This window comes from Vanellus vanellus (assembly GCF_965231255.1).
Source record: "Vanellus vanellus genome assembly, chromosome: 15".
In the NCBI taxonomy this organism is placed as follows: Eukaryota; Metazoa; Chordata; class Aves; order Charadriiformes; family Charadriidae; genus Vanellus; species Vanellus vanellus.
Genome location: NC_138920.1, coordinates 12,468,938 through 12,529,885, shown reverse-complemented (window position 1 = coordinate 12,529,885; position 60,948 = coordinate 12,468,938). Strand labels below are relative to the sequence as shown.

General features: G+C 41.2%; 2 protein-coding genes across 2 annotated transcripts; both read right to left on the bottom strand.

Annotated features, from left to right (window-relative positions):
- Positions 1–234: 234 nt before the first annotated feature.
- LOC309677962 (protein-glutamine gamma-glutamyltransferase 6-like) lies at positions 235–13,872 on the bottom strand (the record flags this gene model as incomplete). The annotated part of the gene is made up of 12 exons (XM_082490870.1): positions 235–385; positions 1,450–1,574; positions 2,304–2,467; positions 3,452–3,769; positions 5,203–5,445; positions 5,548–5,651; positions 7,248–7,383; positions 7,628–7,808; positions 7,971–8,099; positions 8,838–8,956; positions 13,242–13,481; positions 13,692–13,872. Coding segments are annotated over 12 exons (2,091 nt in total), but the record flags the coding sequence as incomplete, so codon positions are not given.
- Positions 13,873–19,119: 5,247 nt separating this feature from the next.
- Positions 19,120–33,026, bottom strand: LOC309678186 (protein-glutamine gamma-glutamyltransferase E-like). Its single transcript, XM_082491153.1, has 13 exons — positions 32,953–33,026; positions 30,945–31,112; positions 30,396–30,638; positions 29,708–29,826; positions 29,073–29,201; positions 27,429–27,606; positions 27,129–27,264; positions 26,190–26,293; positions 25,468–25,713; positions 23,700–24,005; positions 21,789–21,946; positions 21,444–21,577; positions 19,120–19,516 (listed from the first exon to the last, which is right to left on the bottom strand). The coding sequence occupies exons 1-13, from the start codon at positions 32,960–32,962 to the stop codon at positions 19,369–19,371; spliced, it is 2,079 nt and encodes a 692-aa protein (XP_082347279.1). The 5' UTR covers positions 32,963–33,026; the 3' UTR covers positions 19,120–19,368.
- Between the last annotated feature and the right edge of the window lie 27,922 nt (positions 33,027–60,948).

Sequence of the window (60,948 nt, the reverse complement as noted above, 5' to 3'; positions counted from 1 at the left end):
GTGAAACTACTTCTACCAGGAAGGGGCTTCATTTTTCTAGACAAGAGGAAAAAAAAAAAAGAAATACAATTAGAGACTAAGCAATTAAGCACTGTGAAAGCAGGAGACTTGATTCTATTGCAATGTAAGAGGTCACCAGTTTTTGTGGAAAGTTTCTTGTCGTCATCACGGTCCCTATACAGAGGAGAATGTCTTGCCGTGTTAGTGCTGGAATAGGAGATTGATTCCATCACATTATGCACGTGCGACCGCAATGGTTACAAATCCCTTCACATGTGAAAACTTGTCACAAGAGAAGTCTACTTGCAGCTGTAAGGGCCCGGCCCTGCGAGGTGTGAATTCAAAATAAATTTTCGATCTCTCCCTTGGTGCCAGTTGTGCCAGACTGGGGGGGAAAAAAAAAATAATCAATTAATTCAGGCTTGCATTGTCTTTCCTCGAGATAGCTATCGCGCAGTTCTGCTTCTTGGCAAAGGCACCAACAGCTACTGAGGCCCAGCCTTGGTCTCTGAGACTTACCCGGGATCTGAGGCTTTGTGTAGACTAAGAAATGAGAAAAGATAGTACCGTCTTAATTTACTCTTGAATAGACGGATGGAAATGAGAAGTGCTACATCCTGCCTCTGTGTTAGGGCCGGGTACAAGTTTGGATGGTCAACACAAACTCAGAATAGGAAAACTCTGTTGTCAAAGGTCAGCGCTCTGTCTGATGCCCGCTTGGTTCATGTCCCCTTTGGCAATAATATGATTTTTCTAATGGCCAGGGTGTTTTGTTTTGTGTCTCCTTTTGGCCTAAATTGGCTTAGTCTTTCACTGGAATAATGTTTTCTGAATTTTTATGGATTATTATGTCCAAATATTTCCAAAGCCACAGCAAGTCAGGCTGTTTTATAATAAAACAAGCTTTGGGAAATATGAACTGCTCAACACTGAGTTAATCCATAAAACAGCAGAGTCCATAGGAAAAGAAAAAAGTAATAGAACATTTTGCTCTTATACTTTGAAAAGGCATGATTTTCTCCTACTTTAAAGGAGAGCAGAGCAACTTCTTGCCTGGGCTGAAATGAGGGGAGCTATGGCTGTGTCTTATTTGCTTTAGCTCAGACTTAAGACACTGTAGTATTAGGGTACTCGATATAAAAATAGAAACACAAAGCCAAACTGTTGAATAAATACCAGAGAGACAAAAGAATTCGATATGCCCATTTGCTTTCCCAGGAAAGAAGGATGTTAGCAGTTTTTAGTTGTTAAAGAAGTTCCTATGTGTGGGAAAAAATAATACATTATTGAGAAATCATAGTACCTCAATATATATTTAGTGGAATTTTTATTTTCATAAATAGAAAATATGAAAAAGAATTCAAGCATGTTTGTTTTTTTTTTCTTACTGAGAAATTAGACGTTAGGTCATGTTAGAAGCACCGAGTAAATGTCACAGCTTTCACTTACTGTATTTTGACCTGTTGATTCATCAAAGTCACGAGCAGTACGCAGCGGCTCACGGGCTCAGGGAGGGGATTGGCGTATGAGATCTCCAGATTAACAGCTTTGTTCACTACAACCCGCCGGGGAATCTAAATGACAAAGGCGCATTTCTGGTCATTCACTGTTTTACACTTTCCTGGAGACAGACTTCAGTCGGACTGTAAAGCAGAGCACCTCCCGCCTTTGAGGATGAACGAGCTATTTTAGGAGCAGTGAGATTTAACTGACAGTTGGGATGCCTTCCCTGGTACTGGATGTGGATTAGCGAAACAGTGCTGTCAAGCTGTATGCAGTATTTTGTGCACAATTTTAGTGAAATAGAGCCCTGACTATACAGACACATCTCATTAAACCTGTCTGATCTTTGGGTTGCTGAGTGTCCTTTTTTTTTTTTTTTTCGGCACATCGTTGATTAGGATGAAAATGTTAAAACAATATAAACTGGCCCTAACATAGATTAGAAATGAAGGATTAAGTCTGTATTTTGAAGTGGGTGAAGTTGTTTAAAGCATTTGCCAATAACTAGAATACAGAAGACATGAAAACAAGTTCTGTGAACGTAAAGCTGTGGCGTGTGACTGGGAAAGAAAGAAAGAAGGTAACAGAGCTGTTCTGAAGACCAAGGGGCAGATTCGGGCAGAGATTCAAAAGTGGCCTCTCCCGTGCTTACTTTTTCAATTTAAGCAGGCGGAATTTTAGAGCAACATCTGAAATTGCAGCCTAAATTAATGCATCTATCCCCAAATTCTCATCTTAAGACCTGAGCTCCAGAGAAACTCTCTAGTCCTTTCTGTCTGTTTAGGGAGAGAACTGTTTACCTTAATGATAATGTTTGTGTCCTCTAAAATGATTGTCTTCTCCACCAGCAGCTTTAGCCCGTGCCTGTGCAAGACTTCACACAACGCAGTAACTTGGATCCTTTTGTCAGTAGTCAGGTATTTTCCGTAATAAGAATAAGGAATCTTTAACCGGATATGTTTCCCTGGAATTCAGACATATATTTAGGAACTGTTACATTCTTGGAGACTGCTAAAGAAAAAAGAGTTACTATGAGGGTTTTTGAAATTATTGAAGAGAACAAAAGACGAGACAACTGGAGTCCGTTTATATTTCTTCCTGGTGAGACTGGTTGTGTGTTTCTCTCTTCTGGTGATCCTTTTCTACTTCAACTCATTTGACCTCTTAAATGGGGGATTTTGGCCCGAAACTGAGGGAATCTGTGCATCTGCATCTCACTGGATTCCTGTCCCTCTGTATTTCTTATAATTAGAGGTATAACCATTTTTATCTATTCTCTCCTTGTATCCTATTCATTTTACCTCAGTCAAGAAGAAAGTTTTGGTCAAGCTTCACAGAGATCCTTTTTCAAGTGACCCGGTCAGCTGCTTACTGTTGCAGTCCTACAACTTTTCTGCTGTGTATGGAAAAAATGTTTATCTTTACTTTCACCTGGGGGTGAAAAACATCTCTAGAATAGTTTCAATAGCCTGGACTCTTCGAAAGAGACAGAGAAGTTACAGTGCAACTTTTAACCTTTGTCTTAGTTAATTTCTATTAAAGTGTTGCCTGTTGAGTGCCAGCAAGCATACATCAGCCTTTTTTTTATTTAAAAGTGTAAGATGTGTTCCTATACATGTAATAATCACCACAGATAGACACACACACACGTGTGTGTATATACACGACACACATATATATATATATAGTGTTGCTTCTGGAGCTATAATATAAATGTAGCCTTCTGTAAAGCATTTCATGAGACCTTCATGGAACTAGTGAAAGTTTTCGGAGGAGAGGAAAAAAAAAATCTTGTAAAATGTAGTCATAAACAATGCTATAAAGAGATGGAGCAAGTAGATGGGCTACAAGGCTGATCTAGATATGATACTGATGTTTCTTCCTTCCAGTTGCCTTCATGTGGCTAAGAAAAGGGCTATATTGGCTCCTTAGGGACGTTGAAAGTTACCTTGTTTAGAACCCAGTTCCACGGAAGTGTTTGCCTTCAGGATCTCTGTCACTGTTCTCCGTGTGTACAGGACAGTTGACGCACTCATGTCCACCTTCACAGTCTTGTGGTCAGAAGTTAGGTTATTGAGAATTAAGAGCAGGGTAATGTCTTTGCCAAACACTGGAGGTTCAGCCAGCTTGAATTTCCCGGAGATTCCAGGGTTCCTCATAGTCTCTGAAGGTCTTTCCCTTGGAGATTCTGTGCGTCCTGCTGTGACGCTTGATCCAAATATCTTTGCCAAGGCCTTTTTATAAACTTGTCTTTCCTCAGAAGAACCTGCTCGAAGGAGAGAACCAAGTAAAATTCACATTTTTGTTGCCATTGTGCCTTCACTGTGTAAAGCCTTTCAGAATGATGTGGGGTGTCAGCTCTGCAGCACCCAGCCATATGCAATACCTAAAAGTTCCCCGTATTTTCATTAGGCCTCTGGTCAGGTGTTTCACAGGAAAGTAATAAACGTGTAATATGTGAATAAGTCACTAAAATGAAATATTATGCATTTGTAATTGTTTAGGATGCCAGTTTTCTTTTTCCTTGGCCAGAACATGCAGTGGCATGATAAGTGTTACTTTGCTAATCTGATGATAACCAGGCTCTGTATTAAATACGATTGCACTAAAACCCGGATGAGTGAAGTATTGAAATATGGCCACTGATTCTGAATAGCAAAATTAGAGGAGGGGGGTGGGTGGGAGTGAAATACATCTTCCTTTTTTTTTTTTTTTTTTTTTAAGACTTTGAGCCACAAACATTAAACAAACTTTTATATGAAATCTGTAACTCTAAATAAAAAAAAAAAAGATGGAAAGACATAGGTACCAAGTTTTTGAGGGAAGATAAAAATATTCCTGCAATCATATAGCTATGCAGTTCTCAACCTTTGCTGCTTTGTTTGCAAAGTACAGACAAATGGCACTTAGTCCCTTTACTGTTTCCTAGTAGTTTTGTTTCCAGAATCCAGTAATGGGGCGACTGAGTCCACCGGGAGGGCAAGCACGTAACAACTGAACGGCTGGGGAGCTGACGGCTGGATGTCAGAGCAGAAGCACAAGGGAGCGTAACTCGGCGAATTTATGCAGTCGGAGAGGGAGGCTGAGTGAGCGGGGTGTAATGGGGCCTTCAAAAGGACCGACGAGGAGTTGGAATGGACACAGCAAGAAAGAATTTACTTGCTGAGAGAGACTGAGTGTAAGGTCATGTGGGAGATGGATGTCTAGTGTTAGAGGACTGGAGTTTAAGGTTTGGATTAGTGGTTTGATTGGTGCCTGCTCCCTCTGCCAGATATGCCGGAAAAATGTTACTTACTAACCTGTGAGTTCCCGTACTACAGACCCGCGCGCAGCTCATGATACGTGATGGACTCAGTCTTAAGACTTTTTGGTATGACAGCTTGAGAGTTTGTCTGCCTTAGGTAATAAAACGTATTTTGTAGCTGTTTTGTGTGTATATTACACTTTTTACCCCTGTGTAAAGGACTAAAGTGTATTTTGTATTGTGTCTCAATAAGGAAACTACTAAATACACAAAAGCAGAAATATATGACCCATTATATTAAGAAAATAGTTGGAGAATACTGGCAGAAATATTTTCTGAAGGAAGTGGAGGGATGCTCAGTAAAAACAGGTTACTTATGCTAGCTTCCTAGCACCAAGAATTCAGTACGAGATAATTGTGATAATGAGGAGAATAATCTGTGATAATTCCTTTACCTTCTGGATATTTGTAATTGGATGTGACATCCACACGGGAATTGCTGCCCACAGCTTTGGTGCTGATAAACCTGCCAATTATTTCAGTATCACAATACACTCTTTTCTTAGTTCCATCGCTGTATACAATCCACCTGTTGCAATCGGCATTCACCTCTGTATACACAAATAAGGTGTCGTAATCCAAATCTACATCACCTTCTTTGATGGCCCTGACAGAGGCAGGGCCACACTGAAATAATCCTAAAACATGGGAGAAAAAAAAAAAAAAAAAGTGAAACTTTTATCAGTCGTGCTCAGTTTGGAGAAGGAATGCGAAGACACGCTAAGAACTTGTATCGTTACCTCTGCTTTGTTCTTGTGGAGTCGCATCTAAAACCTGCCATCCGTTGTATGATCCTCCCAAGTCCGGGCGAATGAACCAGCTTTCGTTCCAGACGTGATAATCCCTGGAGACCAAGAACAATGTCTAGAAAGCATAGTGATACAGAGCCATACAAAGTTCCAGTTCTAAAGGGGCAGGGAATTTTGTTTTTTAAGGAGTCTCTAAGATGTGACACAAGCTGTCCGGTTACAGTCACTCACTACCTCTTTCAAAGGAGAGACTTTTCTGCCTGCTTTGGAGGGGCAGACCTCAGGGCGGGGAGGAAGAGATTAGAGATGTCAGCAGCTTGCTTTGGGAGCAATGTGAACGCGAAGGGAAAGATTTAAGCTGTGGATATAGGCAACGTTTGGCTATTGGGTTCGGTAACCCTCAAATGTGGGAAATGCTTCATTTAAATAGGAACTTTAAAGAGCTATACTGGGTCAGATAAGATAGTCACGAAGTTGGGTAGTCCATCTATAGTAGTGTGCAGCTGCGGATGTTTAGAAAAGAGATAAGAACAGCACATGAATAGAATGACCCTTCCCCTGATATGCTCTATGATTTCTGTCAGTCAGAGAATTAAGGACTTGCCAAATTAGACGTTCCATTCAGACCACTGGGTTTAATGGTTTTTAGTCATCTTATTCTCTGTGAATCTCTTCTGTCCTGTTTAAAAACTCTTTATAGCTTTGTTTTTAACAACATGCAGGGGTAATGAGTTCCACAGGCTCTGAAAGCAAAGGATAGCATGAAAGACTGGGAAAATGTAGGTCACAGGAGGACCCAGAAAAGAAGACCTATTGGCTGAAGTTTGTTCATAGGCTAACGCTTCTCAGGAAGCGAAGAGGTGAAAGACTTCCCATATCCTTCAACCACATACGCTCAAGTGAAAGGCAGCAGACTAAGTAAAGAGGATACTTTGGTGAAGTCCGGCGTGCCCAGACTTTGAGCTAGATGATGTACCCTGGGGCCTAGTTAGTTCAATTCCTGAGAAGTGAAGTGGCTGCAGAGTAAAGACTTTAACACTGGCGGGCAACTAGAGTACAAAATGACATTATTTAAAGAATATCATGTCTCCTTGGCTACTCGAATTCTGAGGCTTGCTTGATGATCGTGGATCACTTGCAGTTTACAGCACTGGACTACCACGTCCAATAACCGAGTCGGGAGAGTGTTGGGATTGTTCTCTCTTTTTCAGCTCCCGCAGAGGGAAGGTCTAGCTAAGGGAGTGCTGGAAAACTTCTTGTGGAGGCTCCCATCTACCCGGGGAGGATGACAGGCTGAGAAACGCAGGCATTGGCTGTGTGATGATAGAAAGTTATGGCAGCAGTAAGCCAGCTAAGAGCATGGAAGGTACAAAGCTGCATTACCAGGACCAACTGGTTAGGTGTCAAGAATTAAAACAGCCTTGGAAACTGCTACATGCTCAGTGGAACCATATTTTTTAAAGAAAGTTGCAACTTGTTTGAGGCCGGGGACTGCAAAAAATTGGGTTGGTTGGCTGAAATAACTGTTCTCTCAAAACCATTTTCTTTCCAAATGGATGTCTAGCGTATTAATTTAGATATTTGTATTAAATTTCGTCCACTCAGTGGCTTTTGTACTACAAGTCTTCATGGCTTTAAGTCTCATAAATCCTCTCTGTAGTTATTGGTGAGATGCAAAGAATTATATTTACCATGTGGAATCCTTGCCGATATTAAGACTCTTTCCAGAGCTGTCATAGTACTTATCAATGCTCAGGTTTCTATCCACATCGTGGGCAGAGTTGAAGTTTGAAACCAAACGAGTTGGAATCCCCAAGCACCTCAGAACTGAAATATATTAAAAAAATAAACCAAAACCCAACAAACATACACAAACAAAAACCGCACACAGCTTTAGTTCAGTGATTACAACTACCTGAGAAACAAAGTGTCTAAATATTTTGTAGTTCTTCAGCATTTGCAGTCTTCAGAGCACTATTCCTCTTGTAGAATTAATTGCTGTGTAGTTTTGATAAAACCAGAGGTCACAAATGCCTCCATTTCACCACAGTCCTCTATTCTTAAAGCTTACCTGTACACATCACGCCTGCAAAAACCCAGCACTGCCCATACTGAACAGGTTTGTAGTTGTCCTGACGCCATTTCTGGAGGATTACCACACTGCCATCCCATCTGGACGGGTTCTCATGTGAATGGAAACTTCCTTGCCACTTTCCCAGGAGAACTCCATTATCATTATCATTTCCATTGATCTAAAAATAGGCCAATGGAGAGAATGCACAAAATCAATTGTGCGTAATGCACCATATCTAGTTAATTATATTGCTTATGGTGCAGGTGGCTGAGTCTCAGTGGTATAACGAACGCTTTCTGCTTAAGCATGTGGAGTTCAAATGAAGTTGTCCATTTCTTACCATAGAGCTGATGACTCGGCCCACATATTTAGGATCTCCTCTTCGGGATACATCGATGGCTGCGTCCTGACGATAGTACAGGCTCAGATCGAGCATGGTGAGACAGATGTTTAGAAGTTGATCTTGAAACTGTGGTCAGATAAGATAATATTTTAAGAACATAGATAGTTTCACAAACAGAATTAGAAGAGATTCTACAGCAGTTCCTCCTTTCTAAGATGTTGCAGCCCAAAGATGATAGGGACAGTGAGGCACAAAGACAGTAGTGTGCAGTTCACACTGCAATATTGGCTAGAGACAGGGCTAACTAAATAAAGCAAAAATCTAGGAGGGTGCCTTTTGCCATCAGAAGAGATGACTGCAGTAAACCTAAAACTATTAGATTCTCTTGACCTATATCCCTGGAAATGCATAAGGTCCGGTTGGACGGGGCTCTGAGCAAGCTGATGTAGTTGAAGATGTCCCTGCTCATGGCGGGGGGTTGGACCAGATGGCCTTTAAAGGTCCCTTCCCACCCAAACCATTCTATGTCAATGTCAGTTCTGGCTTATTGTAACTGCAGTACAAAAAATAGTGGGTGCATTGGAGCCACACAAGTATATTGTCACTTGTACATGCTTTGGTCACAGATGAGGTCCACACTTGTACCACGAGCTTCAAGCATGTAGAAGTCACTCCTAGCTGCAGTGCTGTGCTCAACCATCTCACACCAAAGTCCTATGAGGCACCCAGTGAGCAAACCACAAGTAAGGCTAGACAGGTTTGATCGGTTTTAAATAAATAGGATTACCTATCAGAGAGGCAAATAATAAGAGAAAAGGCTATTGGAGACAAAATAAGAGCCCAAATGAATTCCATACGCCTTACCTGTCCGTAGTACCATCCCCTTGCTTCAATGTACTTTGCATTGCCCACAAAGATTATTCCATTTTCATTTAGAACATATTCTTGTCTCTCGCTTTCATTAGCCATGTAGACAGCATCACCTGAAAACCAAGTTGGACACACTTTTACACTTAAATCTGAGATACGTATCTTGATTTAACAAGGAGAAAACTACTACTTGGAAAACACATTGTTATAGCTCCCTGAAGATGTACAGCTCAGTGAAAAAGCCTTTTATTGTATATGGCCGGGGAGGGGGGGAATCCATGTTACACCACTATAACTTTTTTCCTTAATTTTAGTATAGCCTTTGTGTATTATCTAAACGTCGCCTACCTGTATGCTGTATTTTTGTGAGGAAGACTGAGAAAAGTCCAGGCTCTGCCTTCTCAGGGTAGTTAGAAGTAGAATAGACATTTGAAAAGAATCACACATTTGACATTTTTCTGTTTTCCAGTCATGTTTGTCTTGTTTTAAGATTCCTAAATGAAGATCTCTCCTTGCCTCTTCCAAAGTGCTATCAGAAATGTGACTAGGATACCCTGCTCATCCGTTCACTTTCAGTTACTCGTTGGTTTCCCTGTGAGAGCGCGGGCTCCCCACAGAGGTTTAGGTTGTTGTTTTGATCACTCTTTAGGTAGCAATATCTACTTCGCTCTGTGTTTCACTTCATAATGTTTAAAATTATTTTCTGAAAGCTTCACGATTTCAGGAAATATCTATAAAAATCAGCTTTTCTAATTTATTGAGTCAGCTTCTTTACGTTCCTATAGGAACTCCCCATCCTTCCCTTCCTGCAAATAGAAAGATTGTGCAATTTATTTTAAAAAATCGATCACATGGTATAAGTATTTTGTGTGGTGGCTGTCCACACTGTTTTTTTTTTTTTTTTTTTTTTTACATTGTCATCTTTGTTGATTCTCAAGCTTTTGGGCCAGCACGGGCCTGGAGAACTGTGTGCAGTTCCAGGTGCTGCACTTCAAGTTGGGGCCCAATTGGAAAGAGTGAGAGGAGCACTGAGAACGCTCAGCAAACCCAAAAAATATAACTTATGAATTAACTCGAAATTATTTAAGGTGGAAAAAAATGGGGGTGAGGAACAGGGCAAGCATGGTAATCGATGCCAGAAATTTTTGTGAAGAGGATGGGGCAGGGGGAGGAAATCTGTTTTTGGTGTCTATTGTATGTAGGATGAGAAGTTATATGCTGAAATCAAAGTAAAAAAAAAAAAAAAAAAAGATTTGATTAGTTAATAGGAAAAAATCCTAATGGAAAGGCTAGTGGTTTATTGGAGTGAATTGCTGGGTGAGGTACTGGAGCTTCCCGAATGGCTGCTCAGTAAGAAGGAATTCAAAATCTGTCAGGAATGACCTCAGTGCTAAACTGAACCTGCCTTAGAGCACGGTGTGGGACTAGGTAACTGTCTAAGATCCTTCTAGCATTACAAGTTTATGATTCTGAGGGATCTAAACATCCTTCTATAATCACTTGAAGAATGCCTTTTTTCTAAGGTTTATATGCTCTTAATTATAATGGTCTAGAGGCACTTCTTTGAAGAAGTATATTTAGACTTTTTTATAACAACACTATTCCTACCAATAACTCAGAGCAAAATTAACATTAGTTTAAAAGGAAGAAACAAACCCCTCCCAGAACAAATCTTTCCCTTTCAAGTATGACTAAATAGTAACAACTCCTTCTGTTACTCTCAGCAGACAAGAAGGAAAAAACGCAATCAGCCACAATAGTCCTCTTTTCTGACAATTATAGAAAGGCAGACCACTATAGACCTAATCCTTTATTAAATTAGTTCCTTTTAATGCAAAAATAAAAAAAATCTATTCTGTCCTCTCATTCTAGAGTTAAAGTTTATCCTGGCACAGTGAGAAACATGCAGGATGTAAATTTCTATTGATAGTTTTTAATCAATACGGAAGTATGCTTTCTAACATAGACACACTTCTAGTAATTTCTTCATATAACCTTTGCCACTGAAACAAGTGGCAGGTATCAGACGTCTAGGGGAAAAGATACATTCTAAAAGTTCTCAAACATACATATTCTTTTATCCCCTGAAGTTTTACAATTGACGTTTTCACTTGTGAGCTATAGATAAGCAGTGTATGATCATTCATTTAACTTATGATAGGCACTCTTTATTCTAGTAGTTAATTGTACAGTCCTTCAATAGCACTGGGACATAATGCATCGTTATCAGAGGCTGGCTTGCAAGTATCTTAGATTTCTCTTTAAATACTTTTAAGAGACTTTATTAATGTCAAAACATCACTTTTGTTCCATCGACAAGTTTGAAACAACTACATTAGTGAATTAATAAGCTTACTGGTTTGTTACCATTACGGTAAGATCAGTATTTTCTGTGTCCAAATTCTGCGTCTATTTCAGATATACGACCTCTGAAACTAATTGCTCTCGGCTTGCTGAACTAGAAACTTTCTCTTGTCCAAAAGGCTTTTCATGTGTTCAGTTATCATAGTAACCCTTCACTGAACATGTTCTAATTCATAATACCTGTTCAGGAAAGATTAACTGAAAGAAAATTCCAAATGAGATCTTGTCGCCTCATTCAATGGCATTAATGTTTAAATCCGAGTAACTGTTTCCTCTTATACAGTTTAAGATTGCATTTACCTTTTTCAGGGCCATTTCACGTTGGTCTCATTCTTTAATAAACAAGTACTTTCACATTCTTTATGATTTCCAGCTGGTAAGTCTGCCATTGAAATTATTGTTATTCCTCCCTAAACATACGGTCTTTTATTTTGTATTATTATGTCTCATCCCTTCTCAACTATTCCAGTCTCTAGGGTCAGCCAGTTATTTCTGTGAGGTATCCCAGCCCACCGGTGTACGGACAACGCTGCTTAATGTCAGCAGATCAACGTCAGTAACGAACCATTTGATCAGAGTGATTTTTCAGATGACACATAAGGATCCAGCCCAGTGCTCTTCCTTTCATCTCTTGTCCTGACTCTTTCCTTGTAAGTAGTTCTTTACTTCAGTTTATGAATTAATTCCTGCCTTTTTCAGCTTAATGGATAAGCTCCCATGTGGAACCGTATCTACACACCAGATCTGCCATTTATCCTTTGCTGAGAAAAGAAATTTTCTACTTCCCTTCCGCTATGACACTTAATATAGCAGCAACGTACCCTCAAACTGAATCTGTTCCGGTTTGACAGGATCAAGGAGCTATTCTACTCCGCAGGAGCTTATTCAGCAGCATCCTACTTTAAGGATACTCCCTTTTGTTTGGCAGTGGTCATTGCATCGTCCGGTAAATCTGGAGGGCTCTTCTGCAAAATCATTAGTTTTAAAATGGAATGGCACAGCTTAATTTTATCGGTTGTCATCTGAGAACAATTTGCCTGGTCTAATGAGTACCACTGCTGCTCTGGTGTTCCAGTTCAGGAGCCGTCAAATATTTCAGTCCCTGCCGTGTGGTTTCCGTCAATTAGAAGTTACACCACAAGTGATCTTTCAGGAGGTTCTGGGAAGGTTTTTCCCTCAGGACTGTCTATGCAGAGACAGTCTGAGTTTCCTGAACATACTTCTATAATTATTTCTGTCTTCCAAGACATGCTGAGCTAATTAGTAGCTTTTTTCATCTTGGCTCTTGACATATTTGTTAGTGGCCCTTGACTAACATACGGTCACAGAAGAAAATAGTGGATGATTGTGGTTACTTTTCTCTTCTTTCATAAGCTGTTTAGTCACTCGGCTGGCTAAGAGCTCCCTTAACTCTAGAGCGGTATATTTTATGTCTAATTTGTGTTTCTAGACTGTTGCATATTTGCAAAATCTCAGTTTAGGAAATTGCATTATTGCATTTCTTCTGCAGCATGCTGAGGCTGCAGAAATAAAAAATGGAGGAGCAAGAGGTGTCCCTTTTCGACCTGTGATGACAGACGTTGGGAAACGCCAGTCTTTTTCACTCTAGCCCTCTATCGGTTTTTATAAAGTTAGTTGAGCTATTGTCTTCGCAGTTAACATCTACAAGAGCAGTCTTGCTTTGGCTTAGGTGCAAGTCAAGGATGTTACGCTTGCTTCGAGTTCCAAGAAGTACGTGCACTTATGAAAGTCTGTCAGCCCTCGTCTACAGCAAAAAGTGATCCGCTTAGTTGTGAAGAAAGAGTCTGTGATATCAGCACATATAGCAGATTTCAGCAGGGTAAGGCGGGGGGGGGCAGGGAGGGGACGGGCGGCAGCAGCTTTTTAATGTAGTAAAACCAGATCTCTGAACAGATAGCCGAGATCGCTGCCGCTGGTGACCCAAAGAGAGACAGCTTGAGGGAGCAAGCTCCCTGGGCAGACATGAAAGCAAACAGGTCGGTTACATTCAGGAGCAAAAGCGTTGGTACCTACCTGGGCACCAAGGGTTGAAGAGTAACACAAACTGGCCCAGGAATCTGGAGAAGATCTTGTTCCCTGAGGTTACCTGGAGGATGAGATTGTACCGTCCAATGACAGCATTGGCTGGGCTGGAGATCGTAAAGTTCGTAGAGCCGGACTCGCTGGGTCCTTGGACAGCACTCCAGCCGCTTGCCCCCGCCTCAGAGAGGGTAAATACAGCCTTTGTACGATGAGATTCTGAGGGGGATGGCCCTGCCAGAAAGAAGGGGTGATTGGTTTCCATTCCAGAGTGTGGTCTCAATATTAACCTCACACTTGAAATGAGCTCATTGCGGGGGGGGGGGGGGAAAGCACTAAAAATACATGAAGAAAAAATGCATCTCTAAATAGAATAAGGGGAGAACACCAAGGGATAAAGATTATGGTTCTGTGAGAACGTGGATTAAGCTAAGGGAGCGTTACCTATTTCAGTGACAAATGCTAGGCTCTCCCCGGTCTGCCTTGGTCTGTTGAAGTACAGAGTGATATTGAAGGCTTGTCCTCGCCTCACAGTCAGCTCAGTGTTGGCATATCTGTCAGTATGGTGTGTGCTTGCGTTCACTGATGGCTGCCAGCTGATATGTGTTGGTGTCAGATCTGTAAAATAGAAGAAAAGTCACGAAGAAGCAGCCAGCGTGGAAAAAAGTCATTTGCTGATAAATGGCATGATGAGGTCGCTAAGAGCAGTTATCCTTTACTGGGGGAAGAACAACTGAAAGGCAGATGCTCCATTAAATTGATTAAGTCTAGTGGTCAATAATAGAAATTTTTGCTTGAGTTTTGTTACAGGGCTGTCATACACCGAGGACTTATATACGTCCTATACGGTGCTGGATGCTGTTTTATTACTGGACTTAAGAAAAAAATTAGAGGTGAATCAGTGTCATTTTGTGGTCAGCACCAAACAGTGTCCTGTAGCCCTTCTACATTTTCAATATATATATATATATTTAGGATCCCATAAATGGCTATTAGGACATCTTGCTTTCCTACTTACATCCTGATGTCATTTGGAGTAGAGTAGGGAAAGACACATAGTGAGAGATCATCTGTCTTATATGAATTGTCAAGAGGTATTTCAGGACATAAGCTGGACAAAGAAATCGGTCTGACTGAATTTAGTTCTGCCCAAAGTGACAACTGGAGCACTGGGATTCCTGTTCTCGTAGGTGCTGCCTTCACCTCCTAGAGGAATTCCGATGACTTGGTGTGCTTGGAGTTCTCTGATACCCAGTGCACACACACTGTTATTATGGTTTGTGGTTTAAAACCCATAAAGTGGCTCTGGCCACCTTAAATGCTAAACTAACTTTTTGGCAAGCAAGCACGTATCTGATCTTCCTTGCAAGATTGTTTTCCCTTCTATAGTTCATCTTTTATTGCCAGGCTCCAGCCTGAGCGGTTACGCTGTCAGCGGGCACTCCGAGAGGCACCGTCCCGTGTTTATCCCTGCCCTGGGAGACCCCACAGAGTACACCTGTGGTGCACGTTTTGGCAAACACTCAGAGCAACACACCTCGGTGAAGGTTCTTCCAAATCACTTTTATTAATGCTGGTCTCATAAATACAATGAGGCTGGGGGGCCGGGGGGGACATGACCACCACTATTTTAAAGGGAATTCAAAGGAAAACAATAACAACAACGAGTGGGATGGAAAGGATGGATTAAGACCTATGGCTCCAGGCACTATTGTGGTAGGGATCTTCAAACAAACTTCCAAGTCTATCTCATACCATACAGAATAGCAATGAAATGCCAAGTCAGATCCAAAACAACATAGCTGCACATTAAACTACAATTTACATATAATCTTTGAAGAAATAAAATCTAACTTATGCAAAAAAGTGCCACAATTAAATTCAAGGAAGAATAATTTTTTTACTTGTAGTCTAAGAGCACAGAGAAGTAATGTGAATAAGCACTGATGGCTGAAAAAGAGAATCTTTAGCAGGACTATCTGGGACAAGAGTGAGCTGCAGTAGGCTGCTGCTTTCCCTGCAAAGCAACATTTTAAAAACTGTTTTGAAAATGTTTGTTTCATCATTAAACAAGACAGAACCCTGCTTTGCGATTGCCCAGTTAAAATAATAATCTTCATTTCAAACTTTAAAAAGTAGAGATATTGTCATTACAGTTTTCCTTTGGTAGGGTTTAATGCATCTTTGAATTCCTATTTATAGGCTCCATGTTCACGGCTCCATTAGTATGGATTACACTAATTTTGTTAATGCAAAGCAATAACACATCTCTGAAATAGCATTTAAAAAATAAAGGGTTTAGATGGAGTTCTGCACAGTGCCTTTTGAAGTAATGGGAATTTATTCCCCGCCCTCTCCCCCCCCCCCCCCCCCCAATATCCTCTGGTTATTTCAAAAGTTATTCTCAAATAGGTCTTCATAATAATAACAGCAAAACTTTGAAAATGAAGTGCAAGAACAAATTACAACATAAAATCTCCTTCAGATAAGAAATCTGAGCAGGTACCTACAGCGCATGTATCTTAAGGAAACAGCCCTGAATGAAGCACCTGCTGAAGGGAAGCAAATGACACGCAGAACTCACCTGCCATTCCCTCCGCTTATGAGAATTGCATACACCTTCTGCTTTGTTCTTCAAGGACGTCCAAGTCGCATTAATCATAAAAAGAAAAAAACCAGCAATCTTTTTGTGCTGTCAGCTGAAATTTGAGAGAAGGGAGAGGTACTTAGCAGTTGTTATTAATACCTGTAGACTTGTCGAATGAATTAACTAGTTCCTATAATATAGGTATGTCTAATGCCAATGTTCCTACTCAACGTGGGTGTAATTATGGGAGGAGATACCAAAATTATTTACTCAGAGGAAATGCGTTCTCTTGAATCCCAAGACAAGAAGAACTTCCTACAAAGGATAATAGGTGTGCCGTGAATAAGTTATCTTTAAGGATGAGGAAACAGGGAGTGTGGTGGGACGTAAAAGCCATATGAAGGAAAAAGGAGCATTTCCTGATTACTTAACTTCCAAATTGGTAATGTCACTTCTGGTTTTGTTTAACAGCTGTGAGTTGGGTTTAGAGGGTTTTTTTTTTGGTCTCAAATTATCTCCAACACCCCCTGACTTCTGTGAAAGGATAAACTCCCACCAGAAACAAATATCTGTTTACCTGTTATGTTAACCAGCTCCATACTACTATTTCAGCAAAAATTTTATTTCACCCCCCCCCCCAAACTATTAACCGTGAGTAGTTTTTATCAGTGCAAACTGTAAGCCTGTCTGTCTTCCCAGCTATGAATATCTTTCTTTTTATTTTTGTACCCTTGCTTAGAAGTATACAGGTAAAGTGACATTGTTGTCAGGAGGAACATTTATCTGTTTAAGACTCTGCAGCTCCGCTGATCATGTTTTAACACTCAGTAAAGATTTAAAAAATAAATTAGTCTGAATTTTGAATTATAAAGAAAAAGAAAGAAACAACTGAAAAAGAAGCAGAAATTAAGCTCCAACATCTGTATCTAAGGTTGATTTAACCAAAAAATTGGCTTCTTGTACCTTTGTGAGAAACTTTGTTTTGATACCACAAAGACTAAAAGAGTACTTATATGACATTTATGCGAGCTCTGTCCTGAAAGAAAAACACTAAAGCTTTTCACACTTGGCAGCATCATATCTGGTACGGTGTATCTCCACTTACATTATAATTCAGAGATCCTTCCTCCTCTTGGAAGTTTCCAGGATGTTCAGGCTGTCAAAACTTGTTCCAGGAATCGCCTCAAATGGATTTGATTGCTGTTCAGAGCTACTTTACTTGGCCTTTTTCTCTTTTCCTTAATTCATATTCCTTGGAAACCATAAGAGCCACAAGCCTCTGATGTTACCTGGTCTTCACACACAGCCCCAGTGACAAACCGCATCGACCAGTTCTTAAGTTCAGGCGTTCGGTACTTATAGTGATTGCTTCAGACGTTACACATTGCTCCCTCTGGAGTATGACTATTTCCTTTCTTCTTCCTTGCTACTCCCATAAGTAATTAAATCTCCGGACACTTTTTCTGTCTCTGCTGCAACCACCTCCTTTACCTCTGGATGACACACCCACGGTGGTGTTCACCAAACCACCAGAACCTCGCTCGGACTGGCCTACATCCCAACCTGGCACCCGCCAGTCGCACCTTCACCGCAGCAAAGCATCAGCAGCTGCTTCCGTAATCCCTTTGGAATGCAGCGGTGAAGGTTCCTAAGTGACTAAGGACTTAACATTGTCACAGGTGTTTTTCCTAGCTCAAGTCCACCCACCAGTCATCCAAAAGGACTCAAAATATTTGGTTCCTCCTTTTCTCTTGTTTCAGAGCCTTGGAATTGCAGTGCAGTTTGCTAACTTCCAGAGAAAAACAGTCTCTGTTATTTCATTCGTCTCCTTAGTAGTTTTCTCTGCTGTTCGAGTATTGAGGCACCGAATCCTCGGGGTAACCATATTGCACCTTACACTTGTGTTGTTGCTACTCTTTACTAGAAAGAGGAGATCAGTAAAACTTCCACATAAAACATTGCAGAATGCATCCGTGAGTCTATCCACGCAGGCACACGTTTAATTAGACACATTAACTTCATGTGTGTGTGTGAAGTGTTGCAGGGGAGGGGTGTTTTCTTCCTTTTAATTCCCCTAGAGATCCAATTTACAAGCTTCTCTCGTTTCGGCTAGTGCAATTCACTTGACTCTGGCATACTCTGGTTGTTTTCACGTGAACATGAGGTATAAAAAGAACTCATTAAGTGTTTCCAAATTCCAAGGCTATGCTTGAGCTTGAGCTACTGTTTGGTCTGCACGATGAGAGCTCTTGGCTCTGGTGAGCCTTGAGGAACATCAGGAGAACAAGAGAGGGTACCACTGTGTACATCCTCGCTGTAGCCCGTCTCACTGTATGTCCAGTCTGGTCTCGTACTGACGTCATGTGGACAACTGGGTGGCTGCAAGTGCCCTCCTACAGCAGTTTTGCAGGCTACAAGGAGGAAAGGGGCTCATAGCCAACCTGAGCTTGGGCTGCTCACCTAACAGTGAGGAGTCCCTCTGACAAGTCACAGGTACCCTGTGCTGTGTGGTGGAAGGGGGGGCTCAGAGCTGGCTCCGGGCACTTGTTAAGATTTTATTGGCTTCCTGGCCCAGGCGTCCAAAGGGCAATAGAGCAGTAGCTTGACTTCCCGTTCACTTAATCTGCCCAGATCACCTTCAGTCAGAGATTGACTTACTCACGTACAGTTATTGGCCAAGTCCCTGACTGAACTGCACCTGTTTCACTTGTTCCTGGAACCCAGCTTCTGGCCCGTACCTATCCCCCCATAAAGGGCTGAAGTAGCTTTACTAAACATGAACTCTGAAAGATGACTTCCTGACGCACAATCCGTAGTGAAGAATTCCTAACTCTTCTCAAGTTACAATGCCCTTAGACTTAAGGTCACTCTCCCTTTGATTCCCAAAGAAGGCTTTCAGCAAGTGTAAAACATCAGTACGCAAAAATATCATGTATGTTGAGCTGGGCAATTATCTCAACGTGTTTGTCAAATGGCTCTCAAATTGGACACTACCCGAATTCCTTTTTAATCTCTCCTATGCCTCATATGGTCACCGTAATTTACCAAAAAAAGGAAATATCAGAACAGACTACAGCAAAAAAGACAAAGCTAAATGACACAAATCGTGCAACTCATCCTGGCTGCTTTCTAGTATCACCGTTGCAGTAAGGAGAAACACTGCTTTGAAGGTCCACTGTATAAGGCTTTGAATGTGTAAAAATGAGTTTATGAGTGTTTGGGTAGAGACGTCTGGAGCCAGAAAGAATGATTCCAAAGAAAACCAGACAAAAGTCAAACAGTCAGTCTCTGAATGGAAGGTAAGATGCTCTTTTTAATAACATGGACACTCACAACAGTAAATGAAGAATCAACTATTCCTCGGTTTATTTAAAATCACAATGTAAAATTTTCATGACATGATGTTGGTATCCCCTTTTCACAGGAAGTAAGGATTTTATTTTGCTAATTTTCTCGTTGTTTTCTTGTATAAGTCTTCTTATGATGTTTTCTTCAATTTATACACACGCAGACCATTCATTGTATATCTTCATGTTAGTTGATCACATTTACCATCTTAAAGGTCTTGATATTTGCAAATTTATCGCAGGAGAAATTAACAACTAGATGTTTGGGACCCGTCTCAAAAGGGATGAGTTTAAACATTGTACTGGATTTCTCACCGGCTTTCAGTGGTGGTACGCTAAACATAGGAAAGAAAGGGAAAAATATAAGCTGAAAACAGGCTTATGCCTCACGCTTGAGTTTCTTCCCAAACCATCTCCCATCTTAAGTAAGAATTCTTATCAGTTCGGTGTAGGATGGCCATGAAAAGACCACACTGGACTTGGCTATCTGATAGGTATTTAAATACTCAAAGCCATGCATTAAGATCTGTCACAAATACATTATGCAGTGACCCAGATAAGCACACAAAGGGGGACATACCAGTAGCATATGAGATGAAACTTCATGCAGAACAGAGGATGTAAAGCACAGCACTGAATTATTAACAAAGAATAATCTGAGACTGTGAAGAATGTTAATACAAATGCCTGAATTAGAATAGATTATAGCACCAAGAAAACCTCAATGTTTACACAGCAGGAAATTCTGAACGGAAGTTAAAATGTTTTATACCAGTATATTTTGTAATTCTTGGAAACTCGTGTTTATGGCTTTCCCAAACAGCCTTACCCTGTCATATTGACTTGTCTTGCCTGAGGATAAAGTTATATGGGATAGACAACATGGGGTTGCTAAATTCCCTCAGGAGAGCTTGTAAATTATGGGACAGACCATTACTAGTTACTCAAGCGTGAATGGCAACCTTAAGCTGCTGTGTATGTTTGGCTGTCTGCGTGTGTATTCAGTTAACGAGCACACACCCATATCCCAGGTATTTTTTAGAAATAACTGCGTTTGCTAGCATACATCCACATTTTTGTGATATTTTGTATAGGTACAAAGTAGGGGACAGTCTGAAAATGTAACCTTTCTGTTTCAGTTGTGAAATACTGAAGGAAAAGAGCAAGACAAGATACAAAAGCAGCAAAGCATAAAAATAGGAGCCTGGGATCTATAGTAAAAGGAACCTACTTCATTCCAGTCTTCTCATTCACCATCTCAACACTATCTAATAGTCTATTGACTCTGTTTATTAATCTCCTAAAATAATTATTTTGCAGAGTTCTGAAAGCAGACCTTGAAAATCAGTGTGCCTGTAGGTCTTGTTTTGGAAAACAAACCTTATTTTTTTAAATTGAAAAACTGAACCCGACCCAACCTTTTATTGTAATATTCACCATTTTTCCTATTGTCTTCCCGCCTGCCTCATGGATCTCAGCTGTGTTCACGTTCCAGGCCTCAGTAAAGTAAATTCAGTCAGCTAAGGAGTAGCTGCTGGTCATGGTTTAGTCTGTTTTTTAGAAGTTACCCTCCTTAGTTGTGATTTATTGTATATGGAATAGCTATGCACGGAGCATATTTGGTGTTGTACTTTTCAGAGGTGTCACCGTTTGAGATTGCAACCGGTGTCTAAACGATCTGTGTTCATTTTTGTTCCCAAAGCTGGGACACTGGTGCATCTGCTTTTTACATGTATATCTATCTGTTTGATGTAAATGCAAATTGTTTAGAAAGCCGAACACCCAGATGGGCACCAGCAGTCCATTTAATGAAGTAAAACCAAAATCCTGGTTAGCATATGCTATAATTTGGGTACAGTATGGGCAGAAACAGGCATGTATCCTATTGGTGGCCCTATGATCACAAGAGGGCTCAACCTGCCTGGCCCATAGCAGCATAGACAGCCTCAGCAAAATTTACTGCATGGGTAAGCGTATATTTTTTGTTGGAACTGTGGGGTCTTGCTAGATAGGCAGGAAAACAAGTTCTATCCAATTATGACAGCAATTATTTGCCCTCCCAAACTACGGAGCCAAAGCCTAGGTTAGATGAAGAGCTGGTTCAAAGCTGTGTGCTACATGACGATGTTACATTGACTGGCCTCCCAAGTCACTGCAAGAAGAAAATGCTTTCTCATCCCACTGTTCTGTTCCAAGTCATCCACGCGTAGGTTCTTGCTCAAGTATCTTTAATAGCAGGAAGGAGGCATTTCTTGTACTTACTCTATCTCAAGGATTCCTCTGAGCAGGTCATTGCCTTCTACCTGCAACACGCAGTCCGTCACTTCTGTATCAATCGGATTGGTAAATGTCACTTCCACATCCACTTCTTTATTCACTCTTGCTTCACCAAGTACCTGTGCAAAGAAAATGCTTGAAAGGTCAGGCTCTCAGTATTCTTTTCCATCCAAGCCTTCTCAGTCATCAGAAGATGAGACATGATGAGATGCTATGATGGACCACGGCAGAATGTGAGCAGAACATCTCTTTCAGAGAAGAAAGTCCTTACAGGGGCTCATTTTCCCTTTTCTCTACCACTGCAGTTAGAGCAAAGGGACAGCAATTTACCTGTATGTCGATGGTAGGGTTGTCCAGGGTGATGTCTCTTTGCACTAGCACTTGAATCCCACCTTCTACGTGACATAAAGCTGTTACCTGGATCGTGTTGTCTGTAGTTAACTGCTGTTGATATTCAGTATATGGTATCTTAATGGGAAATTGTTTCTCTGGAAGAAAAAAAAAAAGGAATTGATAAGTGCTTTTATAAGCCCACAGAGTTTCATACCTAATATTGGTATTTTCCTTTGATGCTGTGTCTGGGACTAGGAAGACCTTCAGCCATCACTGCCAAACTCAGTTCATGCAAATCTATCAGTTTGCTGGAGAGAGAGAGTGATTTCTTCAATGTCATCCCTCCTCCGTTCCCTACTACTATACTGCCTGGCTTGTTTTCCTCCCAATTGCTGTGAAAGATAAGACAGCTGGAGTTTAAGGAGTTTACCAGCGCCACTCCATTTGCTATAGGGCATGTTCTGATAGGCCTCCTCAGCCTGTTTGCTCGTGATATACTGAGACGATCTGAATGATGTCTTTACATTTCTTTTATCTTTCCAAGCCCTATCTGCTTCTTATTATCATGTGTTTTCGCAGTCGTTTCCATGCAGTAATTCAAATCAAGGGATACTGGATGTGAAGGGATCTCCTCTATCTCGGAATCCAGGATATTCCACATTTTTGGCCATTTGTACCATAAACATCAAGTTCAGAAGAACTGTAGAGTAGCTACACTGCATGCAAACACTGTAAGCCACAAAGTACTTTCCAGCAGTATTTGGCAGATGAAAAAGACAAGGACAGATGACAAGTCACCAGTGCAGCCTCACAAAAGTAAGCAGGAAAAACGGGGGCAATGTGAATTTCCTAGACTCCTCCTGTAGCAACAGATTTGTTAACTACAAATCCTAGCAAGCAGAGCACACCTCTAGAAGAGGGCCAAAATCTCTTCAAATGGTCCCTGCCATCAGATCTGGGGAAAAGCCTCCCTGCTGGCTGTAAATTGAGCCGCTGGTTTAACACAGCCTGCGTGAGAACAAGACACCACACGGTGGCTGCGTGACTGCCGTGCCATTAGGCATATAAACTCCGTCTTCACCGAGAGCCCAATCCCTAATGCTTCAGAGGAAGCTGATAGACCCCAACTCCAGAAGTCAAATTGCATATTAAAGAACTGAAGCATTATTTCTGCTTCTCATCAGTGAGTTGAAGCCTAAGATTAATACAATATAGTAACAGTTGCGAATCAATGATCTTTCAGTTCACTTTAGAGATGCTGATACATCTATTACCCCAAGCTCCTAGCAGTAACCTAATTTCATCTTTCCAACAATAGTCATATTTAGGTAGAGAATTTCTTCCACAAGGTTATCAAACTCCCCCTGAAAAAAATTTAAAAAGATCTTAGGTCCTTAATTCCTCAACAATTCTTCAATACAAACGTTCTTTTCTGTGGAGCTTAGCAGAAGCTTCAGTTATTTCTATTCCTCACACTTGAATTCTAGTCTAATGTGCTAATAGATCAGGTTTCTTATTTCTGCTGTTAGCCACGTCCTATTACCTTTCAATAAGTCCCCTCAAAATTGACCAGAACATATATAGTTGGAGCTGATTTCTATGCTTTTCTGTTGTCCTTATCATTTTTAATGCAAATTTTGTTAAATGAAACTTGATGTTTACTCACCGTCTTCTTTTCACTCCTGAGATAGTTTTCCAAAATGTGACTAGTACTTAAGGAAATGATGGTGTGAAACATGCCTTTTTAATAGGTTTATAAGTGCAATGTAATTTTTTTCAGCCTTTTCTGCATAGAAATTTAAGATTGCAGTTTGTCAGGGCTTTTCCCCCCAAGTTCACCAGCTTCTAATGCCCATTTACTGGCAAAACAATTATAGAATTACGATTAAAAGTTATTTCAAAAATTACCTTCCTCAGGAGACAGAGTGACAGATATGGAGTCCTTCCAGATCTCATGAACTGGTCTTCTAGTGTACACGGTGCTCCAAGCAGTCATATTTACATGAACAGTCTTAGCATCAGACTGTAAGTTTGTAAGAACCAGAATTAAATTGAGATCTTTGCCGACTTCTAAAGGGCCGGCCACCTTGAACTTCCCTGAGATGTCAGGCTTCTGATCGATTTCCTGCGGTGTCGGTGCTGTAGGATCAAATTTATCCTCAAGTCCCAGCTTCTTACGGGCTTTTTTAAAAATATCTCTTTCTTTTCTAGAGCCTGTCAGAGAGAACCGTCAAAATTATCCTCAACAGTTAACATGCATTTCTTATTTTACATGACTGCTAGAGACAAGCCAGAACAGTGTCTGTACTTAGAGACAAACAGAGCCTCTGTTTTCCACAGCCACTCCTCATTTTCCGCATCAGCAGTCAGTAATGCCACTGCCTCACTAACAGCATTTTGTTGTAACACAAAATCTTAAGTCCAAAGCTTCTCAGTCTTCCCATTTCTATGCCTTTTAATGGTTGTAATACTTAGAAATGTAAATACAGAAAAGGCCCCTAATATAAGGGAAGGCTGGTGGCACGGCGTGGTGGGTTGACTCGGGCCACCAGCCAAACACCCACCCAGCCTCTCGCTCGCTCCCCATTCCTGCAGGATGGGGGACGACAGAATGAATGCGAGAAGACTCGTGGATCGAGATAATGACAGTTTAACAGGAAAAGCAAAAACTGCGCATGAGCAAAGCAAAAAGAGGAGTACGTTCACTCCTCCACATCGGCAGGCAGATGTTCAGCCACCTCCTGGAAAGCAGCACCTCAACACGCACAACGGTTGCTTGAGGACACAAATGGCATAACCACGAATGCCTCCTGCCCCTTTCCTCCACCTTTCGCTGAGCTTTTATTGCTGAACACGAAGTCACATGGTGTGGAATATCCCTTTGGTCAGTTTGGGTCCGCTGTGCTGGTGGGGTCCCCTCCCAGCCTCTTGCCCACCCACAGCCTACTCGCCCTGGCGGGGAGGGAGCGAGAAAACCCTAACTCCACAGGTACTGCTCAGCAATAGCCAAAATGCTGGTGTGCTGTCAAGGCTTTTAGTGGGGCAGCTATGAAGAAGTTAATGCCATCCCAGCCAGAGCCAGTAGACGACGGAAGCTAGTCACCTGCGCTCTACTTTATCATGCTTTTCTGATATATATATTCTTTTTCTGATATGTATTTCCAATAGAAATGTTCGTTCTTTGCACTTGCAAATTCAGTTCATGATTGTATTTCTTTTTCTGCACTATCAGACCCAAAGGTCTGAGAAGATTATGTGCTGTTTGAGCCTTTGAAAGAGTTGCCTTTCTTGGGCCTAAGTGTTGATTTAGCTTAGGTTTCTGTAATAAGCCTTTCACCCGGCTGACAAATAACCGGGCTGTAGACCAACTCGCACAAAGCAGAGGCAGGCAGCGCACATCAGCAATAGGCAGGCGGAACAGGGAATGCTTTACGCAGTGATATTTGGACTTGCCTTAGGTCCCACAAAGCAGCTCCATATCAGAAAGTGCAAGGCAGTATTTTTTATTCTTTACCTTCTCTTCCCTTTTCTGTTAGAACTGAATAAACTGAGTATAGGTTTTGCCCCTACCTTATAGATGCCCAAAATTGCCCACTAAGAGACTCCTATCCTAAAGTTGATATATATTTGGGAAAGAAACAGCTGCGTAACCAGAAGAACCAGTGTTTCTATTTACCTTCTTCGTATTTATAATCATTGGTGACATCTACTCGATCATCTCTACCAACTGCCTTTGTGCTGATGAATTGGCCAATTACAGTAGACTGAGAGAATATTAATGTTTTCTTTCCAGTTGCAGTGTCGTAATTCCAGTACATACAGTCTGCATTCACTTCTGCAAATACAAATGGGCAGTCGTAGTCCAGGTCTACTTCTCCTTCTTTGATGGCGTGCCGTGAGGCAGGACCACACTGATAAATTCCTACGGCATCAAGAAAAAATAATTTAGACCTACTCAGCTCTTTGATGGTAAGCAGATTACTAGACTGAACTTCATCAGTGACTCCCGAGTTACCCAGTGCCGTTGTCCCATTCTAGGCCTTTCATCCACATAGACCCTCATACCAGACCAATCATCAATGTGTCTTGTGTTTATTCTGAAGGTACACTTGATTTATTTTATAGTATCCCTTGATTTTCAATAGACCTGGATACATGCATTGGAAATATAGGAACTGCTGTGAAAGACTGCTCTGAGAACTCTCGATTGTTTCTTGGCACCCACAGCTGATCTGAGGCTTTTCTAATGTGACAGATAAAGTATTCTCTTCTGCCACTCTATTTCTGAGCCGGATGAGAAATCACTTTTACAATGGTTTTACCTTTTTTTCCCCTTCTCTTTGAAAGTGACTGACTTCATAATTTTTCAACGTTATTCCTGAAATAAAATCTGTGTACCTTCACTTTCTTCTTGGGGAGTTGCATCCAGAATTTGCCATCCACTGTATGAGGGCCCCAAATCACTGCGGGAAAACCAGCTTTCATTCCAGACGTGGAAATTCCTACATGCAAGAATGAACAAAGTAAGATACTGTTATGTGTTTCTAAATTCCTGTTCACATCCATTAATCAGCCATCTTAGTTAAATGTATTAAATGCCTTAATTTGCGTAGGTTCTTACCTGAGACTGACCACTTCCACTCTGATCCTGACTCTATTAACTACATATAAATTTGTAAAATTATATGAAATGGCTTGAGCCTGTTTTTCTCCAAAGTTCCTTCCTTAGTTTTAGCTGTTTTCCTTATAGCACAGTGCTTCAGTTATACTCATCACTTATACCTAAAATGGGTCCAGAACAAGCAGGGGAGTAAACAAGGCAAAAAGGGAGGGACTGCACCTGTTCTTTACTGAACGCAAGCTTGTTTGAATTGCATTTGATGCTTATTAGTGGCAATAATTAAATTATTCTCACTGCAAATGATGTCACTGAAAAAAAAAAAAAGGGCAGGGAAGCTGGTTCTGTTGAACTTTCACAGTTTAACATGAACTGTTATTGAAGAATAGTTCCAAACTAAGTCCCACTGTTTGATATTTCCAGTGTAATACCACAAATTTTCAGACATCTGTGGCATCATAACTGTAACTTCCTGGCCTGGCTTCAATTTGCTGTTGTAACTCATGTCATAATTCTCTGTTTAACTGAGCAAGAGTGAAAACACTGAGTTTTGTAGTATTATTCTGTAGGGGTTTTTTTATTGATCCTGTGTATGTGTAGCTGTTTTTAAGGCAATTTTTGAGAAGGTAGCAAAGCATTTGTCATTAGAATCTATTCTCTGCACCTGAAGACTCTGTAGGCATTGATAGGTCCTACTATTAAATATCGTAGAGCCTTACCATATGCTGTCAGCTGCCCTGTCCAAATGATTTCCAGAAGCATCGTAAAACTCGTCCACACGCAGATTTCTATCTGCATCGTGGGCAGAGCTGAAGTTTGTAATCGTGCGAGTGGGAATCCCCAGACATCTAAGCACTAAAGAGCGAATAGAAAACCATAGAAAGAAAGTGGCATTTCTGGAATATGAAGTTTCATATAACATACAAATATCTTGAAAGACTTCCACGTAGGAAGTATCGTTAGTGCTTCTTTTAACAGAATCTGTGCAGTGTCAGTTATGTGCATGACATAAAACATACCTGTAGTCAATACCGCTGCAAAAACCCAACATTGTCCATATCTAACAGGTCTGAATCCTGATTTCTTCCAGTTTTGCAGGATTTCACCACTTCCAGTCCAGCTGCTTGGGCTTTTGCCACCCTCATAATTTCCACTCCAGTTTCCTAGCACCACCCCTTGGTCATCATTGGCGTTGACCTGTAAAAATAATTAAATTTATGATGAGATAAATTAAGAGTTTACAACAGATGTGGTAGCAGTAGGGGAGCTGCCAGGAGAAAAGCCTTGAATGACATTTTAGTGGACAAAAGTCACTGCTTCATGCAGCTGGCCTTCGGGAAGAAGCCTTAGCTTTTCAGGGAAATGAAATATGTGTCCTCTCAAGAAATGGAGAGCATTTAAACACAAGTACAGTAGCACCAGGCAAGAAAGCAAACACCAGTTTTCTGTGAACCTTCCTGACATGAGGTGGCACCTTTACCGCTGTATGACTGAATGGCATCATCAAAGCATGTGGTGCAGCTAAGCCTTCCGAATGGGCCTGGATCACGGTGTAGTAAGCCCTCAGCAAATTCACATTAAATTAGGGGAAGCGGCTGACACAACAAATGGGGCACAGTCACCTTGAAAATCTCGGGTACTGCGTCAACAGAAACCTTATGAAGTTGAGGGACAGAAGGTGTAGATTGCAGAACTTGGGGCAGAACAAGCCCATGGGTCGGTACGGGCTGGGAAGCAGCTGGCTGAGCGGCGGCCCCTCTGAGAGGGGCCTGCGAGTTACAGCAAACGCCAGATGGAATTTGAGCCAACGGCACGCTCCCATCGTAAAGAGAAAGCCCACGCTAGGCTACATTGGGAAAAGCGTGACCAGGAGATTAAGGGGAGCTGTTAATGCCCTTTATCTCTAGTGAGGCTCTGCCAGGAATCCTGTCTCCATTTTCGGGTCCCTCAGTTCGCAGGGACGTTGGGACGCTGACGAGGGCCCAGGAGCGAAGGCTACCAAGATGGCCAGGGGCGCTGGAGCGCACAGTCTGCAAGGAGAAGTTGGGAGCACTGGGCTAGTTCAGTCTGGTTAAGAAGGGGATAAGGGGAATGTAACAGCAGCTTCCAACTACTTGAACGGAACGTACTCAGATGTCAGAGTCCAACTTTTCTCTGTTCTGGCAGGTTGTATAACAAGAGGCAACAGCAGAAAGTTGTAGCTTGGGAAAATCATAGTTGACATAAGGGAAAAGTTCCTCGCTAAGAGGGGAGTGCAGCTCTGGACCGGTCACCAGGAGAGGCCATGAAACCTCCATCCTTGGAGATTTTCAAGGCAGCCTGACACCCCCTTGGCTGAGCTGATCTAGTACCTCTGTAGTTCCAATTCAAATGGGAGGTCGGACTAAAGGCCTCCAAGGGACTGGTCCCTCAGCATACCACCCCGTGTCTTACACTTTTGGTTTAACTACTGGATATCAAAGTGATAAGTATCAGGAATAACACAGATGAGATAAATCTAGCAAGCTGAGATCAGATGGCCACCTAAAGTTTTTATCTGGCCCTCGTTTCTGGTGCATACAAACAGTGGCCTAAAATTTTCTGAGAAGTGTCTTCATACTTACTTTTACTAAATACTTTAAAACAACAGTTAGTAGTTTGGACTTTTTGGACGTGTTGCTTACCATTGCACTGAGAACGCGGCCCAGATATTTGGGGTCATGTCGGTGAGACACATCTGTGACAGGATCCTGACGATAGCTTAAACTTCGGTCCAGCATCGAAAGGCAAATATTGATAATATCTTCTTGAAACTATGTTATAGAAATAAGTTAGTGTTTTGGAAACACAGATTAAATCTACTAAAAATCAGGATAAGTAGAGCCATGTAACGTTTAATTATTTTTTTTAATCACTGAAGAAGTGCTGCAGCTCAGCCAAAAATTACCATATAAAAAAGCAGCCTCAACAAACTGTGTAAATTCAAACTCAAGGAGCTTCTCACAACTTGGAATCTGTGGATTTAAGGTCAGGCCTTTGCCTCTCAGCATTGCTACAGTACTTTACTACCCAGCAGACACTAAGGTTTCTGCTGGCTGCACCTCCGAGTCCTACGTCATATCACTGACTACTCAATTAGAAATCCTCGTATTAATCAGTACAACAGGGCTTGGCATGAGTTCTGATTTCAATACCAGACTCCTGCTCTTCAGAGGTGTATGACTGCAATGAACTTGAAAAAGCAAACGAGCCCTGGTCACCCAGCTCATGTGAAAACCAGAGGACGAAACACTGTCTGGTGCTTCAGCGCTGCATTTACCTGGCCAAAGTTCCATCCAAAGCTGCTGATATGATTTTTATTGCCTGCAAAAATGATGCCAAACTCTTCTAGCACATATTCCTCACACTCGGCCTTGTTAGGCATGAACACGTCATCACCTGAAAAGCCAAAACAGAGGTATGTACAACCACAGCAGACAAAATAAAACAAAACCTCAGGAACCTTGGTCTCCATCAATCAGAATGCTTACAGATATCCACCCTTTGCTGTTCCTGCTGTTATAAACAGATTGTGAAACTCAGGATTTCCTATAATTAGAGAAAGGGGGGGGGGGGGGTGAGTGAAGACATTGAGAGGTATGATACTGCCAAATCTGGAAGATGGCAGCTGGTATGTATGTCTTGTCTCTTGGTTCTAGAGACCGGACACACTCTTCTAAACTGATGCAGAAGTAGGGAAGCTCTGGCAAAAGCAGAACTCAATCTGCTTAAGCAGAACTTTATCGTTTAGGGCAAGGAGCTCTCCAGTAAGTACATGATACAGAGCTGATTTTATGTACCAGAAGGTCCTAAGAAACTGTTAAACCCTTTTATTTTTTCACTGATACATTATGTGGCGCATGTTCAGCCCCTGTACCAAAGAAATATAGATCAAGTGGAGAAGCTGCAAATATTAATGAAGCTACAAGCATTTTAATTCTTTCAGGGGAAAGTCAACGTGTTCATACCTGAAGACCATGGGTTAAACAGCAAAACAAAGGTGCCGAGGCTTGCTGGAGAGGAGCTGCCACTTGAAGTACTTTGAACACTCAGCTTGTAACGTCCAATGACAGCATTGGGTGGGGTGGAAATGGAGATGCTCACAGAGTTGGAACTGGTAGACTGCAGAACTGCACTCCAGCTGTCCTTGCTCACTGTGCTGGAGATACCAAATGTAGCCTGGGTCTTAGTCAGCTTTGAGGGTTTTGGACCTTTTAAGGAAAACAAACAAAGTTTTTTTCCCCAGCTTGCTGAAACAGAGATGTAGTTGTCAACAAACTCAGCAGAGATGTCGCCTTCCCCTCAGATGCATTAGTGCCATACATTGGAAACCGAAGGAAGCTGTTGCTGCTAGCTGAGATGGGAACAATGCAACAAACCCCTCAAACGGTTCCACGGCTCTGTGAACCAGCATGCTGGCTCCGAGGTATTATCTTGCTGCCCTATAGCGCATATCAGGCCAAAAGAATGCCAGGAGGCAGCATTGCTCTTTCTGTGAAAGAAGGTGGGAGCCATACCTGTCTCTGCGATGAATGTTAAGTTTTGCTCAGGCTGTTCTGTTCCATTGAAGGTGACAACGAAGGCCTGTCCTCTCCTCACAATCAGCTCTTTGCTAGAAAATTTACTTGTGTGATGATCTCTTGCATTTTCTTTCAGGTGCCAGTTGGTACTTGGCTGCGCTGCAGCTATGAAAGAGTGAGAAGAGCAAGAAAACTTGAGGGTACATCCAAGGAGGAAGGGGCACAGACACACTCAAGAATCGTGTGTTACTCTCTACAGGTAACTAGTACCCATGTGAGGTTTCCACCAAAAATGGAAATAATTTATTTGTGGGCATTTTTTTTTTTTTGAGAGAGAGAGATTCCACCTTGCATAGACTGTTAGAGATTACTGCATAATTAAATATAGAAGGAGTAGCGTAGCCGGTACTAAAGAAAAATCAGAAACGCATCTAAGAGGAGAGAACCCTGAGAGAAATGAATCCTTGTGAGTTACTTGGATAAAGAGTCTGGCTGAACTCAGTTAATTCTTTCTTGTCATCCGTTCCAAGACATGGTGTTATACTAACAGAGGCACAGCCTTGCTGCCTCTGAATAAGAAATAAAGAAACCTGATTGAGCTGAGAAACACGTCTACGTTTTAAACCATGACATGTGAGCTCTAGCCCCATTTCTATGCCATGTACCTCTGATATAACTGGAAGCACCTAACAGGAACATGTTGATGGACACAGGGCTGTCGTTTGGTAGTGGGAGAGACAGTAGAATTGGAGAGAGCACACTACTAAAATCACATACGTGAAATAATACATTGCACAAAGGTCTTGCCTGTGAACTATAGCTTCAATCAGAGGCCAAAGAATAAGCAGGTGAGATTGGTTTGGCTCTGACACATCAGAGCCTGTGGAGGGTTCTCTAGTAGAAGATAGCTCCATGGTTTAAATTAAGTGCAGAAGTACCGAAAAAAAAGAGATTTTTTTTTTCCTAAGGGCACAGTGTGCTTTTTAAAAATATTTTTAATATTCTCTATTCATTCCCCCAACCCAAGAGAGAGAATAGGAAAGAGTAAGAGCGTGGTACTTAGTAGTGGAACACAGCTACCCTGTGCCGTTATTGAGTAAAAAACCATTATCCCATGGTCAACCAGATTTATTAATGTAAAGATTTTTTTATAGCATGATCTTAAGTTTATCAAGTTTAGGCAAGCCTTGAAATAACTACATGAGTAGCCTTAGCAATGGAGTCATAGTTCAAATTGGGGGAACACGTTTTTTTACAGTATTGAGGCGAGCAGCACGTACTTTGATTTTTCAGGAATGTACCTACTTTAAAAAAAAATCTTCAGAAACTTAGCAACGAAGCATATCTATTGTAGAACGAGCTGAAGAGTGGGGGAGATTTGTCCTTAGAAAGGCAGGAGTTATCTGGCAAGGTTGGAAAAACAACTTGGGACCACTTATAATAATTATGAAACTGGTCAATTTGCATATGTATAAATTTTAGCATGTAAGCCAAAAAAAGAAAAACAACACTGCAAGAAACAAACCACCCCCCAAAAAAAACAACCCTAAATTTTTGTATCCTCTCTGCCTTAACTTCAGGTTTCAACCTTCTCTACTTATTGTAGCCTCCCTCAGCCTTTGCAGTGATACCTTCTTCAAGTTCTGCTTTGCTTCTTTCTCTCAAGTCAGATTTGTCAGTCTTTCATTGCGCTTGTCTGACAACTTCAAATAGCTGCAGACCTTCTCTTCCTTCCTATTTGCAAAGTACAACATTTTTACATCAGATAATATACCTGTTCTCCCAAATATCAGTCTGATAAGCTTGCCTCTCCCATGCACCCAATAAGTGAAAAAATGCAATTGCTGTGAAAATCCTTTTCTCTTCCTTTTTTTTTTTTTTTCTTGGATCAAAACTCCTTAGAGAAGTAGTGATCCTTCAGTGTCCATTACAGAACTGATTATGAGGTACGGATGTAAGAAAATAAGAAAGAGAGCACCACAGAAGGGGCTTCCCCCTTGCTCACCTTGGCCCATATCTCATCAATACGTCCTGTATAAGCAGCTTCTGGAGCTTTCCTCCGAACGGCCTCCTCTACTTCTGTTGACTCAAAGAATGGCTGGTGCCTTTCACTTCTTTAAAAGTCTAGGTGTAAAGTTGCCTGTTTGCAATATTTCCTGGGGGGTGGAGCTTGAGTAGCCGTCTTTGCTCCCCAGCCTTTATCGGGGCTTGAGGATTCATTTTTCATTCATTTTTTGCTCTCTCAGTCCCTGCATCCTCATCTCATTTCCCTGCAACTTAACATTGGAAGCTTGGACAATATTTATCCCTAATAGCCTGGCCACTTGTTAAGAGTTTCTTAATGTATTTAAATTTATAAGAATTTCAGCATTTAGCTGCTTTTAATGGTAAAATTATAGGAACAGCCTAAGTCCTTCTTGCACCACATTGCTTTTAATTTGGAATACTTCATGAGCCGTACTTACAGTGACTTTTTCTTTAAATTAATTCACTGAATCCATTGTTTTCCTGGAGCTGCTTTTTTTTTTTTTTTTTCTGCTGCATTTTAGTAATTACAAAACAATGAGCAAGCTATTGCCTCTGCCCCAGATTTAATCAGGCTAAATTTAAAGAACCAATTTTTCATTTATCACTTAATTACTGTTTAACAATGTTAAATAGACAAGCAGTCCATGTCATATTTGCATGACACACTGCAGAGATGATAGGTGAGTACATTTGTGACTTGTGATAAAATAGCTATCATTGTTTTCAGCTATAACTCTACTATTTTTTTGATAGGATATGTCTGAACACGCAACCAGCAATGCCAATTTGTGCACAAAAATCTTTCACTTTATTTCAGAGAGAGCGATTTTTGCTTATGCTTTGCAGCTGGCTCCACTTTCTCTTAAGAAGGAGAGAGACTAATTGGGATACTTTTATGAAACGACCTATAGAATTTGATGTACTCAATGCACAGACTTCAGGACGCCTCTGAGTGACAGCCACTATGCCGGGCTGGCCGCAGCTATACACCTTCCCAAATGCAGAGCTGTAATTGGCTGGGCTCGGTACTCAGCAACCCAAATTGTTCTGTTTTCAAGTTTGGATCATGTTTGGAAATTCTAGAATTGGAACTTGCTCAACCCATTTCATACACAGACAGATTTTATTCATATTTCCTATGAAAAGGTGTTATTAGAAGAAACAGTTTTTAACTGGGTATAACTCTGCTGCTTTGAATCTCTGTTCATTAATACTATTTAACCTTAAGAGGGACCACAGTTTTATCACATGCAAAGCCCAACTCTGATTTTAAAATGATAACGCTGTCATTCTTAAATTTAAAATTTCTTAGAATTTGATTTTAAAATGTTAAGTCCAAACTTCAGAGGTTTCAGATGTTCAACTATGCTCTCCTACCCATACTTCTAAATTCTCTTAAATGACACACTGACAATTTTCAGAATAAATTTCCTTTAAGATTTCAGCCTATCCTTGGATACATAACAAACCGTTTCTCTCTGATAGAAAGATTAGTTACTGTTGAAGGAATAAAAAAAAAGGTCAGTGATTATTCACCAGGTAGCTGCGTCACGTGCTTCACCTTTTTGTCTGTGAGAGCGACAGTGTGCCGGATGTCAGTGTCCTATAGGCCAACGGCATAATTGGTTTTGGTGTTTGATGATATGATAGTATAGTTATAAACAGCATGTTCCGAAGCGCAGATACAGCCCATTTATTCTGGAAGAGAGTGTGGTGAGGAGAACAAGTTGCATCTGTTGCATCAGCTCCCGGTGTTTGTTCCCAGCTCTGGCTAAGTTGCCTTCAGGCCTCTGGTGTGCTTTGTTTGTAAAATGATACATACCGGACCTTTGGATTAAAATTATGGGGGAAGCTTGAGAATGAGGGTTGAATTAATGAGGAATATTAACACTAGTCAGAATACCAGTCAAGAAGAATGCGTCTGACCCGGGCAGCTTCCTGTAGGCCAAGTAGTATTTGCAGAGCTTGTGTGGTGGCTGTAAATGTAAGGATTGCCCAGGAAGGTGCTTGAAGCTCTGGTGGACATCAAGAGAAGATCCTTTTGGGCCTCAGAAAATGAAAGCTCTAAGCCATCTCGGTATTTTGCTTCATGTACCCAGAATAAGCTATATCAGATTTGTCTTTTGCCAACCGGTTTGGTCATGTAACTCATGACATCCTTCTCCAGTGATACCCAGATGTCTTCCCTTGCTCCAGTAACTGTGTTAAAGAAACGAATATATAGGAAGAAGAGTTCAGCACTGAACTGTGAAGGACATGTTTTGTAATAGACCGATTTCCCTCAGTATTACTTTCTCTCCTTCTTTGCATTGTTCTCCTCCCCACCAACTCTGTATTAATCCGCAGTGACACTTGAATTCTATTAAATGTCACCTATTACTGTGCCTTTGTTTCAGGATGGGGAATCAGTCCCTAGAACAGCCTACCTGCTCCTTTATTCTTTCTGAGCACAGCTCTTCCCTGCGTGCCCCTGAAGCACCATGCTGCAGCCCTATGGCCATGACTCACTGGGGACCACCTCAGTACCCCGAGAAGCTTGGGCTGTTCTGCCTCCCCTCTCATTCCCTCGTTGGATAATTAAGCAAGGAATTTCATCAGCAAAACCCACTCCTGCTGCCCTAGAGACAGGAAATCAAGCGGATTTCTATAGCTGTGCTGTATTTGTGAACCACCCTAGGGAGAGACCTGGGCCCCTAAACAGCGGCATGGACTGACTCACATGAACACTCTTCAGGACTAGAGCCCCCTGAGGTAGATTGGTCAAGTCCATATGGAAAAGCGCTTGGCTGAGATCTCTTCTGGGCCCTATGTCTTGTCCAAGACATGCTGCTTATTTTCTGTCTTCCTCTTCCATTCACAGTGCCCCAAACAGCGGGGGCATTTGGAATGGAGGCCTGCAGCCTGCTGCAGCCTGAAGCCTTCCTGAAGTTCCTCATTGTTCCTGAAGTTCTCCAACATCTGGACTTTGACGGTAGCTGAAGTTGGCACAGTCGTCTCCCATGTTGTTTGTGTAAAGTAAGCTATCCTTTTAGCCAGGCTCAGATCTTCTCTTGGGATCTTGGCTCATTCCGGATGAGATGGCTTGTTCCAGAAAGGACACTGACATAGTAGTGACACATACTAATATGTGAACTTCAAAAACTACCATGGGACGAGTACGCAGGAATAAGCCAAACTGACAGCGCGCAGACTGGGATGAACCTACGCTGGGCTCCCCAGACAGCTCCCACATCATCACACACGACCTGTTGTTTATAGCCTATTATATTTAAATGTATTTCCCTACCCGTCCCACTTATGCACACATCTCTTCCATCGGAATGGAGCAAAGACATTATTTGGAAGTTTTACCTTCCAGCAGCACACTCATCAGCAAAGAATACCTCTTTGCAGGCTCCATCACTAAGTGGCTCCGCTCATTTCTTGTAAGAATCCAACACGCTGTCCCACGCTGCGGGCAAGCACTCTTAATTCAAATAGACAAACAAGATGCTTGCAGGTGTGGCTCACGCCTTACTTGTAATGACACCGAAGCTTAAAAGTGACAGACAGAAGCTGAGATAATTATTTTGAGTGTGAGACCGTGAAACAAATTGCTGACTCCTTAGTATCAGTAGTGTGCTGCAGACTAGCAAAACACTTTAAAAAGTCACGCTATCAAATTTATAGAATCTTTTTAGGTGCTTTTCCCTTTCATTTGCACACCACCTTCTGGATTCTGTTAAAGTCGATCCATAAGAGATTGGCCCGGAGATGCCTAACAACTTTCTGGGGAAAAAAAGTCTGTGTATTTGCAGGATGAGTGTGTCGGAGGGCAGGAGGAAGGGATGAGGGAGAGAGAGAGTGAAAACTGTTATGTGCGCACACACTTGCACACAGACCCTCACAGTTTTTTACATTAAAATTGTGCGTGGCACTGGGAGGAGCATCCCCGGTCACTTTTAACATCTCAAATTGAATTTGGAGTTGGATATTTCTTGGGCCCTGGGTATTTCACAAGCAAGTGCTGGCTGTGATCAGCAAATAACAGTTTGTTCGTTAAATGCTGCTATTGCTGCTTGCATTTCACGCGATCAGAAAGTTGTGGTTAAGAAGGATAGAATGGTGTATGACCCTTAAAAGAGGAAGCTTTTAGGGATCACCTTGCTACAATGTCTTGGCTAAGTTACTGGCAAATCGTTGCTTAAGAGGAAGTGTTACAATGCAGAAACAATTGGTTTGTGGGTTTTTCCCCATTGCTGTAGATGAAGGTTCTTACTGTCCACTATACTGTATAGTTCTTCTGTTAAAAAGAAGAATTTTTCTACTCGGTCCAATCTTCCAGCTTGACCTATCCAATTGTGTTTTGCCATTTATTTAAGCTCTGCTGAGTGGAGGAGATTTATGAGGGAATCAATAGCCTTTTGCCCATCGTATGCGCCCGATTCCCCCCAGCCTGCCTTCAGCTCTAAAACAGGTAAAGGTTTAGATGACATTACACTTAGCAGATGCATTGAGACAGTCATTAACTAAGGACCATCAGGCCAGGCAAGCAGCAGACGCTGTTGAGGGATGTTAGCACAAGTAGATCAGCTCAATAACATGAATTATTTCAAATAATAATAAATGGACGAACACTTGAGTCCTATGAGTTCGTGCAATCGGTTCTCCTAAAACTGTGAGAATGGACTAACAGTGCCTCTTTTAACCTCCAGGAGGGCAAACCAATGCCTGTCATTCCTGCCCCCAAGCCTCTGCTCTGTGGATGGCTGGGTTTTTGTTAATTTCTTGAGCTTTCCAAGCCTACATGGCGCACCGCCAGCACAGCACGAGCTCTACGCCTGGCAGAGGTAAAGCGGCGTCACCCGCGCTCAGGCCCCATTATATGCTTTGACAGAGGTCCCAGCGAGAGCACGGCCACCCTTTCTAAAGGGTATTGGTTCAAGATCTTTCCTCCTAAGACCTCACTGCTGGACATCTGCTTGCTTTGTCTCTATTTTAAAGTGCCTTTGCCTTCCACACTAATTTTAACAAATGGTTAAAATGGCACTGCAGTTTGCTGACTCTGAAACTACGGGAAGGAAACTGGCCCCTAGTCTATTCTTGGCACAAATATTTCCATTAACACAAAATTCATTTATTCATTCTCTGATTTATTAAGGTTCACGCTAAAAGATAGTTTGCAGTTTGCCATAACTTCTTCTGTTCTATTTGAGGCTTTATAATATTTATCTCCAGTATGGTAATGGATGACTTATCTTCTTCTCCTTGTTTGTGTCATTTGGAAAACTGAGAAAAGAAAAATGCTGCAACAACCTATTCATAATCTTAAAATGTAGTGTACTCCAACAATACAGAGCCCTTTACAAAACATATCCCCACAGAGAAAGCCAACACATGGTACATTATTCAGTTGCCCGCTCCTCATGCACAAAGAGACTTTTTTTTTTTTCTTTTAACTTACCAGCCATGCTTCCTTGCTCCTCTGTGCCTTGGACTTTGTATTTCTGTGAGCAACTGTAAGCCTATATGATAAGACTTCAAGTTCTGGTTGCGTGGCAGCATTTATAGAGAAAAGTTTAGGCCTCTCCTTATGTTCAAACCAATTATAATTCACATTAGGTGGGTGAGGCAGGTAAGTCATACTAGTGGGCATGTAAACTTCCCAGTGACCATATATTAGCTCATGGGTTTTAACACATTGCACTTATGCAATTCAGGCTATTTATCCAGAGGGTTGACTGGGATGCTTAGAAAAGTAGAGCATTTAATTGCATACCTGGAATCCAGAATTTCACATACAATGATGCGTCACCCGGGAAGGGATATTTTTTGAGTCAGTATGAATTAATATCTTTTCCAAGTATGATCCAGAGATGAGTATTCATGCAATAAAAGCATGTATTCATAATAAAATTCATCAGGTTCCCTCCCTATGAGTGTACTCATAAGTCTGGAAAAAAAACCCAAAACTTTTCATTTACCTCATCAGTCCTTTTTTTGGGATCACCGCAGTCATGCCTTTGCCACTCCTTAGAGTCTCTGTGAATACACTAATGGTATTAATGCCGTAAATGTAATGTAAGCTACTATTAACTTGACAAACCGCTGAATGCTGAATAGCTCTGAGGAGTGGATCTCAAGTGGTAACTCTCCCTGCACAAAGAGAAACTTCATCCTCGTAAAATAAAACACTCATTTTGTAGCAGGTACAAATTATGACTATAATTTGTGTTTCTTTGGTGGTTACTCATCTAGTCTCTGACTAAAAGGCACAACAATAAATGTTAAAATACTTTGATCTGCACATATAGGACACTTTATAGATACACAGAAAATGAATTTGTCAGGATGGCCTCACAATATTTCTTTTTTTCAGGATAATTCTCCATTTTTCCTATCAGCCCTCTAGCAATTTGACCATGGATCTCTCTCTCTCTCTCTCCTTATACAGGAGCTTCCATTTCATTATACTTACATGGATTTGAATATGGTATTTTATCTCATTTTCTTATTACTTCATCTCACTTATCTACAACGAGGAGAAGAGACTGAAGCAATCTCAGGAATGTTAGTGCTTACCTTGAAGAACTCGAAGGGCAGAAATTTCATAAGCTCAGAAATGGGCAAGCACAATATCTATGTATAAAACAAGGTAAGAGGCATGAGAAAGAGCTGAGAAATTATAGTTGACATCAGCTAGTTTGATGTCAATTCCTGGAAAATACTGAAATGCATAAACTAGTTAGCATCTAGAAGATGATTAGCGGCTAGCATGGAGTTGCCAAGAAGTCAGCCAAGCCCATTTAATTTTTTTTCCTTGACAGATCAATACAACAGAGGAGAAGTAAGATGTGGCAGCAGCATACATACTGACTTTGATTTGCAACAAGATCCCACACGGTACTTTCATAAGCGCACTTTGGAAACACTGATTACACAAGATTTCTATTAGTTAACTGCATAACTTGGTGTAAAAACAAATGCTGCATTATTTCAATAGATCGCTGTCAAACTGGAAGGGCGTAGTGACTGAAGCGCCTTAAAAGCTGCCTTGGAGCTTTGATGTTTGTGAAATATGCTCTTTCTGTTGTTAGCAAGACTTCCACTGAAGTCCTATGTTAGCCCTGGGCTAACCTCAGCTGGGTAATGCCAAGAATACAGAGAACGGAGAGCTTAAAAAAACTAGAAGGATCAAGTTGGATCAGTCTAAACCAGAGGCAACTGCAGAGCTATGATGATAATTTTTGAAAAAGGTGAAAAGTGGTTATAGAAAGAGGAGGGCAGTTGAGGAGTCATGGGCTTAAAAATTTTAGTCTTTGACTAAGGACACTGAAATGAAGCATAAAATAAAAATGTTGGCAGTGAAGAAAAGTACTCAGCTAGATCCCCTAGGTAGGTTGTAAAAGTGTTAATCATTTTTTCCATGGAGATTAAGAATGGACTGAATGCACATTTGTCAAAGACAATATATGTGTGCAGTTGAGCTGTACTTGGGGAATTTATTTTGATGTCAAAACTGTGACAGTGACACTTTTTCCCCCTGTTGCAGACTCCTGGTACGTGACATTTGATGTTGAGAGGGCCTCAGTAGGGAAACTAAGTATTCTTTGTGCAGTGTTGATTCAGTCTCACTTGCCTTGCTATTGCTTTATTGATGTGACTGACTGACCCACAGTGAATAAACTTCGCACTGTGCCCTATGGTGAAGGGTTACCAAGTTCCTAACATGACACACAAGTCTGCAGACTTCTTGCACGTCATGCTCATCTTAATGCGCTCACTTCAGAGAAGTAATGGAATGTTTCACATAGAAACAGAGGAATGTTAGCACTGTATCTGTGCAGTATTGCATCAGTTGAGATTCCTGTTTCTGCCAGTACAGGCCAGTTCGCAAGAGTCACCAGGAAGCCCCACAGCAGTCTTCCTTAATTATCTTGGGAAGGGAAAATCTGTCCTACCTTCGGTCTCTTGGGTGCTTGCTCCCTGAAAGAAGGAATTTACATAAGTGACCTGAAAATAACCACATCTTTTTCTTGTGCAGAGAAAAGCTGTCTCATTTTCAGAATCCATTAAAGTTTATTGTTTTTTTTTTTCTACCTTAGAGCAATGAGTTTCACATGCTAATTATGAGCTGTGTAAATAATGTTCTAAACATTTACTTTCCTCATTTAAGATCCACTTGTTCTTACATTGTCGAGGTTAAAAGGTACCCATGGCTTTGCCTCACTTTATTGTTCTGTGCTTTGTATTTCTCTATAATATCATGTCATACGATATGATACTATAATCCTCCAAATTACACAATTTCAGACTTTTCAGTCTCTTTGCATGCTGATATCTTAGTTTGAATATGTCATGCATTTCTGAGACTTGTTAAATTCCTTCTGTATACTTTTTTATATAAAGGAAAAAGAACTGAACGTGATGCAGCAGGGAGAATACACTATCAATAAAATGGTGACAATGATTTTTAATATTTCCTGATCTATTTTTTATTAATGCAAGTTGTTGTTTGTTTGTTTGTTAAGCATTTGCTCAGCTCAGCCCACAAGACTGTTCATCCTATACAAAGGAACGGTGTCATAGTGAGATACAAAATAACAAGACCCTGGACAAAACACGCATATTGGAAATCTTGCAAAGAGAGGCTGCACAGCAATCTGATGGGTGAAATCCATAATAAGAAAGGATAGGAATGGAGTGCCTGAAGTGAACTTGCAGGGGACTTGCAAATAGCATGCTCGGTGAGCTGATAACCGCAAGGAAAATGCTGCAATAGATGGAATGGCAAGTGGAATGAATTGTTCGAGATGGAAGAGAATATTGCTATTAGAGAGAAGCCAACAAGTGTGAAAGATTAAGGAGCAGAAGTAAAGAGATCAGGAGTTAGGATGGAGCACAGCGGGAAGTGGAGAGGAAGATGAAAAATTGTACATTTGAGACAAGAGAAATAGAGAAATTTAGAGATGGAAATTTAGGCATAAGTACAGCTACGGGGAAGAGGAAAACCACACGTTCTGGTATTTATTTCATGGAAGGAATATTCCTCTAAAAGAGGAAAAATGATCACAGAGATGAAGGAAACTAGGGGTGAGTCAAAGATGGAGAAAACTGAACCAAAATGATGGTTTGGTATTCATTCAAGTCCAAGAAGAGCAGAACTGAGGAAGAGGAGAATGACGTTTGAGGAAATCTCACCAGGTGACAGCAGGAGGAGGTATTGGGGGAATCCCTAGCCTGGGGATGGTTGGCAGGGGTACGAGTGTGAGGGAGAGAAAAGAGCTGGGACAAAGGAAATGGAAGCTTTAAGAGAACCAAAGACCAAATCAAGCAGGAAAAGTGAGAAGATGGTAAGTAAAAAAGTACATCATCGGCATATAAGTAAGTACTGTATTTCAGTTCCTGTACTGAAATCCAACACGCTCTCTAAAACAGAATTAGCAAGACCTAGTGTAAGAAACCTCAGGTGCCTGTACCTTTGCCATGTTTTCCAGTTGCATTTGCTGGCCTAATAAGCGACTCTCTCACCCTGCAAATCTTGTTTGTTGTGTAACCACGGACCACTACGGCCACAGCAGCAGTACCACTAGAATAGCATTGGTAATTTGGCAATGCTGAATTTGTCCTGAGAATTTAAAGCAGTACTTCACCTGGAACTAAGTGCTTGCATCTCTGCCCACAAATCCTTTGACTCATAGCTAGACATTTTCTCCTTTTAGCAGGAAATCGTGTAGCTGGGGCTGTGCATAACTAGGATGTTCTAGGTAACGTTCCGTGATTTGCCAACTCCTTTGGCAGTGGAGCGGTGAGCGCTGCACTTCAGGTCCAGCTCTAACAGTTGGCAAAGCAGGAAACTGCCAGGGCAGGGGCCGCTGGGGAGTCGGCAAGATGCCGCCTTTTTTTTTGCATCAGAGTGCTAGAAAGTCCCAAGAGTTGTTACTGCTGCCAAGCAGGATACTCCCTGCTGTCAGGGGTGGCCGCTGCTGCGGGCGTAGGGGATGCCTCTCCCAGAAGCAGTGGTTACCATCCACACCTCCTGTCACACCAGCAGCTCCTTCTCTCCTGACTGCTCCCCACAGCTCTACCCTGCATCTCTGTCCCTTTCCTTACTCTGTTTTCTTGCAGCCGGGGCAGTCAGACACCTGCTTATGGGTTTAGAAGGGCTGTAACGAGATAGTTAGGAGTTCGTTGTATATTCCATACTGGATAATTGTGTCTGGTGGTGTCTCTGAAAGAGAATCCTTTGGAATCTATGAGTGTCAAGGAACAGGTCATGCCCACAGTATACTGGGCTACAAACACTGTGTCGTGGTTTTTGGAAGGTTTTCTCCCCAGCGTTAACCTCACCTAACCAAACCGGTTCTGCAGAACCTAGCACTGTACGCAAGTGCTGTCTCTGTAGCTCACCTTTGTTCACAGCCACACCGCTTCTCTCAGTTTCAACTCAGACTGAAGACATTTCTGGCCACCAGTGTGACATCTTGCTTAGCTTTGAGGCCATACTCTGCTTGTTTTGAGTTTCTCCAGCAATAAAGCATCCAGTCAGTTTGGAATGCATGCTATGGCTAAAATAGAGTATTTAGTTCTCAAACTGGACTGAATCTATGAGTCTGATTGGAGTAAAGAGAGCAAACAAGATTTGGGGAGAGATCAGGGAGCAAGAAACACAACGATCAAACCAAGGGACCTTCTGAGGATTATTTCCAAGGCAATAGATCAACCTATATTTGCATTTTAGAGTTAACTGTGTCTTATTGCAGATTTAAAGCAGCATTAAAACGGTAATGAAGCTGCATTGTTTATTTCTTTTTATGGATGAGGCGAATTAAACTTCCCTAGCTGCACAAGGAGGCGCTTTCCGTTGTAAGAGAATGGTGGCTGCTGTCGTTTGTAACCATGAGATAGGTTCAACAGCAGAAACTTACTATTTCGGGCAGGATTTACTTTTGAAAGTCTGATGCCACTTTTAACTGAGAAAGAGGGGAAGGGACATGGGTAAGTAACATGCTCTTATCATGGCTTGGATACTATCCATTTTGTGTCCCTGGAAGCATAGTAATTTCACAGCAAGAACATCTGTAACACTATAAGCTGACCTTGAACCCTTTTTTTTTTTTTTAAAGCTAGTATCTGTAGTGAATAGTATCCCTATTTCATAGCTGGGGAAACCTGCAAGATAGGTGCCATAACTTGACGCTGTAAGTAAATCCCTAAATCCCCTAAATCCCATCCCAGTACATTACTGTCAGCCCTTTTGTCCTATTTAATCACGTCTTTTATGATAAAAATATTGGAATGTTTCCCCTTGGAAATTTTCTGAGCAAATAACCTCATAATAAATGATACTGCAGTAATTTATCTTTTGTGTTTAGCAGCATAACCATTGGCATGACTTGGTGGCTACACAGGGAAGGAACAAGTCACTGGTACCAAATATCCCACAATTTTTAATCTACTGCTGTTGGCATTAACAATAACAACACTGACTATTGCAAATGATTCTGGCTTTTTTCTTTCCATTCAATTTAAAATACTCAGTAGCATTTGAGAAGCCATGAAATCTGCAGGTTTTTTTAACCTCCAGTTGGTTTTGTATCTGAAATTTGGTTTCTAAGCCTCGTGTATTCAGGTGAACAGAAATATTCATTTTTTGGCCCTCCCTCTGTTCAGGTTGCTCATATTAGCACAGTTGTGCGTGTGTCACTGTACAAAAATGTTTAGGACATTTCCTGTAATTTCATACTCAGGGCTAGTTTTGAGAAACCAACTTGTTTTAACAGTTATTTCTTCTTTGTGAACCGTGAAATAAGAAGTTATTGGTGTAACAGCAAAAATTGTAAGTGTGCCAAGTCTCTTCCTTTGGGCAAAAGGGGGAAAAAAGTATTGCCTCAAAAAGACAAGCTATTTCAAGCTTGCTGTGTCCTCGCTTCCCTTAATAGCTCTCTCACTTCTCTGACATTCTTCTGTAACCACACGCTATTAGGTTTTATTGAAATTTTTAAATAATCAAAACTGGGAGCAGCTACTGATGTAAAACAAATACAGCAAAGCGAAATGTGAGACTGTATAGAAAGAGGAGGCGATTTTATTTTAAACAAAACCGATTTCAGTCGCTCACGCTCATTCTCCTATAGATTTCATTCATTCAGTCTTTCATACTTGTTTTCTATACCCACATTTAAACAAACACCAAGATGCATATGTCTGGCTAGTCCAACCAGGATTATTTGTGGTGAGACAGAAGACAAAGGACGCCAGATTTGGAGTCATCATCATGTTTCCTGGGTTCTTTTTGCTGGGTGACCATGTGCTCATTTTGGAAGTGCCTTCTGTACCCTGCAGGGACCCAGGTCTGTGAGTCATTAAGCAATGTTGTGGACTCACTGCCTGACCTTTTATCTCCTCTCCTGTGAGTAGTCTACCTTTAGTTTCAGGCTGTCCTTTGTTTTCCTGGTCTGGGTGTTTCAAGACTCTGACCGTGTTCTCAATGACCTGCTCATGCTGTCAAGGCATGCCATTCTTTTGTCCCTTCTTTTCTTGTAATTTCTTCTGGTGCTTTCATACATATGCTTCTGCGTGTAATTAAATAATTTCAACCTTAATGTTCCTATTACAAATCTCTTCATTACAGAAGTACATCAGGTCACACAAATGAGCTAGACAAGGCAAGTATAGTGTCTCAAACAGGCAACAAGCTACAGAGAGGATCCTGGGCTGTACTGTACCTGTCACACTGAAATCACATTTGGAGGGACTTTTGCACTGGTCATTCTGACAGATAGCATTCATTACCAATGAAACTCCACCAGCGTAAACTAGCTCACTCACTTGTTAAGACATGAAAGGGTATTGGGTTTTCTATGAACGCTTTTGGAAGGAGGAGAGTAAGACGAGCCCACTGGAATGACTGTAAATGTATCAGTGCTCTGCTCATTATTTCTCTCTCTCACCTGCACCCTCTCGCTATTGTTAACTGCACCTTGCTTAGTGTTTCTTCAGATGGTTCTGGTTGTTATCTTAGGTGCATATGTTAAAACAGAAAGATACTGTGCCTAGTTTTTAGATTGTCATGGCTAAACTTGAAGGCACCAGACAAATATAAACAAACTAAAATAATAAAATCAAATAGATCCAATTGAAAGCTACCTCCACCTCCAAACAAGAGAAACCAAGTTTCTCCTGGTGATTAGGAGAACAGCTCACTAACATGTCCTGCAAAGTCTGTATATGTAACACAAAGTATGATACATACACATGTATTTGTGTGTAATGAAGCATTATCTTTTAAAAGCTACAAGGCACCAAGTTATTATCCTAGGTAGATGGTTGTCAAGTGACCGAGGCTACGGAAGAGGAAGTGGGAGAACTATCTAAATTATAAAGCTGAGAGATTAATTTCAGTAAGGCTTAATTAGTGCTACCCCAGGAATTGTAAATGGGGAAACGGGAAGACAGATAGATAGAAGAAAGATTAAAGCTTTATGTGGAATAAAATCTTCTTCTTCTCAACTCCAATATAAAGCAGCCTTAGGAGAATTTCATTTTTCACAGCACTGCAAGGTAAATTTGCTGGTATCAGCAGACCATAATGAAAAGTACTGGAAAGGATTGGAATGGAACTGGAACAAGGAATATGCTGCTGCTTTCACTGAATTTAAATAAGCATTAAAATTCCTGAGGAAAGGAAAGCCTTTTACAATAAGGATTTTCATATTCACTGATACTATGGGAGCGGCACTGTTACAAAGCAGAAGTAAGTACCGATAGCATTTGAATTGCTTTACTTTGGGGTTGGATCAAAACTTGACCCACTCTGAGAGAGACTTCAGCAGCAGTCTGGACTGCAGCAGTCTTTTGCCCTTGACAGCCTGTTTGCAATCCAGTCTGCTTAGACCCTCCCAAAGTACCTAATTTCAGGGAAATGAGTAGGCCACTCATAGTGGCATAGTGGTCAGTAACATTAACACGAGGATTACTGTACAGGCGTTATACAAAGTGGATTGTCTTGCTTGTGCATTAATTGAATGATGGACAGAGCACAGTTGAGTCCAAAATGTGGACAGAAAAGTTCCAGAAAAATCAACCTCTAAAGGCTTCTCAGTCTAACGGTCCTCTTCTACGGGAAGCCCGGTATTATCCTACTCTATCCCTAAAAGGAGATGAGTGGGAGGTGTATTTGTGGCTTGTATATTCTCACCTCGCTTGTGCATATTAGATTGGTCTATATGCTTATATACTAACTTTATTTTTTCATGGGTTTCTGCAGAACATTGATTTTTGCTTCCTTTATATTTCTGTAGGGTGACAGATTTGCTACACCTCCATCAAGAAGTGCTGGCTGGCAAACTTATAATGTGGTAACAGAGAGTCCAACTTGAGACTGAGGAATTGATATACATGGAAGAATATTGCTTAGGAGCAGCTGCTAGCCTTGCTTGACTGATGGGTATGGGTGAGTACAGCTGATTTTATCCGACTTGAACAGTAGTAGTTGCAGAAATTTTTAGTCTGGCTTTAACAACCTACAGTAAGAGTATGTACATGTTTATAAATTGTGTTAACCCTAAATCATTATGGAATGACCACACACTGCCACGAAGAACTACAGGCTAATACCTGCAGGCCTTTATGGCCAGCACAAGTCCGAAGCAGTCAGAATGCAAGTGAACACCTGCACAAAGGCCCCGCGGGCTTTGAGCTGCAACTCAAAACTTCCACCAACCCCCAAACTCATCCAGGCCTGCCCCAAAGCTTCCAACTGCCCCCACACCCTAACCAAACCCTCCCCAAAAGCTCCCATCGACCCCCAAACACACCAAAGCCTGACTCGGGGTCCCCAAAGCTCCCAGCCTGGTCCCAAAACTCCCACCGGCCCTCGGTCACCCCAGAGCCTGCTGCGGGGCAAGAACCTGCGGCTGACAGACAGGACAGACGCGGGGGGCTCCCAAAGGCCCTCACCACACCGAAGGCCAGGCCGGGGAGCAGGGACACCAGGCAGCTCCCCTCCGCCTGGCCCCAGCACCCTCTCCCCACCCCGTCCCTCAGTTTCCCGCGCAGGCCACTGGGCAGTGGACCACACATTCCCGGCGTGGGGGGCTCCGGCGCATGCGCAGTGCGGCCCGCCGAGCTACACCGCTGCCCAGCCCAGCACGGGCCCGGCACGCGCCCACGGGCCCGGAGGCCGGTACCGCTCACCGCCGCCCTCTCTGGAGCGGCTGCAGTACTGCAGCTGCGGCGCCACGCATGCGCGCTACCACCCCGCTGCACCCCCCCGAGGGCAGCCCAGGCGTGCGGCCAACCTCCTCGCGCAAGCGCAGTGTGGCGGGGATGCTGCGCGGCCCTTCCTCGGGCGCAGGCGGGGGCACGCATGCGCCATACGTCCTGCCGTGCGCCGCGCCGCCCTCCCTTCAAAGCTGCGGTTCGGTGTCTTCATCAGTGACACGGATGGAGGGGCTGAGTGCGCCCTCAGCGAGGCTGCGGGTGGTACGGCCGAGGGACGGGCTGTCATCCAGAGGGACCCGGACAGGCTCGAGAAGTGGGCAGGTCTGAACCTCATGAGGGTCAACAAGGCCAAGCGCGAGGTCCTGCACCTGGGTTGGGGCAACGCCCGGTATCAGCACAGGCTGAGGCATGAAGGGAAGGAGAGCAGCCCTGATGAGGACTTTGGGGGTACTGGTGGGTGAAAAGCTGGGCATGAGCTGACAATGTGCGCTCACAGCCCAGCAAGCCACCCGCAGCCTGGGCCGCGTCCCCAGCAGCGCGGCCAGCAGGGCGAGGGAGAGGATGCTGCCCCTCTGCTGCACTCAGGGGAGACCCCCCTGCAGTGCTGCCTCCAGCTCGGGGGCCCTCGACACAGGAGAGACATGGACCTCTTGGAGCTGGTCCAGAGAAGCCCACAAAGATCCTCTGAGGGCTGGAGCCCCTCTGCTGTGAGGACAGGCTGAGAGAGATGGGGTTGTTCAGCCTGGAGAAGAGAAGGCTCCGGGGAGACCTTGTTGCAGCCTTTCAGTACTTAACGGGGGCCTACGGGAAAGATGGGGACAAACTTTTTAGCAGGGCCTATTGTGATAGAACAAGGGTTAACGGTTTTAGACTGAAAGAGGGGAGATTTAGATTAGCTATTCGGAAGAAATGTTTTACTTTGAGGGTGGTGAGACACTGGCACAGGTTGCCCAGAGAGGTGATGGATGTCCCATCCCTGGAAACACTCCAGATTGGGACGGGGACCATTGGATGGGGCTCTGAGCAACCTGATCTAGTTGAGGATGTCCTTGTTCATGGTAGGGACCAGGACCAGGCAGGGTTGGACCAGATGTCCTTTAAAGGTCCCTTCCCACCCAAACTATTTTATGATTCTGCCGCCACCAGCCGACTGGCGCGTGTGCAATGTCCTGCTGTGCTCACTGCTGCCCCCCTCGATTAACATTCTAATTGTAACTGAAAATACAATTTTTCCTTGTACAAGCCACAGTTCTTGAAATACAAGCCATCGTGATTTTCTGGGAATTTTATATACTAAATTCTGTAACTACTCTTTTTTTGGACCAGTACTTGCTTCAAGTACCAGTAAAGTTGTCTCTATCTGTACATTCTGTATGTAAATTCATCTTATCTAGGAATAAAATGTTTTTGTACAGATAAAAATTATTAATAAACTAGTGTATTAGAAATACAGCATGTTTACTGTATTTGAGGCAATATAGCTGACCAATACCAACAAAATCTGTATAAAATTTTAAGTTTCGAGAAATGTGAAAAAGCTGTGTTAAAGAAATTTAGACGTGCGAAGAGGCCTTTAGCATCTATCTATATTTTCAAATAATTGAAGCCTATTAAGTTGGAAGTGGAATAGAAGGTGGAAGTGGAATTGTTATTTACACTTATAAAATTTCTTTATTTGTGTATTTTGGTGAACTGCAGAGAACACAGAAGGTTATTTTTTATATTTTCCTCTACAATGTGTGTGTTACTCATGGCTATGCACAGTCTAACTCTTGTTCAATATCGTGGAAATTAAAAATCTACCATTAAAATTAATTGCTTTTAATAACCATTCAGTTGTCCACTTGCGAAATCTGCATTCCTACATGGCAGTGGCAATTAAATGCAGTTACTGTGATGCTGTTTTTCATGAGTGCTGTGCTTTTATTCACCACAAGAAGGCTCATAGAAATGAAAAAAAGATTCAAATGTGATCAGTGCAGCTACACATGTAAGCAGGTGTTTAAAAGTTGATGGTTTGGCAAGGTAGGGTTGGCTTTGGGGTTATATTTACGTTAAGAATTTAAAAACTTCTGTTACTGCAATCTAACTGAAATAGCATAGTTATATTTATTTGCAAGATATGTGGTTCACAAACAGTAAATTTGAAATGCTGGAAAGCCTGAGGGTATCTTGATAAATCCGTTGTATGGGAATGGCTTAGAAGTTTAAAGTAAGAGCAGTTGCTTTCAGTGACATTGTGTTGAGAACAAAATACAATATTTGCACCTTAAATGTGATTTTCAGCAGTGTCACAGAATAAATTCAGTCTGAACTGAAAATTTTATTTGAAAGAATAACTTTAGGATAGCATTGCTTTGGCCTTGATATGTTGGAATGTGCTGTTGCTCCATTCTGATTATTTTCTCTGCGAACCTTACTAAGATTAGGAGGAAAACCTCTGACCTTCTCCAAGTCAGTGGGCGGTATCCCAATGTGTTCTTCAGCATCTGCTTACAGTGGAGGATAATTAAGGGGTCTGCAACATCTTTGCACTTTTCTCTGTGCCTGGGGGGTTTATTTGAACATGTGTCACAGCTGGATAGTTACGTTACAGATACTTTTTTTTTTTTTTTTCAGGAATGATGCTTAATTGTACATAAATGAACCCATACTGGTGAGAAGCCCTTCACTTGCTTGTGCTGCAGCAAAAGCTTTTGATGGAAGCAGCTTCTCACTCTTCACTTTAGGAAGCACCGTGATTCTGATATTAAACCTACAGTATATGAATGCCCTAAATGTGGTAAGGGCAATTCGCTCTGGGTAAGATACTTCCTTTTAAGGAATCTCAGTGGAGTTATCTTTAGCTAAGTATGGCAGATCATATTATCACAAAGGGCTGAGAGTAAAAAGCAGTGTACTGGCTGGAATGTTAACTCCTTAATGTTAAGCCAGCATAACTTGTTTGTTTTCTTTCCCAAACCTTACATTGGGGGATTAATAAAGAACTTTATATTTTTCCCCTTTAGGTAGAAAACATCTGCTACATTGTGTTTTCAGGGTTGGTACTGGTTTGTACAATGCAGTATTAAAGTTACTATTGTTTAATACAGTAGTCTTCTTAAAACAAATAAAAAGGCAGTGTGGAGGTATGAATTTTAAGACAAATTAAAAAATTTGGAAAGATAATTGAAGTGAAAGAGTGCTAGGACCAGTTCAGCAAGGAAATGAAGAAATTATTATTCACTTCCTCAAAACCATATGTAGTGAGAACATGGGTTTGGGTTAACTGCACACTTCTAAAGTAAGTGTAACCTTTTTTCCACATACAGATTTTACATGTAAAACTTTGTTTCTTGCCAAGGAAACAGAAAATGATAAATCTGATTTTATACCCACCAAATGGCAATGTTTTTTTAAAGCAGAATTTTAATATGTGTTCTGGAAAATCTTCAGGAGTTTTATGGAGGTTGTTAACTAAGTCAGCCTTTCACTTAGTGTTCTAAAATTTGTCTGTCAGAACCGTATTTGGGTTTTTGTATCTGTGTTAAATTGCTTACATACATTAATATTTGATTCATATATTTGTGCTTCATTATGCTAATAGAATAATAGGCCTAAGCATGCTGAAAATTGTGGATTGGTGCTACGCCCAGAAAAAGAAGCAAGGGCAAAAATAAAACCCACGAGAACCCAAAGCGTGTTAAGCAAGAAGGTAATCCATGAATAAGTTAGAATTTAACCGTGTAAATTAGAATCAAGAATAAAAGGCTAAGGCAGTGAATCTCCCCTGCTATTTAATTACTGTTTCACAATGAAGCTAATTTAAGTGCTAATAATGGAAGAATACTTCAGAATAGTCTTTATTTTGTATCAGAAATTCTTTGTCATCTGAGTTGGGCCATTGCTCAGGTACCCGTTCTGGGACTTCCATTCCCCTGCTCCTGCAAAGGTCTTCCTAAATCCCCTGCTTAGCAATGCTTACAAATGCATTTTTCTTATCTCTTTTACAAATTCCCTTTGCCTTTATAAACTAGGATGAAACACATAATTACTGACTTGAGCCATAGTGAATTTTCATAAGAGCTCATGATTTATAATATACTGTTTTAATACAGACAAGATTGAAAACTTTTCAATTTCAGAACTCAGACTGCATGTTAATCACAAAAGAACAATTGCTTTATTAAGATGTGCTAGATCATCTTTCTCTCACATTTATACCAGAGAGTGATCAAATAATACTAAAAATGCTACTGATTGAAATAGCTAGAGTCATTCTTCTGTCGTACTGCAGAGGTAATCAGCCCAGTTCATAGAGCTCTGAGTACTGCATGTCTGTGCAATCAGAAACTCACTTGTAATTACTTATTGTTCCTCATTCTGGATAGTGCTTTAGCACTGAGCATTTATTCTGTAAACTTCAATATAAACCATAGTTTATCTCTTTCCTTCTCTTTCTTCTGCTTCCTCACCTTTTCTCATTAGGTTAAGATTCCCAGAAAGTGAGTAAATTCAGGTTTTGGCAGACCAAAATGATAGACTAATTAGTCAGTTGATGTCTTGTCAGTGAGAACTCCACAGCAATAAGTGAAGTGCCTTTCCTGTCTGGGTTATGCTAGTACATTTCTGGTACAGTCATTTATGTTTTATCTTATTTGCAACTCTAAAAACAGGTGAAGTTTTGGTTTTTTTTTTTGTTCTCTCAAATAAAGCTTAGCCTGTCACCGCATATTCTAGCAGTTTCACCTTACAGTCTACATTTGACCCAGAGGAGGTGTCTGCTTATAATTTCATTTTTGTGCTTATAATTTCATTTCTGATGAATTAGACAAAGCACAGTATACAACATTCCATTAGGTTGCGCCATGGGCAGGAGCCCAGTGTCCTCATGTATCCTGCCTTCCCTTTGTCTGCTTGATAAAGTGCTGAATCTCTGCACTGTTGCAGGGTGGGAGATGGTTGTATGTTTCTGAGCTTTGCCTGACAAGAATATCCTGTAATTTTTTCCCCCTCTGCTTCCCAGGTGCTGTTTGAAAGCCATAGTAGTCTCCTTGATAGGATTCTCCAGGTGATTTTTATGGAGTAAGAGACAAGAATGGGGATACATCTAAGGCCTAGGTGTCCTAAAACCTTACATTTTGGTATATCAGATTGTATCTACACTGATTTTTGGCCAAAGACACTGAGATAAAATTTGACATTAATGAGAAGAAGAAACACTGGAGCTTTTCTGAATCTAATGAATATATATCAGCAGCTGAGTTCACGTTAGCGTTGACACTTCTCTTTTCACTGGTAAGGCTGTAATAGTACGGTTAGAGAGAAGTGTTACAGCTGCAGTGTTTATGTTTTTGCAATAATTAGATTTTGCTGCTTATTAATACTTTGCTATGTGCAAACAATTTATTTTTGGTATACTGCAGATACGTTTATCTGGAAGCTTGATTTTCTAGAGCTAAGATAATGTGTCTTTAGATGTCGTTCATGCAAATACTCAGTCCATTATTTGACTCACAAAAATATTAGAAATTTCTGTGCTGGTTCCAGAAGGTTTTTTCCCAGAGTTGACATTTGTGGAATCATAGAACCATTTTGGTTGGAAGAGACCTTTAAGATCATCAAGTCCAATCAGTTATTTGTGAGTATGTGCCACTGTCCATTTCTTGCACAACTTGCAGGTGCTTGTGGGATCCTGTATGTGGCTTCACAAAAGATCACTTGTGTGACTGGTACTGTCAATGATTTGCTGTTACTAATGATTAAAAAAGAAAATGCCTGTATATGAGAATTAAATTTCCAGTTAAGTAGTGCTTAGTTTTCCTCGATAAGAATACCATGGGTACTATTTGCTAACATGGCTTGTAATGTAATATTCAACATAAAATATATATTGGCAGTATTTTCTCCACTAAAGTAAATTGCCTATTTGTTAAACTTATTGAAATATTTACTTGTCTTTCTGGTTAATCACCACAATATTTAACTTTTTTTTGCAAAGTTGACCTGGAATTGTTCCAAGATCTTCATTTTTCACGGTGAAGACATGGTGCCAGTGAGATTGCTCTTATGTTAGATGGAATAGAAACAGCAGCTCGGAGAGGACAGAAAACAGAAATGACTTGTGAAATGATTCTCAACATGATGGACAAATAACGCATGAGAAGACTCTGGTCTTCCTGGTTTTCACTGGTTATAACTGGCCAGTCCAAAGTGTCTATGTCCAGTTAGCTAGAAAAGAAGCTGGTTGAAAGCTGTTGAAGCACTTCTGTGCTCGTTTTATTTCTGTTGCAGTTTCTACTGTGTAACCTAAATAACGTTGCCAAAGTGTGAAAGTTCTAGGGAACCTTCACCTGTTTTATTACATACATGTCATAACAGAATGAAGAAAAAATCATTTTTCTTCCAGATGTACTCACAGACTTGCATACTGATCCGAAGCAAACTTATTCCTCAGTAGCTCTATAGAATTGAGGGCTCTAGGAACTTCAGTCTATTTGTACTTCCCTAAGGTGAGCATATGGAAGACAATGATTTTTTTAATGCAAGGAACATTTACTAAATATTTTTGCAAACACATTTGTTTCTGATATAATTCACGATGCTAAAATACAATTTTGTGCTAAAAAGCGCAGGGTTTTATGCCCCATACTTCTAGTAATTAATTTAATGTCATTAGCTCCATTCTTTTTTCCCAGTGGTTTTCAGTAGCTGTAATGTCATTATCTTCAGAAGAGTTCCTTTAGTTTTATATCAGCATGGAAAATAGTGGCAGAAGCAGATCCCTTACTTCTTTGCTTGCTGTTAGAATATTAAATTCCTGCAAGCTTTGGGGTATGGTTTCACCACTGGATCATGCTGCCTGTCCTTTTTTCCCATGTCCCGGGCATAATTTTCTTCCTTCCTTCTTGTTTCAGCGCTAGCAATCATATGGCTGTAGGGTGAGTTGGATCAGCATGCAGATCTAATTAGACACTAATCTTTTCTCTGGTCTTAGTTTTGGTTGGAGCAATTAGCTGGACAGACATAGAGCTGCGTGATCATTAGGGTTGACAAAAATGAAGCTGCACCAGTGTGTGTTGGTGTCAGGAAAGTGCGTAGGACCATCCCTTTCTGGGAATGCATAACTTTCCATCACCTTAAGCTGAGTTTTTTTTCAAGTGCAGGTGGTAGCCGTTTCCATCCCCCTCCTTCCCCGTTAAGTAGCCTTCTTGCAAGTGTTTCCCTGTAAGACTGTGATCATACATTGAGCACCAGATCGAAGACACCTGTGACTTTAATTTTAATTAGGCCTTCGATAAAGCACTCTTGTATTATTTACGAAAGTTTGTGTTTATAGTACATTTAAGAATCAGAGATGTTTTAACTGTCAAATACAATTCTCTAACTTTTTTTAGGTTATAAGAACTACTGGTTTTACGGCTTAATTACTAATTAATAGAGTAATTACAATAAATACTATTGATTTTTATGATTAGTTACAATGATCACAATCCCCATTTATGCACTGTTTGCTTGTTTTTTGTCATTTATAATTAATTCTTGGAAGCGTGTTCAAAAAATCTTAAATATTTTCAAAATATTCATCTTTAATGCTGCTATTCTTATGTTACGTTTCATTATAAGTAAGCGCTAATGTTGCTAAAATTGCCAACTTTAATAATGTCAAGTCATGTAACGAGTAAATAATTTTAATTAAAATGCCAAACCCTTACCCTAATTTCGAGATTAATATCTGTGTTTAACTTCATTATAAATGTAATACAGAACTCACCAGTATGTAATTGTTTGGGTTTGCGTGTTGAGCAGGCTGTGTTTGCTAGTTGTGCTGATGCGGGCAGGGGCAGTAAATTCTGCTGTGTGCTGTGCATTCCAGATTAACTGCAGTTTGAGATCTAAATACGGGAAACTTTAACTTTTGTGACTCTGAAAAGTCTGTTAAAAATGAAAGCTGAGGTTTTTTCCAGTTAGTGTATTAAAGGAACAGCTTTATCCTATGCTGGATAACATGTCCACATGCCTGTTGTACTAGGATAGCTTCTTAAATTTGGCAGCTGTTCTGCTGTTAACAAGACCCAAACCAATGGTGTGCTCAGGAGCTTTAACTGTCCTGCAGTGTCGTAAGTATCTCCATGTACATGGCTAGGAGATAAGATGTCAGTATTAGCGAGAGATACTTACTGTCTTACAGGAGTAAATTATCCAATTTTAGAAGAAAGAGAACACTCTACACTAAAGGGCCTCATCAAGACCATAATCAATCAGCTCAATCAAGTATATGAACAGGAATTACCACGTTGGTAATAGAAACCTTGTTCGGTTTTGCAGCGTATGTTTTTAGCAATTGCTGAGAAGTCAGTGTATTTGAATTTATCAAAATTAATCATTGGCTTTGTGCTCCTTCCATTATAATGGTGTTATTTGAGTGTTTAATAAAGATTCATAATTATTGTTGTGTGTTCTTTTTTAATGGTAATATTTATCCTGTTTTAGTAAGTTAATGATTTGTTCTAGCTGCCTTGTCAATAACGGGACTTAAGGGTACTTTTGTCCATGATAATTGCTTAAATTATATTGTGGCCTTGATTCTTGTGCTGTTTCCATTTGCATCATAAATTCAAAGCTACAGATTTCTTTTTTAAAATTAATTTTAGAAGTTTTATAAATTAGTTGATGAATTTTCTGAATCTATGTTGTTCATTGGAATTGTTGCTAATAACAAAGCTGACTCATTTTATGCTGACATCTGAAAATCAGATGACATAAAGTGGACCATGAATGTAATAATAAAAGATCTTGTTATCTTGGAACTTGAAAAATGATTATTTCAATAGTTAGAAGCTAGAAATGTGTCCTCCTGAAGATCAAGAAAGAATGCTTTGGCCTTTTCAGGAGCTGTTCCTAGTCTCATGCTTTTTAACTGCAAATAATGATTGTTCTTCATGATTAAGAATTTCCACCACTATGGCTTTCAGATGTTTATTTTACAAAGATAATTTAATTTAATGATATTATTCATATGTTTTAGACAAGTGCACATGTATTAATGTCTTTTAAAACAGTACATATTCTGAACAGATGCCAATTTTAAAATATTTTGATTTACTAATTATGGAGGAGTTGTTAAATACACAGGAATGATTCGTGTCATGAAACAGATAATACTGAAGTATTCTATAATATTCTCTAATGGTGTTCTCGGATAATTCAGTTACTTGGAAAAGAAGATTTCTGCATAAGCGGAAGCATGCATTCTGAGTTTCCTCTGTGGGCAGAAATTGTCTCTGCTTTAAATAGTTAATGTGTGAGGAAAATTACAGTTTCTGCAGAGGCAGATGTAACACGTCATACCCAGTAGGTAAAAGCAGAGAAAGAGTAAAAACATTACTTTGAGTACATTTTTACTAATCAGGCTCCGTAATATAACTAAGACCTTGAAGCACGATAACTTCAGGGATGCCGATGTGTGGCCTATGGTGCTGCAAAAGTACATTTGATGTATGCATTAGAACGAACTGTCGGCTGAAACTGTGAAGAATTGTTCCCCCCAAAATCCCGGAATCTGCCAAGGAAACGAAGAAGAGCAGCTATTGTCAGCAAGAGCGGGGCTGCAAGTTGGAACGTGTGTTTGCCTGATGATAGCGTTTAATTAAGCAGTGTGCTGCGGGTTGATGACTGATAGCGGTAATTAGCGGAGCTCCCTGTAGATGGCAGTATACCTTCGCAGCTCGTTAAGCGGGCAGAAGAGCAAACGTTGCATGTCCAAGGGGCTTTGATTTTTTTTTTTTTTGTCCTAGTTTTGACTTAGTAAGGTGTCTTGCTGGTGATTTTATGCACGTCGAGGCTATATAAAAAGAGTTCTTTGTAGCTTTTTTCCTAATAAGTCCTTTCCTTAGCAGGCTACTCGGTCCTCGTGTCGCTACAAAGTGTGGTGACCTCTGCCAGGACAGGACAGGACAGGACGGGACGGGGTGTGCATACCTGGCTGCCTTCTGCTGGAGCCCACCTCGCGGCGATGGGGCTGCCTTCCTGCTGCTGAAACGGGCACTGCCGCCCGGCGCAACCGGCCCAACCTCAGCTGCACGGCCGGGCCCTCCGCGTTCGGTGGCTGCGATGCCTCCGCAACCCTGCCCGTGCCTTCCCTGAGGTGAGTTCGTCTTCTGCTCTGGCCGAGTCCGGTGAGTCGGCGCAGCGAAAGGCCAGGTGGGTGCCACCAGTGCAAGGGAGGCGTAGGGAGTGTGCGCTAGCAGCACGGTAATATGTATTTTGGTTGCCGATAAATCATTTTAACATCTCGTGTAAAGTTATTGTGTAATGGTACTTTAAGCTGTTTACCTAAGAAATCTTTAGTTAAAGAGATTTGAAGGCTTTTAGCAAGCAACAAATTTGTTAGGCGAATTTAGAAAGTCCTTGCAGGTGAGGGGAAGTGTGCGCACAGACCACGAGGGGTGATAAGACCCTTCATAACAAGGTGAGCTTCTCAACTCCTAGAGATTTCATTTTTCTCCAAGTTAAGCTTTGACACAACAGTGTGGAAAAGGTGCACAGTCAGTGTCACCACAAAGATTAGGTCTTTTTTCTGCGTGCTGTGATGTAAGATTCCACCATGAAATGACCTTTACTCATCATCTAAGCATCATTCTGGGGGAGTAGATGAGGAAAGTACTGGATTTCCAGCTGATTTGCCTTTTTACGAATGTTCCAAGAAATTTTCTCGAACTGTCAAATCTTAAATTCCTGCCATCCTCTCCTTCATATCCAAACTAATCTTTTTTTCCCGTTTTTCAAATCTTTTTTCTGTTACTGAATCTGGATAAGGTAAACATGTCTGTTGGTACATCGACTGAAGATCTTTTCCACGATTACCTTTCTCTTAGTTAAAATTAATTTGGTTATTTGATGATCTCACCACTAAACTGCAAATATAACTGACAAAAATTTAACAGACAGGAATTTGTTGTTGTTGTTGTTTTGAGAAAGCCTCAGCTGTCTCCCTCAACCGTAGCCGTGTTGTCTCCATCGTACAGATGAGGAAGACGATAGGCAGAACAAAATTAATCTCTGATTTAATCCTTTGGCCTCCAGGAGCGATGAAGCCCCCTGATGATACAGTATGCTGCTGCTTATTGCTAGTTTAATCGCAGTGAACTGGAAATAGAAACCCGGGGTGTTGCAGCATGCAGTGATTAAGTTACATCAGCAGAAGGTGGTGAGCTAACGGGCAAGGACCTAATGACATTAAGCCAGTGCTGTTAATCACTTCCAGAGACATTAAACTCAGAATATTAAAACTGAAATAACATTTAGAACTTCTTAAAGGTCAGCGCTTAAGATGATATAAAGGCACTATGGCAGCATGACTAACGGGCGGTGGGCGTGAGTGGCGGTATAGCATCCCATAAGGAGGAAATACGGAGAGTTTCATCTGGTGCTAATTGGGAAGGTTCATAAAGGAGATGCAGACTCAATAGTCTTCAGACCTTTCTTAAGAAGGAGGAGTAAAACGCGTAACGTTTTCCTTCAACACAAGTAGAGGCCCCTTTTGCTCTGTCCCCCTGAATGTGAGCTCCCCCCTGAATGCGGTCACTAATGGAGCACTGAATTATGGATGACCGAATGCTGTATGGCTCTGACAGTAACTTCCACTCGCAGTTTAATATCTGGTTTTTTGTTTTGTTTAAGAAACTGGATATGTGTTTGAAAGCAATTTACATTAATACGGTATGCTTCGGGCAAACATTCCCTGTTGTTGTGCCTCCAAACAGCCCAGCTATTGTTTGAAGTTAGTCACTGAAACAGTTGGACTCTGTCTGGCGTTATTGGGTGTGTCATCGTTACAAAATGGTAAAGAATTTTCTGACAGTTTTGGTTCAATCTGTTTTCACTTTGAATTGGCACTTGACAATGAAGTTTTCTTTCTCCTTTGGTAGTTGACTGTTTGAGTTATCTCTGTAAATGATTTTGTTTATTTTTAGCTTAGTTTTTTTTTTCCCCAGGTTCGGTCTATTATTGGTTTCATCCCTACTCCATCCACATAACAACATTTCCAGCTAATGGGAGGAATGCAAAGGGGGAGTGACATTGCTGTTTGCTTTGATAAGGGAGAGCCTTGCTTTTATTACCAACTAATCAAATGGTAGGTATCAGCTAATGGTGATTATAATTAAGCTTTCAAACTGCCATCCTTTTTCTGGAAGCACTGTATGCTGAGAGAACTCAGCTATCCTCCCATTAAAGGAAAGGTAATTTTTTGCTGTTCTGTTATAGTAACTCATCAGCTGTTTCACTGCGAAATGAAAGTTACAAAACGGCTTATAGCAGTTATTTTCCCATCCTATTTTAAATGTCCTGCTCTTTGGACGGAGTTATTTATCCCTTCATTGTTTAGCATTACCGACTGTTTATTGAAATGGCATTAATTTTAAACGGGCGGCATCCTCCAGGCTGTGCCCTCCAACAAAACTTTTGCAGGATTTTTACTTCAATAACAATTGTGTGATAATAAATGTCAGAATAGTGTTAATATAAGGCTATGCTCCATCTTTGCATAGGGGTAAGATTATAGTAAATCTGTTTAGTTCAGTGAATTCGTTCCGGTTAGATGGCAGCTGAGACAGTGGTCTCTTCCTTTCGGGGCTGACTTCCATAAGTGATGTGTAACTGACAAACCCCGTTGACGACCGAGATACTCGGCACCTTTTAAGATTAGGCAACGCGTCTGTACTTTGCATACTAAAAGATTTTTTTTTTCTGCTTCTCTTGAAGTTCCTAAGAGAAATACAGAAGTGTG

Bases quoted from the DNA above. Each gene is read 5' to 3' on its own strand.
- LOC309678186 (XM_082491153.1), bottom strand. The intron at 29,202-29,707 runs GTAAATGCAGCG...TCTATAACATAG, and splicing joins TTGGATGGAACTTTGGCCAG to TTTCAAGAAGATATTATCAA. The intron at 25,714-26,189 runs GTACACAGATTT...TTGATGCCGTAG, and splicing joins TCCCCAAGAAGAAAGTGAAG to GAATTTATCAGTGTGGTCCT.